The 72089-nt window shown below is 40.1% G+C and overlaps 1 protein-coding gene across 1 annotated transcript; it reads right to left on the bottom strand.

Annotated features, from left to right (window-relative positions):
* Positions 1 to 29812: 29812 nt before the first annotated feature.
* Positions 29813 to 48897, bottom strand: LOC127096411 (uncharacterized). The gene is made up of 3 exons (XM_051034985.1): positions 48167 to 48897; positions 47854 to 48070; positions 29813 to 29872 (listed from the first exon to the last, which is right to left on the bottom strand). Exons 1-3 carry the CDS (start codon positions 48895 to 48897, stop codon positions 29813 to 29815), a joined length of 1008 nt encoding a protein of 335 aa, XP_050890942.1.
* Positions 48898 to 72089: the final 23192 nt, after the last annotated feature.

Raw genomic sequence — 72089 nt, 5'->3', positions numbered from 1 at the left:
GGTTTACACCAATCTCCTAAAACAGAACTGGATATCAGAGGCCACTCAATGGTCTTACACTAATCTCCTCAAAAAGAAAACAATGAAGAAATATGGAAGTCAACTGCCAGCTTGTGGGACTTAGGTTAACCCCACACATGATCATAGGAAAGCAAATGCCAACTTGTGGGACTTATAATTGCATCCTCTCATAAACAGATAAAATAAAACAGTAGATGTCAGATGCCAACTTGTGGGACTTACTCTAACACACAGTATGATCCTAGGAAAACAACTGCCAACTTGTGGGACTTACGATTGTATCCTCGCATACAAACTATACAACAAGCAAAGATAAGATGAGTGGCCAATGTGATGGACTTATACTCACTTCCATATCATAGGAACAAATGCCAACTCGTGGGACTTACAATTGTCCTCAATGGGTAAACAACAATGATGATGTCAAACAGACAAAAGAGATGCTCATGCATTAATGACAATTGATGGTGATAAATGCATAACATATAGGCAAGCAAATGCACATAGAGCAAGCAATCAGTCAATGAATAGCAAACAGCACACTCTATAGCCAAACAATTGGGGGCTCACACAAGAGGGTTTGACTTTGAAAGTCCACTGTAATGGGTGAAGGTCGCTCTTAACCTGGCCATTGAGGGGCTCAGGTGAAGCAGATGAATAGGAGATGAGGGGTGTGCCTCATTGCTTCTATCTCAAATAAGAGAGAGCATCAAATAGAAAGTGGGGGAGTCCAGAAAGATGGAACTCTTTCCCCATTATTGACTCGATTAGATCTTGGGTATTTATCTCAATGCTTCAACCAGGTACTGGGGGCAAAGAGAGGACACACTGAATAGTGGGGGATAGATTGCTTATCCCTACCTTCCACCAATTGCCTTACTTGAAGGACTTTTCCTGCTGAGGACAAATATAAACAAACACAGGCATTGCCTCTTAAGGAGGGCTTCAGACAGTTTGCCCGGTCAAATAACAGACCGGGTCTCCAGACTACATGAAGAAGAAATATTTATACCTCAAAAGCAAATGCTAAAATAGCAAAGCAAGCAAGTTCAAAGAACTTAGGCAACTAAAGTACCTGAAAAAAGTCAAACTCATTAGTAAACAAGTCAACAGTCAAAATCAAAAGAAATGGATAAACAGTCAACCACAGGAGGTCAACTGTGCAAAGCAAGACTCAAGTTACATGAGTCACCTACAAAACAAAAGGTTAGCACAATATAGACAAACAAACATCAATCAAATTGGTATGATCTTGGAAGCACTATGCTCAACCTGAAACAGATAAACTCAACATAAGTCCAAAGGACCACTAGGGCTAGCCTAGGGTCAAACATGAAAGAAAAAGTCAAGGCAGCAAGGAAAAGTCAACTCAAAGTCAAAGTCAACCAATTAGAAAGCAAACACAATTGGGCCCACATTCAAATCATGCATCATTGTCATTTCATGGATATTTGAAGTCAAAACATGGCAAAGGAAAGCATACAAAAATCAACAGAATGACTTGCATCAAAAGTCAACCTAAGCAATCTCAAAAATCATGAAATAAATCACACTCAATCCTAACATCTAACATGGTATACATGTAAAATTTCATGGCATTTGGATGAGAGGAAGGCAGTCAAGTAAAATCATGAAGTCAAACCAAATTCAAGTAAGCATGGTGAAAGTCAACAAGCATAGGTCAACTTCAAAAAACCATATCAATTTGAAAACAGAAGAGAAATGAATGAGATTAACACCAATGCAAAGCTCAAAGAGTCTAGTTTTCACATATGAAATTTCATGGACATACAATATGATTTGAGAATTTCACAAAAGGTTTGGCAATGCATAGCACAAAGAGTCAACAAATGACCAAGCATGGAAGAAAATTCACAATCAAATGGAAAACAGCAAGATTAATTCCAAGAAAATTCATACATCAAATAGACATACAAGGGATCATTCATGCAAAATTTGGAGTCATTTGGATGTGGGGAAGTGTGTGGACAAAATTTGTGAAAATACATGATCATGTTGTGACACCAAATGTGACACATAACTTCAAAAAATCATATCCAGCAAACCACAAATGGGAAATCCACAAACTTTATATCAAAATGAAAGTGAACATGTCTAGTTTCATCACAAAAAGTTTCAAGGGCAAAGAATGTATCATGAGTATTTCACAATTGAAATGGCCAAGGGTATCATTTATGCATACATGTTGGGAAAACAATTGTCAATAAAAATCCAACCAATGAAAAATTAATTAAAAATCACAATAAAATAGAGGACATTTTTATGAACATGATAGAAAAATTCTCATGATTTTTGGATGAATAATGAATGAGAAATCAATTGTTGAAGTTGAGTAAACAAAATGAAATAAACATTGCCAAATAGAAAATGAATTAAATGATTATTTAATAATTATTAAAAAAAAAAAAAAAAAAAAAAAAAAAAAAAAAAAAGAAAAAGAAAACGAAAAGCACTTTGCTGAGGAGGCTTCAGTATTCCACTAAATGGTTCCTACGTACTAGTCACCAAGTGGGACCCACGGTACAAGGAAGAACAGCAAAATAAATGCATGGCAGTGTTGGCAGTAAAGCAGACAAAAAAAACGGTACATGCTGTTGTTGTAGCTAGCACCTGGCCATTGTGATAATTGAGAATGAATTAGAAAAGTAACCAATGGTTGTTTACACGGCACAGCAATTAGGACCCAACAGTGGACAACACCATGACCAATTAAAATATTCCTCTAAAACCGACATGCACAGCTACGACTCTGAAAAGGTATGGCTACAGTATAAAACAAAAGCCTGGCATGTTTAAAAAAGAATGCCCAGAATTGAGTGCTATGCTCCCTATGCAGAAATCGGAAATGCCATTTTGATGGGATTTTGAATCCCAGCCGGTGGGACCCACGACCACTAGGAAATTGCATGGCCCACCCTGAATTAACCAACCACAATGCAGCCTCAAAAAAACAGCATGCAACAACAGCAAGTATCCCAAAGAAATAAAACCTACAGACTTAAATGGCAATGCTACAGTACAATTTATGCAAACAAAAGCAACAACAGTAGGTTTTAAAACAGGGAAAACCTCAGTATTTCCCAGGCTAGTGGGGCCCACGCCCATCCAACAAAAACTAATGGCCAACAAAAGCGCAAGCAGGGCGATACGCTGGGCCAGTGAGGTGAAGCCAAGGCAAAGGTGTTGGTAGCAAAGCAGACACACTTAAAAGAGAAGTAATGGTACATGCTGTAGCAGTATGATAAAAGTTGGAATTAAAGAGCAATCAATCAACATTAATCCTAGGATCAAAAGCAACAGTAGAAAAACAACATGACCAATTAAAATACTCTTTGCACACCAACAGGTACAGCGAAAAGAATGAAAAGAAAACTAAGGATTTAAAGGCATGGCTGTAGGAACTTCCAGCATCATATTTGCATGAAATAAATGTCCAGTATCCACTCTCATCACAGCAAATTGCAACAACATAATTTTCTTAACAAAATCAAACATCCAAAATACCAAAATGTTCCTCTAAACATGCTTGAACATAAATCAACATCTATTAAACCCAAATCAAAATAGAATGGACAAATCATGCAAGAATACAAATGAACATCAAAAATGGATTTCGAATTTCTCTCTCAAATCTTAACCGTTTCCTTCAATTCAAAGCTTAGTAAGCTCATGGCAACAAGATTTACACGATTCATCTTATGATTTTGGAAATAGAGAGAGTCGAAAACCTACTTGTTCTTGAAGACAAAGCTGGAACAGTGTTGATTTGGCTATGAAAAGTTGAAACAGTTGAAGCTTTAAGTTCCAGGTGGTTGATGATGCACGAGTTTTAGCTCAACAAACTGGTTTCTAGCCGCAAACACGATCTGCCATTGATGGAGCTTTGGATGAAACAGTCATTATGCTGCAGCACAGTTGATGAATGAGGCTTGAACAAGCTTCCAAATATGGTCTAGAGCAAGGAACAACCAAGGGTGCTCGAGGGTTTTGGTGATTTTGGCAGAAAATGCAATTTGTGCAAAAATGCAAAAGTGAGAGAGTGAGAAATTCTGCTGTGCAAAGGCTGTGTCTAGGGTTCAAATGAGCAGAGAAATGCATTTATATCATCTGTTTATTATTCACTAATCAAATGGTAAGTTGGTTTAGTGCTAATGAAGTAATTTGCAAAGTTGCTAATGTTTGGTCAAGTGTAATTGGAGGTACAAGTGCTGCACGTTTTTTGGGCCTTAATGCTGCAAACAGACCTTTGCAAATGTTGTTTGTGGTCTGTACACCAATTGCCAGCTTTGTCTCACTTGTTTCAAGCCATTTGCAAAATTTGTCACATATGCATTTTGGTCCATAATTGTGGCATAATGGTGATATGAACATGGTTTAAGAATTGGAACATGTCTCAAATTTGATATAAAAGCAATCTCAATTGGCCAAATGGTGAAAAAAGTTTTAATTCAAAAAGTCAAAGTTTGGTCAAACTTTGATTTTAAATGAAAAAGGTCCAAAAATGTCATTTTGAATGGTAAGGTTTTAGGTCATGAAATTTATATTTTTGGAAAGAGGATGAAAAATGTGGTTTGTAGGAAAAAACCCCACCAAATTTGGCCTTATGGTTTGGGAGATATGGCCCTTTGAAGTTCACAAATTGATGAAAATGATTTGATCATATCTTGACAACCACACATGGGATTTTGATGTTCTTGGACTTTTTGAAAATGGGAGAACAAGATCTTCAACTTTCATGTTGGGCAAAAATTCATTTGGAGCTTGTATCATGATGCAAGTTGAGGATCAAGAAGTTTCTATTTTTGGCAGTTGAAATTACAGGTCCAGTTTCTATTTCTGGAAAATCTTCTGTTTGACTTGATTCTTCAATGATATTGATTGCCATGATATATGAGGCCTATTAGGACATGAATAAGCTCCTTCAAACCATTTCTATCCATCAAATCCAAAGAATCAACCACAGTTGACCAACTTTGACTTTCTAGGGTTTTGGACTTGACTGTGCACTTCTGATGAATTCCAAACCCTAGTTCCTTGAGACCTTGACTTCAAATGATGTCCCAAGACAAATGAACTCTTGATTATTGACCATGGTGCCCAAATTCCACAAGAATGGCCACCATCCACTGCTTTGATTGATTGTTGACTGTTTAGGGTTTTCTGCCTGCCTGTGCATTGACTGTTGACCTCTGAGCCTTCAACCCTTGACTTGAACACTTCAAATAGACCTCCAAGTCATGTGAATTTGTTGGACAAACCCTAGGGCTTTTTCTCCTTGAGAAGCACCTTTGCTTGATTGGTTGACTGATCTCCTGATCAGTTTGACTTAATTTCGGCTTGCTTGCTCTTGAGGCAACTGGGGACAATGCAAATGCTATGCAATGGATTATGATATGCTATGACCTAATATGAGATGGTATGCACAATAATAGGTGCAAATTTGAGGTGCTACAGCTGCCCCTATTCAATCAGCTGGGAACCCGAACGGATGAGAGCAACGGCTGTCAGACTTTCAGGGTAAACAGGGATTGAATACAAAAGAACCGTAGAAATTTGCACCGACTGGATATGATACAAAGGGAACCACGTCATTTACTGATGACAACTGCATGACAGCTTCAGAAAAGCAAAACCATTTACCGATGGTTGAAGAAACTGGAACCTTGATATTTACCGATATCAACTTCAGCATGACCATTTACCGATGGCGGCTGGAGAAAACAAACTTCTGAAAAACAAAACCATTTACCGATGGTTAGAACTGGGACTTTGATATTTACCGATATCAACTTCAGCCAGACCATTTACCGATGGCTGCTGGGAAACAAATGACGTTGAAAAGAAGCAAGACCATTTACCGATGGTGGCTTCAAAGGAACTGGACATTTACCGATGTCAACTTAGCAAGACCATTTACCGATGGCTGCTGCAACTGAGAATTCGATATTTACCGATATCGAAAGGAAACTGGGCCATTTACCGATGGCATCTCCGCTTGGGGAGGAACAAAATCTTTGTGGTGATACCAGACAAGACGTTTACCGACGACTTCTGGGGATTTTGATTTTATTAACAAGAGAACAAAGAATGACCAGACATTTACCGATGACTGGGATGAGAAATTTATTGGTGAGAGACAAACAAATATTTGCAACTGAAAACCGGGTAGGACATTTACAGATGACTCTACTGGGGATTTCTAGTTGGGGATCTATCAGACATTTACTGATGACTGAAAGAAAGACTCGATGTTTACCGACACCGAAACAATGGCGTTTACCGACACCAAAAAATGACCAGACATTTACCGATGACTGGGTGAGACTCGATGTTTACCGACACCGAAACAATGGCGTTTACCGACACCAAAAAATGACCAGACATTTACCGATGACTGGGTGAGACTCGATGTTTACCGACACCGAAGCAATGGTGTTTACCGACACCAAAAAAATGACCAGACATTTACCGATGACTGGGTGAGACTCGATGTTTACCGACACCGAAACAATGGCGTTTACCGACACCAAAAAAATGACCAGACATTTACCGATGACTGGGTGAGACTCGATGTTTACCGACACCGAAACAATGGCGTTTACCGACACCAAAAAGAAACACGCGCGGGTGCTGACGTGACACTTACTGATATCACAAGAATAGAATCTGGGATAAGTTGAAGCAAGGCTGATCACTTGCTGGGAGTCTCACTGGGGAGAAACAAACTTCTGTCACTATCGGGTGAGGAAATAAACCTCTGTGGGGATAATCAATTCTGAATGCTGTCTGTAGCAACTGTAGCAGACTTGCTGTGCTGATGTTGAACAAAATATGATCCGCCTCTGCCGGGAATACGGTCTGATGTGGTTTCGAACACATGAATGCATATGTTTGAATTTTTCTATGGCGTAATGCTCCATATTGGAATGGAAATGCTACGCAATTTTGAGGATGCAATGATTACTATATGCAATGCAATATGATGAGAACTCTGCGGGGAGAGATACACAGGTCGACTGTGCTGAGAAATCTTCAAGATGAAATCTACTGGGGGAAGCAATACAAACCGCTGCTGGGGAGCCAACAAAACAAATCCACTAGGGGAAGACAAAGCAACTCGCCGGGGAGTAATGAAACAACTTTGTTGGAGAGAAATGAATCAACTCTGCTAGGGGAAAGCAAAGGGAAACCTGCCGGGGATAGCCCAATCAATCCATGAAAAATTCCGCTTGGGGAAATAAAAAATCCGCTGGGGAAGCTAAACCAGGCGACTCTTTGGGGATGAGGCTTCATGCAAACCTCAGATAAAACAGACTGCTTGGGGAATAACTGCTACTCCGCCGGGGACGACCCACAATATTCACAAGTAAAAATAACTCAGCTGGGGATGCAGATGTTGACCTGCTATAAAAACCTGTCCAATCCATTGGTGGGACGAACTCTGCTGGAGAAAAAAATTGCTTCACTGGGGAAGGCCCAAACAAAACATAGCTAGGAGAATGACCTTGTCTGGGGAAAAGCACTGCTGGGGAATGCTCATAGGTGACGACCTTATTGGGGAAAATATTCACAGATGACGATCTGCAAACCAGGACAACAGATGCTCCAGGGAGTACATGGACAAGATACGGTCAAGTGTCCTTAACATTCAAAATGATTTTCAAACGTTTTAATCTTTCTGCACGTCATTGTGTAGCCTTCATGTTTTTATATGCAATGTTTATCAAAAATTCGGACGTTTTTGCAAACAAAACAGTAAAAAACAAGAGAGCAATTTATCTGAATAACGACTTTTATTGATTGAAAGTGTGCCTGAAGAGGCAAATACATTGGGAAGCAATTCCTAGGAAGAGGTAATTGCGCACAAAAGGAAAATAAACTATCCTAATGGCAATGTGAACATGGCATCCACTGTTTCCCAACTCTGTTATAACTCATAGATCATCAGTTTCCTCCCAATTCCTTGCTTTCGGAGAAGAATGACTGGACCGGTCACATCTTTAGAGATGGCAGCTGACGAAGCATGATGAAGTACAGATGACTCAGACTGTAGTCTTCGCTTTAATCCCTCTTTTGGCTGGATCGCCCTTTCGGGTTTTCAATCCACCGGGATACCCATTTTTGCCTAAGCCGCCCTTGCGGGTTTTCGACTTACCGGGTGTACAATTTTTTTTCATTTTTATCCCTAACTTTTGCCCGAACCTTTTCTTTCTGTTTTTTTGGTTCGCCGGGATGCCCATTTTTGCCTGGACTCTTTTGTTCTTTTTGTCCAGCGGGTCAATTTACGCGAAGTATTTTTTGACTACATCTGAGTTGACAGGGGAAGGAAAGTCTTCACCGTCCATAGTTGTAAGCATCAAGGCTCCACCAGAGAAGACCTTCTTCACAACATATGGACCTTCGTAGTTAGGGGTCCACTTGCCCCTGTTATCTGTACCGGGAGGAAGGATCCTCTTCAAAACTAGATCACCAGTTTGAAATGTCCGAGGACGCACTTTCTGATCAAAGGCTCGTTTCATCCTTCTCTGATACAACTGCCCATGGCAAACAGCTGCTAATCGTCTTTCTTCGATAAGGCTTAACTCATTAAACCTTGTACGAATCCACTCGGCTTCGTCCAGCTTGACATCCAATAATACCCTCAGAGAAGGGATCTCCACCTCAACTGGTAGGACTGCTTCCATACCATACACAAGGGAGTAGGGGGTTGCCCCGGTCGACGTACGCACTGAGGTACGGTATCCATGCAAAGCGAAAGGCAACATCTCATGCCAATCTTTGTACGTAACGACCATCTTCTGCACAATCTTCTTGATGTTCTTGTTAGCTGCCTCTACAGCACCATTCATCTTTGGTCTGTAAGGAGAAGAATTGTGATGTTCAATCTTGAAATCTCTGCATAAGTCTTTCATCATTTTGTTATTGAGATTCGAACCATTGTCAGTGATGATTCTCTCGGGAACTCCATAACGACAGATGATTTCTTTCTTGATGAACCGAGCAACCACTTGTTTGGTGACGTTGGCATAGGAAACTGCTTCCACCCATTTGGTGAAGTAATCAATCGCAACCAAGATGAAGCGATGTCCATTAGAAGCAGTTGGCTCTATCCTCCCAATCATGTCAATGCCCCACATGGCAAACGGCCAAGGCGAGTTCATGACATTCAACGGGCTTGGTGGTACGTGCATCTTATCGGCATAAATTTGACACTTATGGCACTTCCGAGCGTATTTGAAACAATCGGATTCCATAGTCATCCAATAATATCCGGCTCTCAGCAATTTCTTCGACATTGCATGACCACCAGCGTGGGTACCAAACGAACCCTCGTGCACTTCTTGCATTAACATGTCTGCTTCGTGTCTATCCACGCATCTGAGCAAGACCATGTCAAAGTTCCGCTTGTATAGCACATCATCCTGATTCAGATAAAAGCTCCCAGCAAGCCTTCTCAGGGTCTTCTTATCATTCTTCGACGCACCCTCAGGATACTCTTGAGTCTTGAGGAAGTTCTCGATGTCATAATACCACGGCTTATCATCAATAGCATTAACAGACTCGGCTGCAAACACATATGCAGGCCTCTCAAGTCGATTCACAGCAACATGTGGCACATGATTCCACCAATGAACCTTTATCATGGAGGATAAAGTAGCCAAGGCATCAGCCATCTGATTCTCGTCCCGGGGGACATGATACAACTTCACCTTCTTGAAGAACGTCAGTATTCTTCTGGTGTAATCTCTATACGGAATCAAATGCGGCTGATTTGTATTCCAATCTCCATTGACCTGATTGATCACTAGAGCTGAATCTCCAAATATATCAAGTGTTTTGATCCTCAGATCAATGGCTTCTTCTATTCCCATGATACAAGCCTCGTACTCAGCTTCATTGTTGGTGACATCGAATGTCAATCTGGCAGAGAAAGGTATATGAGCACCTTTGGGATTGATCAACACTGCCCCAACACCATTACCGTTCATATTCACAGCCCCATCGAACATCAGTGTCCACTTGTCATCAGGATCCGGTCCCTCCTCAACAAGCGGCTCTTCACAGTCTTTCGTCTTCAGATACATGATGTCTTCATCAGGGAATTCAAACATCATAGGCTGATAGTCGTCGATCGGTTGTTCGGCGAGATAGTCTGACAGAATACTACCTTTGATGGCCTTCTGCGACGTGTACTGAATGTCATACTCTGTTAAGATCATCTGCCAACGGGCAACACGTCCGGTGAGAGCTGGCTTCTCAAAGATGTATTTGACTGGATCCATCCTAGAAATCAACAGAGTAGTATGGTTCAACATATACTGCCTTAGTCGGCGAGCAGCCCAGGCCAAAGCACAGCAAGTTTTCTCGAGCAGTGAATATCTTGTTTCACAGTCGGTAAACTTTTTGCTCAGGTAGTATATGGCATGCTCTTTTCGACCAGACTCGTCATGCTGACCCAATACACACCCCATCGAGGTCTCGGTGACTGAAAGGTACATGATCAGTGGTCTCCCAGGAACTGGAGGGATAAGGATTGGAGGGTTTTGCAAGTATTCTTTGATTTTGTCAAAAGCTTCCTGACAGTCGTCATTCCATCTGATCGCCTGATTCTTTCTGAGAAGCTTGAAAATTGGTTCACATGTAGCAGTTAGATGAGATATGAACCTTGCAATGTAGTTCAACCTCCCTAAAAACCCACGGACTTGCTTTTCCGTCTTCGGTTCAGGCATCTCTTGAATAGCTTTGACTTTTGCTGGATCTACCTCAATCCCTTTTTCACTAACAATGAAGCCCAAGAGCTTCCCGGATCTTACCCCAAACGTGCACTTGTTCGGATTCAACCTCAGTTTGAATTTGACCAGTCTGTCAAACAACTTCTGCAGATTTACCAAGTGCTCCTCCTCTGTCTGCGACTTCGCAATCATATCATCCACGTACACTTCGATTTCGTTGTGCATCATGTCATGAAAGAGAGTCGTCATTGCCCTCTGATAGGTAGCACCGGCATTCTTCAGCCCAAATGGCATCACTTTGTAGCAGAACGTGCCCCAAGGTGTAATGAATGTCGTCTTTTCCATGTCCTCTGGCGCCATCTTGATCTGGTTGTAGCCTGAGAAACCGTCCATGAAAGAGAATACCGAGGACTGAGCCGTATTATCCACCAATACATCGATGTGAGGTAATGGGAAATCATCTTTCGGACTCGCCCTATTCAGATCTCGGTAATCGACACACATTCTGACTTTGCCATCCTTCTTTGGCACTGGAACGATGTTGGCAACCCACGGTGGGTAACTGGTTACAGCCAGGAAACCTGCGTCCCACTGCTTTTGAACCTCTTCTTTGATCTTGACAGCCATATCAGGACTAGTTCTGCGAAGCTTCTGCTTGACCGACGGGCATTCTTCTCTGAGAGGTAACCGATGCACCACAATGTCTGTATCCAAACCCGGCATATCTTGGTATGACCAGGCGAATATTTCCACATATTCTTTCAGCATCTCGATTAGCCTCCTCTTGACAGAGTCTTCTAAAGCAGCCCCAATCTTGATCTCTCTTCTGGCGTCTTCGGTACCCAGATTGACAATTTCCAACTCTTCCTGGTGAGGTTGGATGACCCTTTCCTCTTGCTTCAGTAGTCTGACCAATTCTGCAGGGAGTTCACAGTCTTCCTCACTCTCCTCTTCAGCTTGGTAGATGGGATTGTTGAAATCATACTGAGCCATAACAGAGTCGTTCACAGTGGGTGCCAAAAGATCACTTCTGCATGTTTAATGTTTTGTTTTTAGAAAAAAGATTTCAATAAAGTCACAAAAAACAAAAACATTGCCATTTTTATTGTTTTGAAAAAGTGGAAAACCGAAAATAGAAAGACGAAGATCTCAAAATTTGATTGAAAAAACGTCCTTTATTTATAAACATTGCGAACATGATGTGGCCCTACAATGAACCACTACGCCCTGGGCAGAACGTAGGGTTTTCATGCAAAATGAAAAAAAAACAAAAGAAAATTACTCTGTCAGTAGAGTAACTTGGACCACATCTTCTGCTGTCCAATTGTTGATGACCTCGCCTGGTGCACAAGGGCGGACCCAGACATCCAAATCACAACCACTATCTTCGCCATCAGTAGCAAAGACATCTCCATGGTTCATCAGCCCAGCGCTGGTGAAGGTGCTCGGACCTGCTTGTACATGCTGCTCTGCTGCGAGAGGCTCGTACCCAATGCCGAACTTGTCTTCTTTTACAGGAAGGTCAACCATCTTGCCCCAGCCTTCTGCTCTACCGGAGTCAACAACCTCCTTGGCTTGCTTGTACGATGAAATTGAAGCGCCCGGCTTCCTCTGCTCTGCACAAGCTATACCTTCCAATGCCACAGTCTCAAATGCCTGGCACAAGGTTTCATGGATCTCGCCATCCACCTCAACATATTTGAATGAGGAGAGATGACTCACCAGAATCTCCTCTTCACCACAGACGGTCACGATCTGACCGTTCCAGACATATTTGAGTTTCTGATGGAGAGTTGACGAGACTGCTCCAGCGGCGTGTATCCAAGGACGCCCCAACAAACAGCTGTAAGCAGGCTGAATGTCCATCACATAGAAAACAATGTCGAACACCTCCGGACCTATCTTCACCGGCAATGTGACTTCACCAAAGACAGAACGCTTGGATCCATCAAATGCACGAACTATCAGGTCACTGGGAGTGAGCACCACTCCCTCGACATCAATCTTCTTTAGAATCTGCTTCGGAAGGACATTCAGGGACGACCCGGTGTCCACTAGCACGTGAGATAATACTGCGCCCTTGCACTCCATAGTGATGTGCAAGGCCTTGTTGTGATTACGACCCTCAGGCGTTAGGTCTAGATCAGTGAAACCTACACCATGCCTGGTACTCACGTTTGCTAGAACACCCTCCAGCTGGTTGACCGATATCTCTTGCGGGACGTATGCCATATTCAGCATCTTCAACAAGGCGTCCCGATGTGCCTCAGAACACATCAGCAAAGAGAGTATCGAGATCTTCGACGGAGTCTGGTTGAGTTGATCAACAATCTTGTAATCACTCTTCTTTATGATCTTCATAAACTCCTCGACATCTTTCTGAAAAGAACCCTCAGCCTCCTTCTGAGCTGGTTCTTCGTCAACCATTGTTTGTTTGCCCTTAGCTCTTGCGGATGACTCAGCAGCAATGTCTCTCAAAGGCTGAGGAGCAAACAGTCGTCCGCTCCTTGTGAAGCCTCCCTGTCCTCCGACATTGTCCACCACAGGACTTGTAACAGCAGGGATCCTCACAGGAGCACTGATCGTAACTGGCGTTTGAACAACCGACCTTGTCTGGTTACCAGCCCTCCTATCTCGGCGATAGGCATTGTCATAACTCCAGGGCACAGCTCTACTATTTTCATTCTGCCTTCTGCCAGGCGCAACAATAGTAGCAGGTGCTCTGATGGTTACCGGAGCAGAAATGGTAACCGGAGTATTGCTGGTGGTGGGTGTACTGACAGCCCCACGTCCTCTTCCTTCAGCCGGCTTATAAAAAATGGTGACAGTAGACACTGCCCCATTATCTCTGGTAGCACGGCTAAACTGTAGACAGCCTTCGTCCATTAACCTCTGAATACCAGTCTTCAACTGGTCACAACCGTCCATGGCCTCTGAACAGCCCAAACAATCTTCTGAACAACCTGGGTCAACACCCCCCTTTAGCAATCGGTCCTTGACAATCAGTAAGGAAGTCTGGACATCTTCAACATTCACAACCAGATCTTCAGCTTCTCCATCTTCAATGTTATTAACCCTATGCCCTCCATGTTGTGGCATAGGATTGTTTACCACATTCGGAACCGGAGAGAAGTTGATTGTCTTGGAATCAATCAGATCCTGAACCTTGTGCTGAAACGCCCGACATCTTTCAGTATGGTGGCCTGGTGCCCCAGAGTGAAAGTCACATCTTACATTGGCATCATAGCCGGGTGGCAGCACGGTAGGAGTAGCCATTGTACGCAACTCTACAAACCCTAACCGGAGTAGCTCGGGTAGTAGTTCTGCGTACGACATAGGCAGAGGGTCAAATCTCCTATCAGGATTCAATCTCTGTCTCTGCTGAAAAGGACGTTGCTGTTGTTGTTGCTGTGGTTGAGGTCGTTGCGGTTGTTGTGGTTGTTGTTGAACTCTTTGTTGTTGTGGACGCGGTTGAGGCGCAGGAATGGTCACTGCGGCGATTGGACGATACTGGTCCCTGTTGTTGGCTCTGTAAGCACTCCCTCTGTGCTGTACAGCATTGGTTTCTCCTTCTCTACGGCGAGGTGCCCCAGAGAAGGGTTTCTTCGAAGAAGATGAGGAACCAGCATCATGGATCCTCCCAGCTTTGATTAAGCTCTCAGTTCTTTCGCCGCAGATAACGACGTCAGAAAAGCTTCCGAATGGGCAACTTCCCATCCGGTCCATATAGACACCTTGTAGAGTGCTAATGAACATGTCAGTCAACTCCCTTTCCAGCATAGGGGGTTGAACTCTCGCAGCTAGTTCGCGCCATCTCTGGGCGTACTCTTTAAAACTTTCATTGTTCTTCTGACATAAACTTTGTAACTGAGTTCTGGTTGGAGCCATGTCCATGTTGTGCTTGTACTGCCTGAGGAACGCCTCACCCAGGTCTCTCCAGCACCGAATTGAATCCCGCTTCAATTCCATATACCAGTCCAAGGATGCCCCAGATAGACTATCCTGGAAGAAATACATCCACATTTTCTCATTGTCAGTGTATGCGGATATCTTTCGGTAATATGCCTGCACGTGGGTGCGAGGGCAAGAGGTACCATTGTATTTGTCGAATGACGGCGCCTTGAATTTGTGCGGGATTCTGAGTCCTTCAACCAATCCCATGTTCGTAACGTCAAAACCGAGGGAGTTTTGACATTCCATTGCTCTGATCTTCTCAGCAAGGGCCTCAACTTTGCGATCTCTCGCATCATTTCTACCCAAGATATTGTCGTCTTCGCTGAGCATAGTGAATAAATCCTCCTGTCTGTCAACAATTGGAATTCTGTTACGGACCGGAGCATGGATGACTCTGGGACTAACAACATCCGGAGCAATCGGTTGGCCGTTGACTCGGATACCCCTCAACTCTTCACCTACAGCATAGTCGTTGACGGGAATAGCAGCGGCAGGGACTTCAGGAACCGGGTTTCCTTCTTGCAGAGGCTGATTGGGCGGTGGCAATGTAGCTTCTTGCCTCTGGACCATTGCTCGGAGTTCTTCTTGGCCTTGTGCGACCCCTTGCATCATGTGAATGAACTGGGCCATGCTGGCCCTCATCTCTGCCAACTCGGCTTGAACCTGATCCATGTTGCGTTGATGGTTGAGCCTTGTTGAGTAGCGGTGCGGCCTTTGGTCAGCTATCCTGTCTGGACACAGGAATCAAAGTGAGAAGATGGCCTGAGAACACCTGTTATGCAAATGAGATGAGTATGATGCATGCAATGCTTGTGCAAATGCTTTGTTTTCAAGGAACCCTTAGGGTATTGTTTGCAATATTTTGAATATTTAGACATTTTGTTTGCTCACGGAAATATTTCATTCAATATATTTTGAGACAAAGAAATACAGCGTTTCTGATTCATTACAAAGAGAAAAGGTAAATAACATCCTATGGATCCCTAGAAGCTCGGGATGCTGGAAGACGGGAAGTGCACAACTTCTTGATCTCCCTCTCATAGGCAGCCTCCATGTCAGCTTTCTCTTTGGCAAGTCGATCATACTTCCTCTTCCAGAATTTGGATGACTGAGGAAGCAGAGAAGTCCAAGTGTCGTTCGGATCGTCGATCACTCGGTGCTCGAGAAATTCAATCATAGCATCCTTCTCCTTGAGCTGTTGCAGCAATTCCTCCCTCTCACGGATCCAGGCACGCGAAAGGTCCTCCTCTCTCAACTCCTCTACACGTTGGGTAGGGAGGGTTGAAGGCCCAGCCACATCCAACAGTGCAGGCCCTGGATGATCGTACGGCATCAGGTAGGTTGCAACTCTCTGTCTGACCCAAGAAGTATAGGGCTCCAAAGCAATGCAGTTCTTTGGACCCAATTCATTCCTACTTTTCTTGTGAATACTGCGCCATGCACGGACAAATCTGGCTTTCAGGCCTTGGGGATCTTTACCCTCCTGGAAAAACGCACCTTCTAACAGAATGTTATTAGGTTTATCTTTCAGGGGGAACCCAAGCTGACGTCGTGCAAGAATAGGATTGTAGGTAATCCCACCACATGTACCAAGAAGAGGCACATTAGGGAATTCCCCACAATAGTCGATGATCTGAACGGTATCGTACACGCGATCATACCAGGTGATATCACCATTGGTGAGAGACATGAGTCTCTGAGACCACCGTAGACATCCCTTATTCTCCTTGAAAGCGACTGTCTGCGGCAAGTGCGAAATAAACCACTTGTACAGCAGGGGTAAACAGCAGACAATGACTCCTCCATTCTTCATGTTCCTCAGGTGCATGGAGACATATGTATCACCCAACAAGGTTGGAACTGGATTAAGGACTGCAAAGATCCTAATGGCGTTCATGTCCACGAACTTGTCGAAGTTGGGGAACAGCACCAACCCATAGATGAGTAGCACAAACAGAGCCTCAAAGGCGTCCTCACTCATGGCCTTCCCATAAAAAGTAGCTTGGGAAATGAGGAACTCGGAAGGAAAACCTTGAATTCCGCCTTTGGTAGTCAGGTTAGCTCCAATCAGATCTTCATCTATGTGCAACAGACTAGCAATCTCTCGAGCAGATGGAATACTCTCTAGGCCACTGAACGGCACTTGATCCAGAATCGGAATCCCAATGAGGTGAGAGTATTCTTCCAAAGTCGGCAGTAGCTGGAAGTCTGGGAATAAGAAGCAACGATGCAACGGATCGTAGAACTGAGCAAGAGTACTCATCAACCCTTCGTCAACCTGAGTGGTGAGCAGAGGCAGAAGCTTCCCATAGCGAGCTTTGAAACCCAAAGGATCTAATACATATGATGTCAGATTCCTTAACTCTTTTACATCAGGCTGCTTGAAGCTGTATTTCTTTGTATGTCTTTTTGGTCTTTCCATTGTCTGAAAAATTTGCAAATAAACCCTTTAAGTTCCTTGAACATTTTCTTTTTCTGATGATGACATGTATGCGGATGAGTGCATGAATGTATGAATGCAACAAACACACTCAAGAATCAAGCAAGTCACACCAAGCAAAGGTCGTGGGAAAGCTCTGTGTATCCCTAATATCAATCATCCATTTTGGTGGATTTAGGTTTTCACCTTATCGACACCCAAGTTCCATTGATATTAACGGTACATGAACCGGCTCAAACATTCCTAATATCAACCAGCCGCTTTGATGGATTTTAGGTTTTTACACCTGATCCGGGATCCATTGATATTAACAATATTTGAACGACTCAACCACGAATCACGGGTTTGTTGAGAGTCACGAGCATGGAGTCTCGGTTAAGAACCACCCAAAAGGAGTGTACTAGGGTTTAAACCTGCCAGACATGTTCTATCAGAGGTTCCCATAGTCATCGTTCCATCTTTCGAATATTATCGGAGGAACGAATACTCGTATTCCAAGAATATTCTCAAGAGAAACTCTTATGAGTGTAGTATCGCGTGACAATCGTATCAGAACTGACATCTGAACGACCTCCGCACTACGGTCCTAAGAATAGGCCAAGATGGGTTTGGTAAACTAAGGTCCTTGGCTTCTGCGGCACATGATTGAAAGAATAATGCCTAACCACAAATAACTCGTGTGACATTATTAGTTCAACATGACCTCCACCAAGTGAATGGACTCGCAAGTCAACTGGCTAAGGACTACTCCACACCAGTCAACGAGACTATGCCATTCTCCTATCCTAGAGTGCACTCGAGTTCGGGTATAGAACTCATCTCACAGACCACCAAAGCAAACAGCAATGTATATCAAGCAATTCACACATTACAATCAATACAGTGATCCCAAATGGTATAAGAATAAATCAAATAACAAATAACAATATATCACAACAAAGGTGAAAAGTAGGCACTACCCTCAGCGGAATAGCTATTTCCCCAGCAGAGTCGCCACTTTTCTGTAGCGGTGTATTCGTCGCCATATGATTTATCAATTAAACCATAAGCAAAGCAATACAATGAAGTTTCGAGTCGCCACCGCACTTTTATTTATCCAAAGAATTGGCTAAAAAGCGAACAAAAGCCTAAGAAGTTTTACACGTAGAAAACTAGTAAAAGATCAGAGATTCCGGGTAAGGGGTAAGTTACGTAATGGGAAGGTGTTAGGCACCCACTACGTCCTAGGTACTCTTAGGGAGCCCTTTTCACACTTGTTATAAAAGATTGTTATTTGTTAAGACATATGCATTGTGCAAACATGAGTGAGATGATGAGGAAAGAATGTACAAGTTTTATTGGGTTTGAGCGGATGAACCCGCTGCCTACGTACCTTCCATCAAAGGTAAGGATCAAAACGCCGTAGTTCGGCTAAAAGATTTCCAAAAGTGAGTTGGATTCAATTTTAAACAATAGCACTGAGGCTTTTCATTATCAATGGGAGAACACTCGACCAAAACCAACATCCACCATGCGAGGATAGCTTCGACGTACGAGAGGGGTTAACCCTATTTTCAGTACGGAAGTCTTACTGTCGACTCACTAAAGATAAGGTGAGGTTTACATCAACCACAATGATAATTGAAACCTACGGCTAATGCATGAAAAGATTAATGGACATGGCCAAAACAAGTGAATGAGTGAAGTTAATTGATTGTGATTATGAAAGTGAAGTCAAAGTATGATTAAGGTTAATTCAAAAGAAGTATTATGAAATGGAGTTTGTGAAAAGAATCAAGGACTTGAGTCCAGGTTTTTAGTTTGAAAAACATGAAGATGTTTGCACAATGTCTAAGTCAAGTTTAAGATCAAAGTGTGAAAAGGTTCTAGGACACAATGAGGATGAATGAGTGAGGATGGAAAGTAAAGCTTCTCAGGAGGTTCACTTCTTGAGATCATATGAGAAATGATTCAAGGGTGTCCTTTGGAATGAGCAATAAGTAATAAAGCAAACAAACAAATGATACCGGATGCCACTCAATGGTCTTACTCCAATCTCACAAACAAAAGCGGATATCGGATACCAATGGCTGGGTTTACACCAATCTCCTAAAACAGAACTGGATATCAGAGGCCACTCAATGGTCTTACACTAATCTCCTCAAAAAGAAAACAATGAAGAAATATGGAAGTCAACTGCCAGCTTGTGGGACTTAGGTTAACCCCACACATGATCATAGGAAAGCAAATGCCAACTTGTGGGACTTATAATTGCATCCTCTCATAAACAGATAAAATAAAACAGTAGATGTCAGATGCCAACTTGTGGGACTTACTCTAACACACAGTATGATCCTAGGAAAACAACTGCCAACTTGTGGGACTTACGATTGTATCCTCGCATACAAACTATACAACAAGCAAAGATAAGATGAGTGGCCAATGTGATGGACTTATACTCACTTCCATATCATAGGAACAAATGCCAACTCGTGGGACTTACAATTGTCCTCAATGGGTAAACAACAATGATGATGTCAAACAGACAAAAGAGATGCTCATGCATTAATGACAATTGATGGTGATAAATGCATAACATATAGGCAAGCAAATGCACATAGAGCAAGCAATCAGTCAATGAATAGCAAACAGCACACTCTATAGCCAAACAATTGGGGGCTCACACAAGAGGGTTTGACTTTGAAAGTCCACTGTAATGGGTGAAGGTCGCTCTTAACCTGGCCATTGAGGGGCTCAGGTGAAGCAGATGAATAGGAGATGAGGGGTTGTAACACCTCAAAATTTGCCCTCCTCTCTTGGGACTAGCATTAACATATTTACATATCATTTTAGGACATTAGGCATTTCATGTTGCATATCATGTGGTTACATTATGCAAGCCATCTTCCCAAGTCTTGATCAGAAGAAGAGGAAGTCAAGTGCAAGCCTAGGGTTGTACTGATTGATCATGGGCCATCTGAGGATTGAGCTGTGAATTAGGGTTTTGTGACTCCCAAGGGTATTGGTCTTCATGTTGATTGAATCGATACATCATCATCACCATGGTTGGATGTCATCAGGAGATTGAAGAAGATTCCTTGAGATTAGGGTTTTGACCACTGGTCAACCCTAATCAGTGGTATTGGGCCAATCAGGGCTTAATCAGGAGATGGTGTTTGAGATGGAGATGAGGATCATTCTATGATTATATGGTGCTTATTGAGGCTAGGGTATCACCCTTGAGCCATTTCAGTTGGAAATTGGGGCTCAGATTGATCAATGCATTGCCAGATTCATCTATCAGATGAAAAGTCAACTGTGGTCAACTGTACATGATCTGATGGATTTGGAGGTGGAGATGAGTTAGACACACTTCATTCATGTTGGAACAAGTGTTGAATGACATTGCAAAGCTTAAAAATGAAGAAAATCAAGTCAGGACAAAAACTGCCAAAATAGCAAGTGACTTGTAATTGAAGTTTCCAAAAATGGAAAGTTTTTGATCTCAAAAACAGAAGTCCAAGGAAGCTTCAAATGAAAAATTGTTCAACATGACAGATGTAGATCTTGTTCTCACCTTTCCAAAAAGTCCAAGAACTTGAAAATCCGATGTACGGTTTGCGAGATATGGCTCAGTGAATTTCAGAAAAGACCGTAATCAGGAGGCCATAACTTCCACATGGTTTGTCCAAATTGCAAGTTCTTTATATGCACAAACTCCATTTGACATGTACTTTGAGGGTGCATCATTGGATTTGTTCAAAAATGGCCAAGGCAAAAGGTCACTTTTCAACTGGACAGCTGAATTGGACCAGGGGCAAAATCGTCCAAATGTCAAAATAATTAGAATTTTTGAATGGGACTTTTTCCAACACCTCAGGAATGGCATTTTAAGTATGTTTGAATATTCATTTCATGGCTAGGCCTCATAATTTGAGTTTTGGCTCGAAGAATGGAAATGCAAAATTGGACTTTTTTCTACCACATAGTGAAATTCAAGAATAGGCATCCAATTGAAATGAAACTTGTTTCTACACATTGCATATGACATTTTGGACTTGTTGGAACCAAAATTGAGCTGCTACATGAACTGATTTGGAGAGAGGGCATTTTGGCCAAATTGAAGGAAATTGCACTTTCACTTAACATTACCATTTAACTAATTAAGTGGATTAGTGGAGGATTAAGCATCCATATAAATTCTAAATCCTTGCCTAATCATAAGAGAATCTCCACATTTACAAAATTCAGATCTAAAAACCTCTCATTCTCTCAAAATTCCATCAAGAACACAAATCTTCAAATTCATCAATCTTCACCAATTGTGGATCAATTTGCGAATTTCTTTTTGCATTGATCTTGCCTCAACCTCTACTCCATCTGTTTTCATGTTTCAACCTCCAAAGCCGCGCCAAAAGCTGCTGCACTTTCAAGCTCCATCCATGGTGAATCGCGGATTCAAGAGCTGTGAGCAAAATTGAGCAAAACGGAGCTTCACACCACTCTTCCTATAGCCAATACTGCTGCTGTTTTGCCAAATCGCGCGCGAATTCAACCGATTCCACCACTGCCATAGCAGGTATCATCGAAATTCGATCGTCATGCTTTGCCAAATAATTGTGTGCGTGAGAAAGGTCTTGTCGCGTAGATTACGGTGCTGGTTTCGGAATTGAAAATGATCAATCGTAGGCTGAGAAATCTTGACTCGAAGTTTAGATCTAAAACCCTAGGTTCATCGATTCTTGAGATTTAGGAAGTTTTAGGTTAATTGGAGTTGAGATTCATGTACTACACGTTCGTACGATTCCAACGGATATAAGTTTGTTAGTTTTGGTTAAGATTTGAGAATTCGTGTTCTTGGACGTTCTTCAAATTTCTGGACGGAAGTGACGATGAAGAGGCTTGTAGATCCTGATTTCGTTTCAAAAATTCAAACTGGGAGTTTCCCGCCCCCGCCTCTTTAATTACCAAAATGCCATTTCCTTTATTTATTTAATTAATTCAATAAAAATCTAAAAAATGTTAATAAATATCATAACACCTTAGAAAAATCATAGAAAATTATAGAAAAATCACAAAAATATGGAAATAATTTTGTTGACTTTGTGGTTGAATGTAGATGATTTTTGACCTATTGGTCAAAGTTATGCTTGGATTATTTTGCATTTTTGCCTAGGGTTTCTTCCACATGTGCATTTGTGATACCTTACACCATTTTGATCATGAAATCCTCATAATGTAAAATAAATTCTTGAAAATTTTTGTGATGATTCTAGACACATCAATGGTCATTTCCATGTAAATTTCATGAATTTTTGATACCTGGTTAGAGAGCAGCAAATTCTGGAACTTAGGTGTGACAATTTGTGTCACACCTCTTGATGTCAACTTGTTGAATTTAATTGGATGACCTATGCATGTTGGAATTGGCTGAAATTTTGCATGATGATTGGTTGGCATGTCGTGATGTTGTATGAATTTTTGTAGAATTTTTCACTGAATTTTCTATTTGATCATGAGTTTTCATTTCTGGAGATCATTTGTGCAAGCTCATATGACATAGGTTGGTAGAATGATTGGGAAATGCTCACATTGTATTGTATGGCCATGAAATTTGATATGCACGAACTAGACACATTTTAGGACCTCCTTGTTTTGGTCTCATCCATTTCTTTTTTGTTTTCAATGAGATATGAATTTTTGAAGTGGATGTATGCATTGATGGTATGAATTGAAGCATGAAATGGTGTCTGTTTTTGTTGATTTTCATTGACATGGTTCCATTTGCCCAATTGAGCTCAAATTTGACATGGTAGACCTTGATAGACCCCTGTTTAGGTGTATTTAATTTGAGAATTTTTGGATGTGTTTTGGTATGGATTTGAATGCAATAATTCTGTTTGTATGTTTGGTGCTTCATTTGAACCAATATGGATTGTTTTGTGCATAACATGAGCTTGGTGGATGATATAAACATGAGACCAATGATGTTTGCTTGTGTTTGATGTTAATTTGATGTTGGTTAATGAATACCTTGCTGTTTTAACTTTTTTCTTGCTTTTGGACCCTAGGCTTGGCCTAGTGGTCTAGTTGCTAATGTTTGCTTGGTTTTTCAGGATCAAAAGCATAATGTACATGGAGAATGATACAAGTCCATTTTAATTGGTGTTGTTGATGTTTGTACACTAACATAACATTGTTTTGTAGGTGTTGGAGCTTGGGCTTAAGCCTTGAGCTTGCTTTGTGTTGTATTGTTTAAACTGTTTGATTGTTTGCTGTACAATTTGTCTGATTGAATACTGACTGAGTTTGATTGTTTCCAGGTACTTTAGTTGCTCAGTTCCTTGTGAACTATTGCTTTGCTTTGCTTTGCATAAGCAATTTGCATTGAGGTAACTTCTTAAAACTTCATGTAGTCTGGAGACCCGGCTGTTACCGGGCCGGGCAAATTGTCTGAAGTCCTCCTTAAGAGGCAATGCTTGTGTATGTTTATTTTTAAGCCAAGCAGGAAAAGCCCTTCAAGTAAGGCAATTGGTGGAAGGTAGGGACAAGCAACCTGTCCCCCACTATTCAGTGAGTCTTCTCCTTGCTCCCATTACATGGTTGTAGCATTGAGATCAAAAGCCCAAGATCTGTTGTGTCAGAGTCATCGAGTATAGAAGGGTTCCCCTATTCTGGACCCATGCTCATTTGTCAGCTCTCCCTGGTTAGGGATATGAGCTGTGAGGTCTGATCCTCACTTCACCTCTACATCTGCTTCACCTTAGCCTCGTAATGGCAAGGTTAAGAGCAAAACCAGCCTGTACAGACGACTTGCTTAGGCAGTCAAACCTGATTGATTGAGCCCCTTGTTTGGCTATAGTGCGTGTTATGTGGATATCTGATTGACATGCTTGTTTGAGATACCTGTTCTCATTTGATGATGTATGATTGTATGCTTGTGTGCTAGCTTCTTTCCTGGTTAGGATAGGCTTGTTTATGCAAGTAGGATAGAAAACCGAACTTAGGGTTAACGATGCATGACAACATTAGGCTCGAGTCTCAGCTCCCTAATTGTGTATCTTTCCCCGGTTTCTGGTTAGCAATTTAGTCCCTTTCAGGGGAACTACATCGCCCTGATCCTCGTTCCAGACGAGGTATGTAGGCAGGTGGTCGTGCGAGACCACTCCGGGCAACCTTTTTCTTTCTTGCGTGTGTTTACTTGTTATCTGACTGTGTGTTTGGCTCGGATGCCGACGTAAGCCCAGTGATTGGCAGTCGGGCTCCACGTTTGCCGTTTTGTGCGTGTTTTGGCTCGGATGCCGACGTAAGCCCAGGATTGGCTGTCGGGCTCCACGTTTGCCCTTTTGAGTGTGTTTTGGTTCGGATGCCGACATAATTCCATCCAGTGGTTGTCGGGCTCCATGTTTGCCACCCTTGCTTGTTTGTATGTGTTGTGTTGTTTGGCGTGCGTAAGCCGAACTACAGTGGCTCTGATTCTTGTTCAGACAAGATATGTAGGCATAAGGTGCGATACCTTATCGAGCCCGTTCCTCTTAATCCCACCTGCGTTCCCCGTGTGTGTGTGTGATGTTTAGCAACCTTATCTTTCTAGAACGTGGATCCCTAGGAGTACCTAGGACGTGAGGGGTGCTAATACCTTCCCCTCGCGTAACCGACTCCCGAACCTTTTCTCTCTGGTCGCGAGACCATGTCTTTCCAGGTTTCTCTGAGCGTTTCCTTTCCCTATCTTGGGATAAATAACGTTCAGTGGCGGCTCTGTGTGTTTTTATTTTGAGTCTCGCCGGTTGATTTTTCGCAGGATGCGACAGCTGGCGACTCTGCTGGGGACTTACTGATGTAGACCTGTGCTGGTCCATCGTCCCTAAGCGAGTCCTTCCTAGCGTTCTAGGATTAGTTTAGGTTGCTTGTGATGTTTATTTATTGCATTTATTATACTAACCCTTGTTTATATAATTGCATTAAATATGTGCATGCATCATTACTGTCATGTTGCCATCTTCCTCTGCAGGTGGTTCTGTTGTTTGGGGTGGGTGTTCTGAGTGGGGCTAAAACCCAGGCCCGAGTATACACCTAGGACTAGTGTGGTCTCACGTTGCCTCTTTCATGTTAAGTCAACATGTGCCTGGCGGCGTGATGTGCCACAAGCCGGACGAGGCTCACTTGATAGTGCTCATCTCTGTGGATATTCCGCTTTGTTTGAGTCACTCCATTTGAGTTGTTGACTCTGGTGACCGATCATTCCCGGATCTTTGGTTTAGACGATTTTAAGGGAGCTACAATGGCACACCCGAAAGGGCAAACCCATTGAGTATCTCCGCCCGATTGTCGAGACCATTATCCGCCTTAGGATGACTTGATTAGAACTTACCTGTGAGGGGAGGGTTGTTCTGTCAGATGTTTGTTCAGATAGCCTCCAGATGGTGACTTTTGATCTGTGATTCAGAGACATAATTATAAGTCGGATTTATGGTCATTTATTGCCGTGACGCCGGAGTGCTGCCCGTGACTTATCAGTGGGGATCCGTTTATTTCGGATTCCCCGGGCCGAGATATTTTATCAGTGGGGATCCGTTTATTTCGGGTTCCCCGGGCCGATTCAGATAGGGGTGATGTGTCTACTCGGATATGGTTTGGTGATGATGGTGATGATGATGTATCTGTCTTCCGTTTATTTCGGAACCCGTGGGTCAGAATTGGGATTGTACATTCCTCAGATGGTTATGATCAGTTCAGAGCCCAGATTTAGTGCAAATGATCAGATGGCTTGGAGGATGGCAACGCATTGCACTCATTCATCAGCATCATTACATTTTGCATTAATTGCATCTAACCCATGTTTACCCATATGCAGGGACACTTTTGATCGAGATTCTGGTTGAGAGATTTTCTGCTCCAATATGAGGACCGGTTTGAAGAACAACATTGCTTACAGTTTCTTTGATCCAGAGATTGGTGTGCTCAAGGATATGATAGCATTGATTACTCCTGACCATGTGGGAATGTTTAGAGAGTCGTACGGCGGTATTCTGAAGATGGTTTTCAGACTCACTGACTGCGACAGGAGCGCCATCCACACTCTTCTTCAGTTCTATGACCCTGGGTTGAGGTGTTTCGTTTTTCCAGACTATCTGTTGGGACCTCTGATGGAGGATTATGTCAGCATCCTGGGTATTCAGATCCGTGATCAGATTCCTTTTCATGTCACCAGAGCAGAGCCAGATGTCCTTGGAATTTCACGTGCTCTTTATTTGAGTCCGGAAATGGTCAAGGAAGGTTTGAAGGAAAAAGGAAAGCTACCCGGGTTTCATTTGAGTTTCTTGGAGGCCAATGCCAAGGAACATGCTGCTGTGGGTAACTGGAAGACGGTCTGTGCTCTGATTGCTGTGAGCATTTATGGGATTGTGTTGTTTCCTAACCAGAAGAATTTTGTGGACCATAATGCTATCAGATTGTTTATGCAGAGAAACCCTATTCCTACCCTGATTGGAGATGTCTACTATTCAGTGCATAACAGGAATGAGAAGAGGCGTGGGGGTCTGGTCAGATGCTGCTCTCAGTTGCTCTTTAGATGGTTCATGGGGTATTTGCCTTCCCGAGGTGCTTTTGTTCAGATTGACCCTAGTGTCAAGTGGTCCTTCCGATTGATGGGTCTGCGGGCTGATGACATTGCTTGGACTCATAATGGTTTAGCTGGTCAGGACTTCATATGTAGTTGTGGGAGTTTACCTAATGTGCCTTTGGTGGGAGTTCAGGGTTGCATTAATTACAACCCGATGCTTCTCCGGAGACAGATGGGGTTTGCTATAGAGGGTCCTCCTCTCGGGCGAGAGATTCAGGAGTCCTTCTATTTCCCGATTGATGGTAACCAGACCAAGTTGAGGCAGGTATTGGACGAATGGCGAGATATCCAGAGGAGGGGTAAGGTTCCTTATGGCAAAGTCAACTGCCGGTATTTTCCACTATTTGAGGATTGGTTGCGGAAGAGGATTGAGTCTACATTTCTACCGTTTCCTGGAGGTGACTCTGTGTGTCCTAGGATCGAGGGTCCAAGTTCTTCTGTCAGCATGGAAGAATTCCTTGAGATGAAGAGGGCTAGAGATCAGTTACTTGCGGAGAAAGCGGAGTTAGAGATGACTGTTGCTCGGATTCAGACATCCAACCAAGAGATGAAAGTAAAGATGGAAGATCAGGACAAGCGGCATGCCTTGGAGGCCAAACGCTTCGAGATGGATACAACCTACTATGGGAAGATCAGCCAGGCCTTAGCATCATCTAACAAGGAGCATGACATCACCAAGGAGAAGCTGTTCAGAGCATCGAAGGTGATTGAGGATGAGAAGAGGAGGCAAATCCTTGTCAAGGAACAGAGAGATGAGAGAGCCAGAGTTCTTGCTGCAGAGTGGGAAGCGGAGAAGGCAAAGATCAGGGCTGAGAGAGATCATTACCTAGCTGAGAGAGACCATTACTTCAGGCAGATGAAGATTCATCAGAAGGAAGTTGGAAGACTACAGCAGGAGAACACCGAGCTCAGGTTCGCCGCAGAGTTCGCGAGGATGGAAGATGAGATAGGGCCACCTGCGGGACCCTCATCTAGCTAGATCTTTCATTTGTGTTGGATTACCGTCAGGCTTGTTGACGGAATTCACTTGTTTGTATTTCTTTTCCTGATTCTGGAGGATTGTATTTGACTTTATCTGAGTTGATGTATGACTATGGCACTGATAGTGCACTCTTTTGGTTATGGATGGTGATTTTCAGTCAGTGATTGATCTTCAAGCTTTATTTGCTTTACCGTATGCACTCACACAAGCACACACATGGTTGGGGGTATTCATGCCAAATCACATATCTCCGATCTGCACGATGAGATTGAATGCTGAATATAAGAAGTTTGCCGCCGATTGTTATATGTCTCAATGAAGCCAGGATCGAGAGACAAAGTGTTCTTCATATGGATAGACATTGCATTCATGCATAATAACTTGTTTTCTGTTTTGCAGGTGTCAGTTTCTAACCTGTTTTGATTGACACAGGAATGATGAATTCGTCCAACGCTGACATTCTCGAGCTGAAAAAGAGGATGGGAGAACTGATCAGTGTCATGCAAGAGTTCGCCTTGGAGCAAAAGGTAATTGCCGAAAAGGTGAGGAGGATTGAAGACTGGCTGAAGATGGGGAACATGCAAGGAAACACTTCGTTGTCTGGACCGAAGAAATCCTTTGGTAATGACCAGTGCAAGGATGAGGGTGACTCGAGTGTTGTGTACGCCCAGAGAGGACACGGTAGAGGTCGTTACTACCAGCACACTGCTGCAGTAACCATCCCTGCTGGTAATCAGTCAATCCGGCAGCAACCTCAGCCAACTCCACAGAAGAGACAGGGAGCTGGGAATCAGGTGAAAGGAAAAGGGGTTGATCGTCATTTTGACAAGCCACCCATGCCATATGCTGCTCTGTTTAAAAAGTTGATGGATCTGGGGATGGTTCAGCCAAGGACGTTAGCTCCATTGAGAGCAGATCAGTGGCCACCAAACTATAATGAGAACGCCAGGTGTGAATTTCATTCTGGTACGCAGGGGCATGACATTGAGGGTTGTAGAGCCTTTAAGCATACTGTTCAAGACCTGCTGGAGTCCAAGGCCCTCCATTTTTCACTATTGACAGATGTTAATGCTAATCCCATACCGGCGCATGGTCAGGTGATGGGGAATGCAATTACTGAAGATTCAAATTACACCCGGGCAGTGGGTAAAGAAACTAACAGTGACTGGGGAATTGATCAGTGGATAAAATCGTGCGTGCCAGGAAGCTGGAAGGCTTAAAAAGATCAACACTGTTACTCGTCTGGAAGAGTATTATTTCTTGTTTTCAGTTTATTTGCATGAAAGCCATACGTGTTGCCCGACACGTAATGGTTCATTGTAAGGGCCACCTCATGTTTAAATTTGCATTTCTGCATCATTAATAAATGGATGTTTTTCAGTCAAAAAACGGTGTTCCCTGTTTTTCAATTATTTTTGCAGTTTAAAAACAAATAAAAATGGCAATGTTTATTTTCATTTTTCATCTTTTTTTGATTTGTCTCGTCCCAACTTCAAAAATAATTCTCCGGATCTCGTTGATAACAATTTGGTTACGCCCTCATATGACTTCGACAATCCGAGCGATCAGGCTGAAGAAGAAAGCGAAGAAGATTGTGATCTGCCGGAATTAGCCAGGTTGTTTAAACAAGAGGAGAAGGTGATTCAGCCGCATGAGGAGCGGGTTGAGATTGTTATTCCAAGCACCGCCGAGGTCAGGAAGGAAATGGGAAAATGAGGCCGCTTCAGAGGCGAATCGAGAACAGAATGGTAGTCTTGTTGGAGGAGCATGTGGATACCTTCGCCTGGTCATGTCAGGGTATGTCAGGGTCGGATACCAATGTCATTGTGCACAGGCTGCCATGGAAAGAAGACTGTCCTCCAGAGAAGCAGAACGCCAGTGCCTGTATCAGAGAGCCATGGTGACTTTGTTTCATGAGATGATTCATCATGGAATCAAATGCTATGCTATTGACATGATAGCAAAGTCCCAAACAGAAGTGGGGCATCTGGCAGACCGGGGCAAGTCGTTTGACCGGTTGAGACAATTCAGACTGAGGTTGAATTCAAGTAAGGGCACTATCAGAGTGCGGTCCGGTAAGCTGTCGGGGGTTCATTGTCAGAGAGGAATCGAGGTTGCTCCTGCTTAAAAAAAAAAAAAAAAAAAAAAAAAAAAAAAAAAAAAAAAGAGAGGAACGCCTGAACCGAGGAAAAACAGAAAAAGAGGTTCGTGGTTTCTTAGAAAGATTGAACTACCTGTCATGGTTCACATCTCATCTAAACAGCCACATGCGAACCTATATTCAGGATGTTGAAAAAAAAATCGAACGGTCAGGCAAAATAATGATTGCCAAGGGGTGTTGAAAAAATAAAAGGAAAAGTTGCAGGAACCTCTGACTCTGATGCCTCCTATGGAAAGAGACTGTTAATCTGTACTTGACAGCCTTCGAGGGGTCTACGAGGTGTATTGGATCAGCATGACGCGTCTTGTCGAAAAGAGCATGCAATTTACCTTAGCAAAAAGTTTATCGACTGTGAAACAGTACATTCACTGCTCGAGAAAACTTGATGTACTTTGGCATAGGCTGCTCGCCGACTGAGACAGTATATGCTGATTCATGCCATTTTGTGGATTTCCGAGATGGATCCGATCGAGTATGTGTTTGAGAAGCCAGCATCGACCGGACGGGTTGCGGGAGAGCAAAAGAATGTTGATTGATTTGGGATACTCTCAGAAAGCGATCAAGGGGTGTATTGTCTGATTACATCGCTCCGCAACCCATGGAGGATTATCAACTGATGAAGTTTGAGTTCCCTGATGAGGACATCTCGAGGTGCTCCAATCGAAAGATTGAGAGTAGCCGATCCCGGAGGAGGGGCCTGACCCTGAATCCGAACGGGTTCTGATGTCTGATGGGGAGGATAAGGTGAATGAGTTGGTGCTGCCCGGGGCACGATGGAATGCATCAACAATGGTGACCAAGTACGAAGCTGGTGTCCTGGGTACCGTACCGTGGTACGTACATCTGCTGGGGCACACGCCTTTCTCACTCAGAGAGATTGATTGAAGAAATGAGGCTGGCAGCCATCTGTCATGGGAAGTTATACCAGCAGCGGATGAAGCGTGCTTTTGACAAGAAGGTGCGACCTCGAGTATATCACGTAGGTGATATGGTGCTGAAAAGGATCCTTCCTCCTCAAAACGATCGAAGGGGCAAACGGACACTCAGTCATGAATCCCCAGCATGGTCAAGAAGGTTTTCTCTGGCGGAGCCTTGTGGTTAACGACCATGGATGGTGAGGATTTTCCATCCCATGTGAATGCGGACGCAGTTAAAAAATACTTCGTGTAAAAGAGACCCGCTGGACGAAAAGAATAAAATAGTCCAGGCAAAAATGGGCATCCCGGCGAACCAAAAACAGAAGAAAGGTTCGGGCAAAAATTAGGGATATAAATGAAAAATTGTACACCCGACAAGTCGAAAACCCGAAAAGGCGACTTGGGCAAAAATGGGTATCCCGGTGGACTGAAAACCCGAAAGGGCGGTCCAGGCAAAAGAGGGATTGAAACGAACAACTGCGTCCTAGCATGATCGTTTGCGCTTTGGTTTAAAGCATCATGGATAATACCCGGTAGGGATCAGTCAGAATTGTCTTGTTCAGAAGGCAGAAAGCATGGAGAGTCTGAGGACATATGGGGTGTAACCGAGTTGGAACTCGATGAGATTACGGGTTTCACATTGCCATTAGGATAGATTTTTCCTTTTGAGCGCAATTACCTCTTTTCAGGAATTGCTTCCTTTGTATTGCTCAATTTGAGCCACACACTTTGCCGATCAATAAAATGCATATTCAGTCAAATAATTTTGTTTTTGTTTTTCATTACCGCTTTGATTGCAAAAACATCCAGATATTTTTGATAAAGAATCTTGCATTTTAAGACATACAGGTTCCTTCCAATGCATGTTTATAAGATTGAAAGCTTGAAATCTTATTTGGAAGGTTGGGTGACCCAAGTGTTGAAATCTGGACACGCCTGGGGCACGGTTTTATCTGACGATCTGTTTTGCAGGAACTGTTAGATATTTTCACTCACTTGCAAGTTGTGATGTGGAAGCGTTGTAATAAATCCCCAGAGAGTCCGATCAGGGACAGAGATATCTGAAGAAACGACGGAGTGACGTTGAGGCGTACGACGATCCTTGATGTTGATCAAGAAGACTCTTCAAAGTCGGAAGACTTGAAAGTGTGTAATTCCCCGCAGAGTCCAATCAGGGATGAGTGAATGGGTAGAGAAGTGGCGAAGAGGCGTTGAGGCGTACGACGACCTTTGGAATTAATCAAGAAGACTCTTCAAATTCGGAAAATTGAAATTTCTGTATAACTCCCAGGAGTACGTCTCTCGTCGAGCGCGGAGCGATTTGAAATACAAGATGATGGAGCAGAAAAGGTCCAGACGAGTCCGGGAGTTCTCAAAAGTGGAAAGCTGATACGAGATTGGGAGGTGGATACCGTGGTTCGACGAGTCGATGGGTGTGGTACCAACTTTTCTCAGTTCCCGGCTAGGTCCCCAAGCAGGAGTAGAGGACCAAATCCCCAGCAGATCTAAGGTCTGTGGTTCCCAGCCGAGTTAGGATGGTTATTCCCGGCAGGTTTACAACGGTGTTTCCTCAGCAGCCGGGCCTGAAGGTTGTTACTCCCCGAGTGGAGCGGGTCTTTTTCAAAGAAATATATCTCCAGCAGTGTTCATCCTACCAGTGGATTGGACAAGTTCCTGTAGCGGACGAATTTCTGCATCCCCAGCTGAGTTGATGCTACCTATGGATTGCATGGGTAATCCCCAGCGGAGTAGTATGTGGTTCCCTAGCAGGGTCAAGATGGTTATCTCCAGCAGGTGATAGAATGATGCTTCCCCAGTTGAGTCTGGAGGTTGCTATTCCCCAGCGGAGTATTTGTGAGCATTTCCCCAGTGAAGTCAGCAGGTATCTGTGAGGGTTTCCCGAAGCAGAGTCAGGATTGATATCCTCAGCAAGTTGAAGACTGTTGTATCCCCACAGAGTGTTGGTGGTGCTTATCCCCATCCGTTTCTCGAGGGAATTGTGTGCAAAGGAGGTTCTTTCCCAACAAGGGTTGTCTTATTCCCAGCAGCAGTGCTATTCCCCCAGCAGGGTGGAAATCGGAGCGGTGACGAGTTCCTCAGCAGAGAGTCTCGTATTCCTTAGAAGAGTCCCTTGGGGGGGATATTTCTTTTTTATGCATTCATCATGAAAAAAATAGCATGGCATATTGCATAGAAAAATAAATAATCGCGTAGCATTTCCATAATTATGGAGCATTACGCAGAAAAATCAATCATGCATCATTAAAAGCATCTGCTAGTCTCAAGCTGTGGTTACCGTTTGAGAGGTGATGTTGCATCAAAGTTTCTGTCGAGCGAAGTGGCGTTCAGGCCGATTTTCCGATTCTCAGATCGAAGAAGTTTCCGACGATCAGGTCGATGTACTTATGGCATTCAGGCCAATTTTCCGGTATTCAGACCGAGGCGGTATTCAGACCGAAGTGGCGTTCAGGCCGATTTTCCGATTCTCAGATCGAAGAAGTTTCCGACGATCAGGTCGATGTACTTATGGCATTCAGGCCAATTTTCCGGTATTCAGACCGAGGCGGTATTCAGACCGAAGTGGCGTTCAGGCCGATTTTCCGATTCTCAGATCGAAGAAGTTTCCGACGATCAGGTCGATGTACTTATGGCATTCAGGCCAATTTTCCGGTATTCAGACCGAGGCGGTATTCAGACCGAAGTGGCGTTCAGGCCGATTTTCCGATTCTCAGATCGAAGAAGTTTCCGACGATCAGGTCGATGTACTTATGGCATTCAGGCCAATTTTCCGGTATTCAGACCGAGGCGGTATTCAGACCGAAGTGGCGTTCAGGCCGATTTTCCGATTCTCAGATCGAAGAAGTTTCCGACGATCAGGTCGAAGTACTTATGGCATTCAGGCCAGTGTTCCGGTGATCAGACCGAAGTGGGTTTCAGACCAAGAAGAAAAGTTTTGGGGTTCAAGAAAAGAAAAAAAGATAAAAGGAAAGAGAATAATGATCCCGCGTGGATGAGTGGTGATCAGACCATGGTTATCCCTGCGTTACCATTTATTTTGGTATCCAGGTCGACGTTTTTTGAGTTTGTTTCTTCGCCGATGCTGACAGGCGTTGTTAATTATTATCTCATCAGAGTGCAAATTGTTCGTCTGTTCTTGGTATTCAATCACTCTTCATCCTGATCATCCGAAAGCCGAGGCTATTTCGTATCGACAGGTTCACAGTGGATTGAATAGGGGCAGCTGTAACACCTCAAAATTTGCCCTCCTCTCTTGGGACTAGCATTAACATATTTACATATCATTTTAGGACATTAGGCATTTCATGTTGCATATCATGTGGTTACATTATGCAAGCCATCTTCCCAAGTCTTGATCAGAAGAAGAGGAAGTCAAGTGCAAGCCTAGGGTTGTACTGATTGATCATGGGCCATCTGAGGATTGAGCTGTGAATTAGGGTTTTGTGACTCCCAAGGGTATTGGTCTTCATGTTGATTGAATCGATACATCATCATCACCATGGTTGGATGTCATCAGGAGATTGAAGAAGATTCCTTGAGATTAGGGTTTTGACCACTGGTCAACCCTAATCAGTGGTATTGGGCCAATCAGGGCTTAATCAGGAGATGGTGTTTGAGATGGAGATGAGGATCATTCTATGATTATATGGTGCTTATTGAGGCTAGGGTATCACCCTTGAGCCATTTCAGTTGGAAATTGGGGCTCAGATTGATCAATGCATTGCCAGATTCATCTATCAGATGAAAAGTCAACTGTGGTCAACTGTACATGATCTGATGGATTTGGAGGTGGAGATGAGTTAGACACACTTCATTCATGTTGGAACAAGTGTTGAATGACATTGCAAAGCTTAAAAATGAAGAAAATCAAGTCAGGACAAAAACTGCCAAAAATAGCAAGTGACTTGTAATTGAAGTTTCCAAAAATGGAAAGTTTTTGATCTCAAAAACAGAAGTCCAAGGAAGCTTCAAATGAAAAATTGTTCAACATGACAGATGTAGATCTTGTTCTCACCTTTCCAAAAAGTCCAAGAACTTGAAAATCCGATGTACGGTTTGCGAGATATGGCTCAGTGAATTTCAGAAAAGACCGTAATCAGGAGGCCATAACTTCCACATGGTTTGTCCAAATTGCAAGTTCTTTATATGCACAAACTCCATTTGACATGTACTTTGAGGGTGCATCATTGGATTTGTTCAAAAATGGCCAAGGCAAAAAGTCACTTTTCAACTGGACAGCTGAATTGGACCAGGGGCAAAATCGTCCAAATGTCAAAATAATTAGAATTTTTGAATGGGACTTTTTCCAACACCTCAGGAATGGCATTTTAAGTATGTTTGAATATTCATTTCATGGCTAGGCCTCATAATTTGAGTTTTGGCTCGAAGAATGGAAATGCAAAATTGGACTTTTTTCTACCACATAGTGAAATTCAAGAATAGGCATCCAATTGAAATGAAACTTGTTTCTACACATTGCATATGACATTTTGGACTTGTTGGAACCAAAATTGAGCTGCTACATGAACTGATTTGGAGAGAGGGCATTTTGGCCAAATTGAAGGAAATTGCACTTTCACTTAACATTACCATTTAACTAATTAAGTGGATTAGTGGAGGATTAAGCATCCATATAAATTCTAAATCCTTGCCTAATCATAAGAGAATCTCCACATTTACAAAATTCAGATCTAAAAACCTCTCATTCTCTCAAAATTCCATCAAGAACACAAATCTTCAAATTCATCAATCTTCACCAATTGTGGATCAATTTGCGAATTTCTTTTTGCATTGATCTTGCCTCAACCTCTACTCCATCTGTTTTCATGTTTCAACCTCCAAAGCCGCGCCAAAAGCTGCTGCACTTTCAAGCTCCATCCATGGTGAATCGCGGATTCAAGAGCTGTGAGCAAAATTGAGCAAAACGGAGCTTCACACCACTCTTCCTATAGCCAATACTGCTGCTGTTTTGCCAAATCGCGCGCGAATTCAACCGATTCCACCACTGCCATAGCAGGTATCATCGAAATTCGATCGTCATGCTTTGCCAAATAATTGTGTGCGTGAGAAAGGTCTTGTCGCGTAGATTACGGTGCTGGTTTCGGAATTGAAAATGATCAATCGTAGGCTGAGAAATCTTGACTCGAAGTTTAGATCTAAAACCCTAGGTTCATCGATTCTTGAGATTTAGGAAGTTTTAGGTTAATTGGAGTTGAGATTCATGTACTACACGTTCGTACGATTCCAACGGATATAAGTTTGTTAGTTTTGGTTAAGATTTGAGAATTCGTGTTCTTGGACGTTCTTCAAATTTCTGGACGGAAGTGACGATGAAGAGGCTTGTAGATCCTGATTTCGTTTCAAAAATTCAAACTGGGAGTTTCCCGCCCCCGCCTCTTTAATTACCAAAATGCCATTTCCTTTATTTATTTAATTAATTCAATAAAAATCTAAAAAATGTTAATAAATATCATAACACCTTAGAAAAATCATAGAAAATTATAGAAAAATCACAAAAATATGGAAATAATTTTGTTGACTTTGTGGTTGAATGTAGATGATTTTTGACCTATTGGTCAAAGTTATGCTTGGATTATTTTGCATTTTTGCCTAGGGTTTCTTCCACATGTGCATTTGTGATACCTTACACCATTTTGATCATGAAATCCTCATAATGTAAAATAAATTCTTGAAAATTTTTGTGATGATTCTAGACACATCAATGGTCATTTCCATGTAAATTTCATGAATTTTTGATACCTGGTTAGAGAGCAGCAAATTCTGGAACTTAGGTGTGACAATTTGTGTCACACCTCTTGATGTCAACTTGTTGAATTTAATTGGATGACCTATGCATGTTGGAATTGGCTGAAATTTTGCATGATGATTGGTTGGCATGTCGTGATGTTGTATGAATTTTTGTAGAATTTTTCACTGAATTTTCTATTTGATCATGAGTTTTCATTTCTGGAGATCATTTGTGCAAGCTCATATGACATAGGTTGGTAGAATGATTGGGAAATGCTCACATTGTATTGTATGGCCATGAAATTTGATATGCACGAACTAGACACATTTTAGGACCTCCTTGTTTTGGTCTCATCCATTTCTTTTTTGTTTTCAATGAGATATGAATTTTTGAAGTGGATGTATGCATTGATGGTATGAATTGAAGCATGAAATGGTGTCTGTTTTTGTTGATTTTCATTGACATGGTTCCATTTGCCCAATTGAGCTCAAATTTGACATGGTAGACCTTGATAGACCCCTGTTTAGGTGTATTTAATTTGAGAATTTTTGGATGTGTTTTGGTATGGATTTGAATGCAATAATTCTGTTTGTATGTTTGGTGCTTCATTTGAACCAATATGGATTGTTTTGTGCATAACATGAGCTTGGTGGATGATATAAACATGAGACCAATGATGTTTGCTTGTGTTTGATGTTAATTTGATGTTGGTTAATGAATACCTTGCTGTTTTAACTTTTTTCTTGCTTTTGGACCCTAGGCTTGGCCTAGTGGTCTAGTTGCTAATGTTTGCTTGGTTTTTCAGGATCAAAAGCATAATGTACATGGAGAATGATACAAGTCCATTTTAATTGGTGTTGTTGATGTTTGTACACTAACATAACATTGTTTTGTAGGTGTTGGAGCTTGGGCTTAAGCCTTGAGCTTGCTTTGTGTTGTATTGTTTAAACTGTTTGATTGTTTGCTGTACAATTTGTCTGATTGAATACTGACTGAGTTTGATTGTTTCCAGGTACTTTAGTTGCTCAGTTCCTTGTGAACTATTGCTTTGCTTTGCTTTGCATAAGCAATTTGCATTGAGGTAACTTCTTAAAACTTCATGTAGTCTGGAGACCCGGCTGTTACCGGGCCGGGCAAATTGTCTGAAGTCCTCCTTAAGAGGCAATGCTTGTGTATGTTTATTTTTAAGCCAAGCAGGAAAAGCCCTTCAAGTAAGGCAATTGGTGGAAGGTAGGGACAAGCAACCTGTCCCCCACTATTCAGTGAGTCTTCTCCTTGCTCCCATTACATGGTTGTAGCATTGAGATCAAAAGCCCAAGATCTGTTGTGTCAGAGTCATCGAGTATAGAAGGGTTCCCCTATTCTGGACCCATGCTCATTTGTCAGCTCTCCCTGGTTAGGGATATGAGCTGTGAGGTCTGATCCTCACTTCACCTCTACATCTGCTTCACCTTAGCCTCGTAATGGCAAGGTTAAGAGCAAAACCAGCCTGTACAGACGACTTGCTTAGGCAGTCAAACCTGATTGATTGAGCCCCTTGTTTGGCTATAGTGCGTGTTATGTGGATATCTGATTGACATGCTTGTTTGAGATACCTGTTCTCATTTGATGATGTATGATTGTATGCTTGTGTGCTAGCTTCTTTCCTGGTTAGGATAGGCTTGTTTATGCAAGTAGGATAGAAAACCGAACTTAGGGTTAACGATGCATGACAACATTAGGCTCGAGTCTCAGCTCCCTAATTGTGTATCTTTCCCCGGTTTCTGGTTAGCAATTTAGTCCCTTTCAGGGGAACTACATCGCCCTGATCCTCGTTCCAGACGAGGTATGTAGGCAGGTGGTCGTGCGAGACCACTCCGGGCAACCTTTTTCTTTCTTGCGTGTGTTTACTTGTTATCTGACTGTGTGTTTGGCTCGGATGCCGACGTAAGCCCAGTGATTGGCAGTCGGGCTCCACGTTTGCCGTTTTGTGCGTGTTTTGGCTCGGATGCCGACGTAAGCCCAGGATTGGCTGTCGGGCTCCACGTTTGCCCTTTTGAGTGTGTTTTGGTTCGGATGCCGACATAATTCCATCCAGTGGTTGTCGGGCTCCATGTTTGCCACCCTTGCTTGTTTGTATGTGTTGTGTTGTTTGGCGTGCGTAAGCCGAACTACAGTGGCTCTGATTCTTGTTCAGACAAGATATGTAGGCATAAGGTGCGATACCTTATCGAGCCCGTTCCTCTTAATCCCACCTGCGTTCCCCGTGTGTGTGTGTGATGTTTAGCAACCTTATCTTTCTAGAACGTGGATCCCTAGGAGTACCTAGGACGTGAGGGGTGCTAATACCTTCCCCTCGCGTAACCGACTCCCGAACCTTTTCTCTCTGGTCGCGAGACCATGTCTTTCCAGGTTTCTCTGAGCGTTTCCTTTCCCTATCTTGGGATAAATAACGTTCAGTGGCGGCTCTGTGTGTTTTTATTTTGAGTCTCGCCGGTTGATTTTTCGCAGGATGCGACAGGGGTGTGCCTCATTGCTTCTATCTCAAATAAGAGAGAGCATCAAATAGAAAGTGGGGGAGTCCAGAAAGATGGAACTCTTTCCCCATTATTGACTCGATTAGATCTTGGGTATTTATCTCAATGCTTCAACCAGGTACTGGGGGCAAAGAGAGGACACACTGAATAGTGGGGGATAGATTGCTTATCCCTACCTTCCACCAATTGCCTTACTTGAAGGACTTTTCCTGCTGAGGACAAATATAAACAAACACAGGCATTGCCTCTTAAGGAGGGCTTCAGACAGTTTGCCCGGTCAAATAACAGACCGGGTCTCCAGACTACATGAAGAAGAAATATTTATACCTCAAAAGCAAATGCTAAAATAGCAAAGCAAGCAAGTTCAAAGAACTTAGGCAACTAAAGTACCTGAAAAAAGTCAAACTCATTAGTAAACAAGTCAACAGTCAAAATCAAAAGAAATGGATAAACAGTCAACCACAGGAGGTCAACTGTGCAAAGCAAGACTCAAGTTACATGAGTCACCTACAAAACAAAAGGTTAGCACAATATAGACAAACAAACATCAATCAAATTGGTATGATCTTGGAAGCACTATGCTCAACCTGAAACAGATAAACTCAACATAAGTCCAAAGGACCACTAGGGCTAGCCTAGGGTCAAACATGAAAGAAAAAGTCAAGGCAGCAAGGAAAAGTCAACTCAAAGTCAAAGTCAACCAATTAGAAAGCAAACACAATTGGGCCCACATTCAAATCATGCATCATTGTCATTTCATGGATATTTGAAGTCAAAACATGGCAAAGGAAAGCATACAAAAATCAACAGAATGACTTGCATCAAAAGTCAACCTAAGCAATCTCAAAATCATGAAATAAATCACACTCAATCCTAACATCTAACATGGTATACATGTAAAATTTCATGGCATTTGGATGAGAGGAAGGCAGTCAAGTAAAATCATGAAGTCAAACCAAATTCAAGTAAGCATGGTGAAAGTCAACAAGCATAGGTCAACTTCAAAAAACCATATCAATTTGAAAACAGAAGAGAAATGAATGAGATTAACACCAATGCAAAGCTCAAAGAGTCTAGTTTTCACATATGAAATTTCATGGACATACAATATGATTTGAGAATTTCACAAAAGGTATGGCAATGCATAGCACAAAGAGTCAACAAATGACCAAGCATGGAAGAAAATTCACAATCAAATGGAAAACAGCAAGATTAATTCCAAGAAAATTCATACATCAAATAGACATACAAGGGATCATTCATGCAAAATTTGGAGTCATTTGGATGTGGGGAAGTGTGTGGACAAAATTTGTGAAAATACATGATCATGTTGTGACACCAAATGTGACACATAACTTCAAAAAATCATATCCAGCAAACCACAAATGGGAAATCCACAAACTTTATATCAAAATGAAAGTGAACATGTCTAGTTTCATCACAAAAAGTTTCAAGGGCAAAGAATGTATCATGAGTATTTCACAATTGAAATGGCCAAGGGTATCATTTATGCATACATGTTGGGAAAACAATTGTCAATAAAAATCCAACCAATGAAAAATTAATTAAAAATCACAATAAAATAGAGGACATTTTTATGAACATGATAGAAAAATTCTCATGATTTTTGGATGAATAATGAATGAGAAATCAATTGTTGAAGTTGAGTAAACAAAATGAAATAAACATTGCCAAATAGAAAATGAATTAAATGATTATTTAATAATTATTAAAAAAAAAAAAAAAAAAAAAAAAAAAAAAAAAAAAAAAAAGAAAAAGAAAACGAAAAGCACTTTGCTGAGGAGGCTTCAGTATTCCACTAAATGGTTCCTACGTACTAGTCACCAAGTGGGACCCACGGTACAAGGAAGAACAGCAAAATAAATGCATGGCAGTGTTGGCAGTAAAGCAGACAAAAAAAACGGTACATGCTGTTGTTGTAGCTAGCACCTGGCCATTGTGATAATTGAGAATGAATTAGAAAAGTAACCAATGGTTGTTTACACGGCACAGCAATTAGGACCCAACAGTGGACAACACCATGACCAATTAAAATATTCCTCTAAAACCGACATGCACAGCTACGACTCTGAAAAGGTATGGCTACAGTATAAAACAAAAGCCTGGCATGTTTAAAAAAGAATGCCCAGAATTGAGTGCTATGCTCCCTATGCAGAAATCGGAAATGCCATTTTGATGGGATTTTGAATCCCAGCCGGTGGGACCCACGACCACTAGGAAATTGCATGGCCCACCCTGAATTAACCAACCACAATGCAGCCTCAAAAAAACAGCATGCAACAACAGCAAGTATCCCAAAGAAATAAAACCTACAGACTTAAATGGCAATGCTACAGTACAATTTATGCAAACAAAAGCAACAACAGTAGGTTTTAAAACAGGGAAAACCTCAGTATTTCCCAGGCTAGTGGGGCCCACGCCCATCCAACAAAAACTAATGGCCAACAAAAGCGCAAGCAGGGCGATACGCTGGGCCAGTGAGGTGAAGCCAAGGCAAAGGTGTTGGTAGCAAAGCAGACACACTTAAAAGAGAAGTAATGGTACATGCTGTAGCAGTATGATAAAAGTTGGAATTAAAGAGCAATCAATCAACATTAATCCTAGGATCAAAAGCAACAGTAGAAAAACAACATGACCAATTAAAATACTCTTTGCACACCAACAGGTACAGCGAAAAGAATGAAAAGAAAACTAAGGATTTAAAGGCATGGCTGTAGGAACTTCCAGCATCATATTTGCATGAAATAAATGTCCAGTATCCACTCTCATCACAGCAAATTGCAACAACATAATTTTCTTAACAAAATCAAACATCCAAAATACCAAAATGTTCCTCTAAACATGCTTGAACATAAATCAACATCTATTAAACCCAAATCAAAATAGAATGGACAAATCATGCAAGAATACAAATGAACATCAAAAATGGATTTCGAATTTCTCTCTCAAATCTTAACCGTTTCCTTCAATTCAAAGCTTAGTAAGCTCATGGCAACAAGATTTACACGATTCATCTTATGATTTTGGAAATAGAGAGAGTCGAAAACCTACTTGTTCTTGAAGACAAAGCTGGAACAGTGTTGATTTGGCTATGAAAAGTTGAAACAGTTGAAGCTTTAAGTTCCAGGTGGTTGATGATGCACGAGTTTTAGCTCAACAAACTGGTTTCTAGCCGCAAACACGATCTGCCATTGATGGAGCTTTGGATGAAACAGTCATTATGCTGCAGCACAGTTGATGAATGAGGCTTGAACAAGCTTCCAAATATGGTCTAGAGCAAGGAACAACCAAGGGTGCTCGAGGGTTTTGGTGATTTTGGCAGAAAATGCAATTTGTGCAAAAATGCAAAAGTGAGAGAGTGAGAAATTCTGCTGTGCAAAGGCTGTGTCTAGGGTTCAAATGAGCAGAGAAATGCATTTATATCATCTGTTTATTATTCACTAATCAAATGGTAAGTTGGTTTAGTGCTAATGAAGTAATTTGCAAAGTTGCTAATGTTTGGTCAAGTGTAATTGGAGGTACAAGTGCTGCACGTTTTTTGGGCCTTAATGCTGCAAACAGACCTTTGCAAATGTTGTTTGTGGTCTGTACACCAATTGCCAGCTTTGTCTCACTTGTTTCAAGCCATTTGCAAAATTTGTCACATATGCATTTTGGTCCATAATTGTGGCATAATGGTGATATGAACATGGTTTAAGAATTGGAACATGTCTCAAATTTGATATAAAAGCAATCTCAATTGGCCAAATGGTGAAAAAAGTTTTAATTCAAAAAGTCAAAGTTTGGTCAAACTTTGATTTTAAATGAAAAAGGTCCAAAAATGTCATTTTGAATGGTAAGGTTTTAGGTCATGAAATTTATATTTTTGGAAAGAGGATGAAAAATGTGGTTTGTAGGAAAAAACCCCACCAAATTTGGCCTTATGGTTTGGGAGATATGGCCCTTTGAAGTTCACAAATTGATGAAAATGATTTGATCATATCTTGACAACCACACATGGGATTTTGATGTTCTTGGACTTTTTGAAAATGGGAGAACAAGATCTTCAACTTTCATGTTGGGCAAAAATTCATTTGGAGCTTGTATCATGATGCAAGTTGAGGATCAAGAAGTTTCTATTTTTGGCAGTTGAAATTACAGGTCCAGTTTCTATTTCTGGAAAATCTTCTGTTTGACTTGATTCTTCAATGATATTGATTGCCATGATATATGAGGCCTATTAGGACATGAATAAGCTCCTTCAAACCATTTCTATCCATCAAATCCAAAGAATCAACCACAGTTGACCAACTTTGACTTTCTAGGGTTTTGGACTTGACTGTGCACTTCTGATGAATTCCAAACCCTAGTTCCTTGAGACCTTGACTTCAAATGATGTCCCAAGACAAATGAACTCTTGATTATTGACCATGGTGCCCAAATTCCACAAGAATGGCCACCATCCACTGCTTTGATTGATTGTTGACTGTTTAGGGTTTTCTGCCTGCCTGTGCATTGACTGTTGACCTCTGAGCCTTCAACCCTTGACTTGAACACTTCAAATAGACCTCCAAGTCATGTGAATTTGTTGGACAAACCCTAGGGCTTTTTCTCCTTGAGAAGCACCTTTGCTTGATTGGTTGACTGATCTCCTGATCAGTTTGACTTAATTTCGGCTTGCTTGCTCTTGAGGCAACTGGGGACAATGCAAATGCTATGCAATGGATTATGATATGCTATGACCTAATATGAGATGGTATGCACAATAATAGGTGCAAATTTGAGGTGCTACACCAAGCAACAGCAAAAAGCAAGTTCACAATGAACTATAGCAACTAATGTACCTGAAAACAATCTAACATAGTCAGTACACAGCTCAAACAGTCAAGCAGACAAACTAATAATCAACAGTTAACTGTACACAAGCAATGCATCAAGCAAAGCATAAGCCAATGCTCAACACAAATGAATTAGAAGCCACCTACAAAACAAACTTAATGTTAATCAACATCAATCACAACAAGCAACTCAAGCCAAGTGAATTAATTCCTCCATGCCATATGCTTTTTGTCCTGAAAATACAACTCAAACATGAGAAGCAAACCCCTAGGACAAGGCCTAGGGTCAAAGAAAGAGAAATATTCCAAAACAAAACATGAAAATTATCAAAAATGAAGTTCAATCAAATTAGAACAACATCCAATTGGTCCCATGTTCATATCATACACCAAAATTATTTCACAAAGCATCTAAGGAAAAGTGTGCAATTTCAAAGCTCATTGGACCAAACAGAATGAATCAATCCAAACTCAATAAAAAATAATTCAATAAATCCCAGAAAAAATCATAGCTAAACAGAATTCATCACATGATCATCACACCAATTTTCATGCCATTTGGACAAATGGAAGCAAGTCAAATAAAACCCCTAAGTCAATGCATGTTCAAACAAGCTCATACAAGGCACAAAATCATGCATCAACTTCAAGCAAGCACAAAACAGAGTAGGAACATGATAAATGCACCAAACCAAAACCATGACAAACTTTAAGATGTCTATAACCACTCCACAAAATTTCAAGTCCATCCAATACATATTAAGAATTTCACATAACATTTAAGATCATGACTCACAAAAGGTCCACATTTGGTCAAACAGAAAGGAAATTCTCACACAAATTGGAAATGCACTCAAAAAATCCACAAAAATTCACATTCAAACTTAACATCCAGAAGATTCGACATGCAAATTTTCAGATCATTTCGAGTTCATATGGCATGGTAACAAAAATCAAGAAATCAAGCAAGAAATGGTGTGACATACATTGTCACACCTAGATTCAAAAGCTCATATCTCACAAACCAGGAAAGAAAAAATCACAAACTCAATACCAAAATGTCACTTAAGGTCTCTAGTTTATGCATGCAAAATTTCAAGAATTTTGGATCAACCATCATGATTTCAGAAATGAAATGGCAAGCTATGTGCAAGAAATGACATGTGATAACAAACCCTAGGCAATTATTTTTTTCCAACCGTGCACAAATTCATTAAAAATCATCAAAAAATACTAGACATGGCACATCATGGAAAAAACCTCATGTTAATTGGACAAATATTGAATGAGTTATGAATTTTGAATGTGGAAGAAAAATAAAAAAATGTGAAAAGGAAGCATATGAATATGAATAACATAGCATGGAGAAAATACAAGGCAAAATGAAATTTGTGTGGAGCGGGGAATCGAACCCCTGGACAATTCAAATGGAGCGCGCTTCAAGTGAAACGCTCCGTTTCACTAAAAGATGTGGCGCGCTGCTATTGGTCACATGGCATACAAACAGAAAATTCATGCAGAATGAAGGCCAGGCAAGATCTACACACGATCTGGAAACAAAACCTAAGCAAACTCATCGTATTCTTGCTGTTCATCATCAACATAATCCAAACTCCACAGAAATGCATGAAAAATATATGGATCGATTCATCATTCATCACACAACACTAATCTAGCATTGATTTCAATTAATTCTAACTGTATCCAAAGCATCGAGCAAAAGAAGTTTTGACAATCAACATTCAAATCCAGATATCTTCCTCAATTTTGCATGAAAATGCTAGATCTAAAGTGCAGTGTACTCTACATGCTAAGATCTACAAAAGCCACATGAGAATTGCAAGAAATGGAGTGGTCGAATTCCAACCTTAATGATGAAGCAGATCTTGATTTGCTTGTTTCAAGACTCCAATTGTGAAAACAGATGCTCAATGACGCAGAGGAAGATGAATGAATGATGTACTTTAGCTCAACAATGCTCAGATTCGAAGAAATCTCCAACTGCCATGTGAATATGCAAGCTGCAACAGATGCGATTCTTCAAGAATTTTCAAAGATTTGCTTCAACAGATCTCCAATAATACCTATAGATGATGATCAACACAAGAACAAGCAAAAGGAATGGTGAAATTCGATGAAAAAAAGTTGAAGAAATTTGAGAGGATTTGAGAGAATTTGAGAGAATTTGAGATGAAAATGAGTTTGGATCTGAGATTGTGGATTGTTGATGCAGAATTCTGTTATGATTAGCTTTAAATACCACCGGTTAATCCAGCTTGTTAAACATGATTAGCAAAAATGGAAATGGATTAGTGAATTGAACATGTTATGCAATTTTGCCAAAATGCCCTTATGATCATGTGCCAATGGAACAGTGCCAAAATCCCTTGCAGCAAGTTGCAATTTCTGTTTCAAGGCCAATGCAATTGGTTTGGAGTGAAAATTGTGCATAGTTTTCAAAATCACCTTTTCCCTCCAAAAATTCAAATTGATTCACTTGAAAAATGGAATTTTTGTGTGAGCACAATTCATGAAATGTAATGCTTGATTTGGATAGAGGAGATCAAAAGAAATTTGCTCCAAAAAGTCTCACTTCATTTGGCCTTGTGAATCAAAAGTTATGCCTTGTTGAAGTTCAACTTTTCTTGACAATGATCAATCCATAACTTGCCAACCACACATGATAAATTCATGTTCTTGGACTTTTTGGAAAGGTGAGAACAAGATCTACAACTTTCATGTTGGACAAAAGTTTATTTGAAGCATTTTTGGACATGTAATTTCAAGGAGAAAACCTTTCCATTTTTGGCAATTTTGAATTACAAGTCACTTTCTATTTTTGGAAAGTTTTCATCTGACTTTATTTTCTTCATTCTTGATCTTTGAAATGTCAAATGAAACTTGTTTGGACATGAATGAAGTGTCTCTAACCCTCTCCCACCTCCAAATCCATCAGTTGACCTTTTCTGATTGATAGATGAATTTGCCATGCATAGATGAACTTGAGCCTCAAACTCCTGATGAAATGGCTCAATGATGAAACCCTAGCTTCCATAAGCTCAATAAAACCTCATGATGATCTCCCATATCAATGGAACCCTCATCTCCTTGACAAGCCCTGATTGGCACAATGCAGATGATTAGGGTTGACCAGAGGTCAAAACCCTAATCTCAAGGTATCTGATCAAGCATAAGGAACCTCTTGGTGATGACAAGACCATGATGATGATGATGTACCATTTCAACCAAGATAAAGCTCAACCCTCCTTGAGGAACCAAGAAACCCTAATTTGAATCACCAACCCTTAGATGATTAGTGATCAATTCAATGAAACCCTCAGCTTGAATCTTAACCTCTTTATCTTCTGATCAAGACCTAGGAGGATGACTTGCATGTTGTGGCCATATGATGTGCAAATGTGCAATGACTAATGACCTAAGAAATGAAATGCAATATGTTAAACTAGTCCCAAGAAAGGAGGGCAAATTTTGAGGTGTTACAGGTTCAACACAATGCCACAAATGAGAGATGGAAAGGCTATAGGTCCCTTCACACTGAAACTTCCAGCATGCTTCATGGTCTGCTCAAAGATGTAGGTACCATAGTCCACCTTTGCCTTGGTACCAACTGCATAGATGAACTTTGCTAACATCATAGACACAGTTGACTTGTGATTCGTAGGGACCCAGTTTGCAGCTCCAACTTTGTGTAACATGGCATATTTCACACTGAGTTGGCTGGCCACCAGCTTCCCTCTAAGAGGCCACTTCCGGACTTGATTTGCAGTGATGACTTGACAGATTCTGTTGTCAGTCACTTCAAGCTCTGGGTGCACTTCATCTGCTCTTCCCAGATACAGATTAATTACTGAGGGGGAAAAAGTCACACACTTGCCACGCACATAGACTTTTCTAAATTCTCTATACTTCCCATCTGCATACTCCTCAGACAGATTAACAATGAACTCCTTCACCAAGGTCTCATAGCACTTTGGGAGCTGATTCACAGTTCTCATTAGCCCTGCCTCTTTAATGAGGTCCACAATCTCCTTACACTCCAAGGCATTCTGAGCCAATTCCCTTTCCAAGGCCAGTCTCTTGTGGTAGACATACTTCCACCTGTTCACACTAGAGGCAAAATGGAAGGACACATTGTCAATGGGTACCTCTGGAACACTAGCAGCCAACTTGCTAGAGGTTGGCTTCTTCTTGGACAGGGATGTTGTGACATCACAAGGAACATCCGAGTCAGACTCCACCACAGCAGCCTTGGTCTTTATTTTCTTGGGCACCTCTTTGCTCCAAGATTTTACAGGTCCATGCCCTTTTCTTTTGCGTGCACTCTCTGTCACTGCTTGCTTGGGAGGGGTTGTCTCATCGACCTCCTTGGTTGGGGACCTCTGTACCACAATCTTTTTCTTCCTCCTAGTCCTAACCCTCTTGGCTATTCTAGGGATGACTGAAGCCAAAAGTTCATTATCAGAGAACTCTTCCAGGTTAACTGTTTCAGCTCTAGAGTTGTCATCAACACCTTGACTGACATTGACCTTCTCACCTCTCACCTTGTTTACAGGTTTATCGTTCTTAGGGCCCTCTTCAGGTATTCCAGACACATTCTCTTTTACCACGACTGCGGTTTCTCGACATGCAACCTCATCGGGTATGATAGTGTTCAAGGGAACGGAAACCCCAGGAACATTCTGATCACCAGACAGAATCTTAGTGACAATAGAAGCAATGGCATTATGCACATACCTCGATCCTTCCTTGGATGGTTTGTCCAGAGCGATAGCTGAGGAGATTCTGGAGACCGTTTCTTTTGGTCTTCTTGCATGAGAAGATGTTGCAGCGTCACCACCAATCTCCTCCCGGTTAGGGTTGCAGGACTCCGTGCTGGGGGAATCGGACACAGTAGTGTAGGAGGTGGAATCGGATTGGTGAGCCATGCTGAATATCTCAGAGGTGAGTTGAACCGTTTCTTTGGAAGAAGGTTTGCACGAATGAGAGTTGAAGCGACGGAATGTGAAACGCTTGTTGCAAGAGTAAGGTCTATTAGTTTTTGACCACTCAGAGCATACTATTTGTTGTTTAATAATTTGACTTACTAAACAGTAGCTAACTAACTTCATTAGTTGCTATAACTTATCAGACGTATACATTCCCTCTTTGCCCTTACTATTTTCAAACTGATTAACGTACAATGTCATGACATTCTGGGTAACATTGTACTCAGTCTGCATCAGGTTCCTCCATACTGGGGTTGACCACCTGCTACCAGAGGCTAGGTATTTGGTTTCTGCAGATGACAATAGTACACCCATCTGTTTCTCCCTTGCTGTCATATCATGACCCATAGGTGCCACTGGCTCATAACCTTCAATCAGACATTTTCCACAGTCTGTCTTTTTATCTAAAGACAAATATGGGACTCCTCTCATAGTTCCCTTGGAAATGCTCTTCTTCATTCCTTTTACATGAAGTTGATCAAGTCTTCCACGTCCCAGCTTCCCTTCCTGATCTCCCTTGGCTAAGGAGCACTTGGGAAAGTGGCCTGAGTCTTTAGATTTCCATAGATAGTTGTTATCTTTGGATCTGTCTCCTCTCATCACTTCCTGATTGCACCCATTCAACACCACACATCCTCCCTTAGTGAATTCCACCTTGAATCCTTGGTCACATAGCTGACTTATGCTTATGAGATTTGCAGTCAGTCCTTTTACCAACAGTACATTTCTCAGTATTGGAGCTTCAGGATAGTCCAGTTCACCCACACCCTGTACTTCTCCTTTAGCTCCATCACCAAACGTCACACATCTGATGGTAGAGGGTTGTGGATTCCCCAATAGGTTGCTTATCCCAGTCATATGCCTTGAGAAGCCACTATCAAAGTACCAGTCATGTCTGGTAGGTGCCCTGGGAGAAGTGTGAGCTAGTTTAGCAACACATTGTTGATTCTCATGGGAGAGATTAATCTCAGATGTCTGCTGCTTTGGTTTGACATGAGGTGTCTGATTCGCAGCCCATTTTTGTTTCTTAATGGGGGTGTTGTGCTTGGACGCCTTCTTCTTAGGTCTTCCCTGAGAAGTCTGGTTTGGATAACCATGCAGCCTGTAGCAGAAAGGTTTTATGTGACCGAATCTCCCACAGTAATGACATCTCCATCTTTGAAATTTCTTCTTCTGATGTTTACTCATTCTGGTTCCCTGATGTTGAGACATCGGATGTGACTTCCGCTTGAATTTCTGAACTCCAGCCTTAGACTTTTTGAGTTCAGACGAAGACTTCTTAGCGAAGCCTAACCCAGACATGGATCCTGACATCTGTCCTACCTTTAGAATCTCTTCCAAGGTGTCAGTTCCTTTATTCAACATCTTGATGGATTTGGTCATTTGGTCTAGCTTAGAAGTCAGCAAGGAAATCTCACAATTTAGACCCTCTATGATTTTCAGCTGCTTCTGTTTCTCAGCTTCCAGCTCTTTGATGAGTTTCTTCTGCTTCTCTCCTTGGATGCATACTTCTGCACTTTTAACACATAGTTCTTTATATGAGGCAGCAAGTTCATCCAAGGTAAGCTCATCTCCGCTTGAGTTATCCTCTGAGGCACAAACACTGGTCAGAGCTATGACATGTTTAGCAGACTCTCCTTCAGATTCACTCTCAGTGTCTTCTTCTGACCAGGTGGCAGTCAGCCCTTTCCTTTGCATCTTGAGAAGGGTAGGGCATTCTGCTTTAATATGACCATATCCTTCACATCCATGACACTGGATTCCCTTGCCTTGGTTGAACTTTTCTTCAGGAGTTGATATTTTCCTTATGTCAGACGGGATGTTCTTGACATTGGGTCTACCCTGTTGATCAACCTTCTTTATGAACTTGGTGAACTGTCTTCCAAGCATGGCTATGGCTTCTGAGATGCTTTCATTTCCTCCACAGTTTCCTTCTTCTGATTCCTCTTCAGTATTTGAAACAAAGGCTATGCTCTTGTTCTTCCTGTCAGTATCCTCACCTAAGCCCATTTCAAAGGTTTGGAGGGAACCAATGAGCTCATCTACCTTCATCTTGCAGATGTCTTGAGCCTCTTCTATGGTTGTGACCTTCATAGCAAATCTCTTAGGCAAGGACCTGAGAATCTTTCTTACAAGTTTCTCTTCAGCCATTTTCTCACCAAGTCCACCAGATGTGTTTGCAATTTCAAGAATATTCATGTGAAAGTCATGAATAGTCTCATCCTCTTTCATCCTCAGATTTTCAAACTTGGTGGTCAGCATCTGAAGTTTGGACATCTTCACCTTGGAAGTACCTTCATGAGTTACCTTGAGGGTATCCCAAACTTCCTTAGCTAGTTCACAGTGGTGCACCAGCCTGAAGATGTTCTTACTGATTCCATTGAATAATGCATTCAAGGACTTGGAATTTCCAAGAGCTAATGCCTCTTGCTCCTTGTCCCACTCTTCTTCAGGAATCTGCACACTGACTCCATCTTCACCTGTCTTTGTTGGATGTTCCCATCCTTTGTTGACAGCTCTCCAGACTTTACTATCTAGAGACCTTAAGAAGGCTATCATACGAGGCTTCCAGTCATCATAGTTAGAGCCATCCAACATGGGTGGTCTATTTGAGTGTCCTATATCCTTGTCCATGGTACTAGAAAGTAACTTCCCTAAATCTCACACAGATATTAACAGGCAAGGTGCCTGCTCTGATGCCAATTGAAATTCTAGTTATCAAACTTTAGATGTCACACGGGTTGTTATGACATCCAATTCTGCACAGACAAGACTTATGCAGAACTTAAAAGTAAGTGCAGTAAATAACACAAGTAATTGTTTACCTAGTTCAGTCCAACATGACCTACATCTGGGGGCTACCAAGTCAGGGAGGAAATCCACTATCAGTAGTATTAATTCAAAGCTAAACTCACCCGTTTACAACTCTTCACTTAATCCCTACCCAATGCAATTTCAATCTTACTCTAAGATCAGAGTTCCTACTCACTCCCCCTCAATCACCTCAGTGATTACTACCTTTAATCAATATTAAAGACAATTTTGAAGTCACACTTCAAACAACTCTTGATTGTGCTTAACAGCTTTAATCAAGATACACAGCACTCACGCTTAAAAGCTTTGAGCGACACAACACTTACAACTCAATGAACACCCTATGCCAAAGCTATCATCTACGTGATAATGGCTTGGCTTACAAGATATGTCTAATACAAGACTCACAAAAATACAGCAGTGAAGTATGATGGACACACTAAATCTTCACGCCTCAAAATCCCCAGTTCTGAATGAAGGAGCGACTTCCTTTTATATTGCAGTACTTGGGCCTTTGCACTTGTATTCTCCTGAATTTAAGGTCACGCGAGTTCCCCTAAATTCCACATCTAGGTTACTAACAAATAGGCTATTTGTTAGGTTCATTAAATGTAGCTTGGTTGTTGATTTCCTGGATTTTCTCTCAGCTGTTGAATCCCTGAAGAATAGCCTGAGAAAAAGCTGAAACAGAAAACTGAACAACCTACAATATAGCATATGCTGTCAGGAATGAATGTCATGACATTCAGCTTGACATCAAGGATCATATGCTAAGTCTGTTTTTCCAGAAAGCAGACTGTACAATTTTGCTAACCTGTATATGACCAAAATGACCATACTACAGTAACATCTTACAATTAATAAATGTCAAAGTATCCAATTTGACATTTACACATTTGGCCTTAAGTCAGTTCTGTTATCCTCTTGAAGAACAGACTAAGAAACATACTGAAGTGTAGCAGAACACCACTCTGTCTATTATTCAGTATCTACTGTCCATGATGAATGTCATAACATCCAGTTTGACATTCAAATAGTAGGCCTTATGCCAGGTCTAGTATTTCCTTGATAACCAGACTGCAAATGAATACTAAGCTCTAACAGAACACCAACTGTTCTATTCCTCAGTATCTGCTGACAGGGATGAATGTCACAACATCCAGTTTGACATTCAATAAATCCTGTATTAGCTAATCCTGCAGTAACTACTCAAGTGTGTCATGACATCAGTCAAGACATCAGAGTACAATTAGATGTTCTAACCTACAATGCAGTCACACATACACACCATGTCATAACATCAGTCAAGACATTAGAATCCAGCTAGTGTTTTACCATATAATGCAGCCAATTAAACACCTACAGTTATTGTTGTGGTTTGTGCTCCTCTTTGGGGTACAAATAAGCAGGTAACTGAGTAGCTTCTTAGAGTAGATGATGACATGATACTATTTTTTTCTTTTTCTTTTTGTATTTAGTTTACGTGCTCTGATATGTAACACTGGGGGAAACATTTGTGATTTGTCTTCTGTTGTGTTGAGTAAAGAGTTAAAGTATACTCTCATGGTTGATATTTTGAGGTTTTGAAGAGATTGCATTTATGATCTCGTTTATGTTATAAACTCCTTGAAATTAAATGATTTATTGATTGCAGGTTTTGTTGATGAGAAACTCTGTTGTGATGATACTTGTCGTACCCAAAATTTTGACTACCTTTTCTCCTAACTTAGGATTTTAGATCACTAGCGTATCTAGAGCCCAATGACTTAAAAAGTCAAAGGGGTGTCATTTTGACTTTTGAAATCTTTGATCCATCTTGATTAACTGCTAACTTAAGTCTGGGGTTTAGTTTAACATAACTAGTTGTTAGTCATTAATCATTAAAATATTTAAGACTTAGTCTTTTAATTAATTATAGTTCACTAGTAGTATATTAATTAGAATTTTGATTAGTTAAATTAATTAGATTTTTGATTAATTAAATTAATTAAATTTTGAATTAATAGAATTTTATTAATGGGTTTTTGGTTAATGTATAATTAAATAATTTTTAATTAAGATTAATTAAGTTAATTAAGATTGGTTAATTTAATTAGATTAATTAATAATTTTTTAGTCAAGTCTTACTGATTTGTTTTTGTTTTATTATTATTATGATTGAGGGTTGGTCAAGAGGCTGCCGAGCAAGCCCAAGCCCACTTCAGTTGGGTCAAGTGAATGACCCAAGTCCAAGCCAACCAGGTCAAGACCCAAATCCACCACCTAACTGGGTCAAGTCCAAGCCCACTTCAGTTGGGTCAAGTGAATGATCCAAGTCCAAGCCAATCGGCAAGACCCAAATCCACCACCTAACCGGGGAAAGCCCATGACCCGGATTCTGCCCCAATTCCCCAAATTCCCGATTCAATCTCAAAACCCTAGATTGTGAGCAATGAAAGCAGAAACGGATCAAAACATAAAATTAATCATATTTTTCCAAACTCATATTGCAGATACATCAAAAATTTAGAATTACATACATATTCGGACCAAGTAAAAGTTGTTACATTTACAAATCAAAAACCCTAAAAAAACTCAAATAACAATCAGACTAATTCTTTCCTAAAATACAATCAGAATTAAATTGCAAAAGCCAAATTCTAACCTATAAGTACCTAAGTCTAAAATCATAATAGAAAGAAAAAAGAATCTGAAAAACCTAAGATGCTTCTACGATCCCTACCAAACACCAAAGCTCCATGAATCAGATACTTAGGGTTTTCATACTGAAACCCTAAGTATTGGAGTTAAGCCTTCATCGTACCTATAAAAGAAATAAGAGGAGATTAGTGGGAGATCGAAGAGTTTAAGAATCAAAAACCAGAATCAAAGTATGGAATTAAACGCAAGGAAGGGGACTCATCTTAATTCAGTCACGGCAGTGAAGGTAAGGATTTCTTTAACCCAACGAATATGTGATTTTGTATGATTGTTGTTTAGAAGTTGGCTTAGGGTTTCAAATTTTTTGTTGTATGAAGGTTTGATTGGGGTTCAAGATGGGTTGATATTTGGATCAACCAGGGTTTGGGGTTGATCTGGGCAGGTTTAGGGTATTTATGGGTTTAAGTTAGGGTTAGGGTTCCTAGGGTTCATCTGGGGAACCCTAGGGTTCATCGTTATGGGTTTTTAAGTAGGATTCATGTTGAACCCATGTTAGGGTTCGAGGTTAGGTTACAAGTTTAAAAGGTTTTTGGGTTAAGAGTTTGAAGGTTTGAAGATCCCGGTTGAAGTTCAACTAGAGATCTGGGTTAGAAGGGGCTAGGCATGGTGGTGATCGAGTTCTGGGTTGGTGTTCATCACTTGGATGAACATCAGTTGAATGTATGAAGGTTCTGGTTGAGTGTCAATAGGAAACTTGTGGGTTGCGGTGGTTTTAAGGGTAGTGTTTGGGTGTGGGGGTGGTCAGTGAAGAAGAGAGATAAAGAGGGTTTGAGAGAATGAGAGAGAGTTAGATGAAGAGAGAGAAGAGATGGGAAGAAATTAAAAACTCTGAAGAAGGTTTCCTTAAATACCTCCCCAATTGGATCCATGTCACGCTCACGTGGATCATCCTGGACCAACCATTTTGCTGACTCACTTGGACCATCATGCGCGTGTGTGTTTCGTGTTCCTGGATCCACATATAGGGCCTTGATTACACTCCTCATGATCCTTCAGATCATGATAAGGAGGCCTAGAGAGAGTCAACCGTTGACTCTCTCCCTTTGTGGACTTCTATTTTAGCGCGGGCTCAATAAAAATGGGCTTATGCTCATTTGCTCTTCACACCCCTCATTCTCAAAGGCCCATTGTTATTTCAGTATAAAATACACCCCTCTGCACCTTTTATTTTATTTATTTTCTTAATAAATAATATCACTAAATTATTTTTAGTTATGAGAAGTTAATAAATAATTAGATAAATTAATTAACCATCAAAATTTTATTAATTAAGGATTTATTTTATTTTTAATCAATAAATAAAAAATACCAAAAACATGTTTTATGATTAGGGTTTATTAGGATAATTTTATGATTAGTTCTAAGGTTAAAATTTAGACATTATTAGGGTTAATTAGGGTTTAATCAAGATAATATTGATATTCCTTATTCTAATTTTATGCCTAATATTTTCTCTATTAAAATTAATTATGTATATAGTTGTAACAGTTAATTTAATTTCTAATTAAATTAATTATAACATTTTTTGCAATTAATAAATTAACTAAAATCAACTCCACACATTCAAATCTTAAGTCTTTTGCCCTTGTGCATTGAGGCATTTTCAAATCAAATACTTTATTCGTCCCCAGTGCGTTGAGAATCTTTTCAAAATCTAAAAAACAACAAACAAGCAAACATTTTCTAGAATAACTACGGTGCTCTGATCCTTCATCTAACATAGAGGTACGTAGGCATAAAGTCTTAGCACTCTAGCGAGTAAAATAACCAAAAAAAAATTATGTGTCTAACTTCATTAATCAATCATTTTCTCTAAATAATAACATTTCCCTTGTCAATAAATAAATTAAGTAAGAATAAATAGAAAAAGCAAACTTTCCTTAGACAAACACACTAACCCTATATTTAGAGGAGGATCTCATTAAGTACAATGGGGGTGAGGGGTGCCTAATACCTTCCCCTTACTTAACCGACTCCCGAACCTTAGTCTCTTCCCTTAACTATAGGTTTTATTATTATTTCCCTGTTCATTAGGAACAAATAAATGATGATGACGAATTTGCAAATTTTCCAGTGGCGACTCTACTTGGGACTCCTACGTCCCTAAAGAGACTCCATCATAACCTCTAGATTTTGGGCTTTGTGTGTTTTCTTTCTCTATTTTATTTATCTGTTTATTTATTTGCTTCTCTGTTATTTATTTTATTTTTCTTTCCATATTTTATGCCTTTATTATTATTGTATTTATTATTCATACTATCATGTCATTGGATGGGACTGCTACTATGTCAGAAGCTAAAACCCCGCCTTGAGAAAAAACCTAAGTTAAGAAGTAAAACTGAAATGTTTTCTGCAAGGTTCCGCATCTCAAAGATACATGGAAGTTACACTCAGAATAGACCCCCCAAAGGCATCTTCATAGTAGGGCTAGCCCATAATATGTTGGTGACTTGGAAGTGTTCTGTGACTCTAAGAACCATTTTTTAGAAACTACTTTATCCATGGTGACCATATGTTATCAACCACCAAATGTTGTTACTAGGGTTCTACCTATATAAGACTTATTCTGAAGGATTACCATAGGAAGGCTTTCTCCTTCTCATGGTAAAACAAGGGCATGGTCTATGATTTTAGGGTTACTATCTGTTAAAGTGTTACATGGCGTGTATGTTTATATTTGAGAATGTGAGACATCTTATTTTTGTTTTTTATGAATACTCTTATTTTTGTATATTTATGCGCGGAAAAAATAGGGTGTTACACTTATTGCGCTAGTGGTATCACACTTGAGTGGAATGCAACCAAGTTTTAAATCGTAATCTAGAAATTGTTGCTTTAGCCATAAGACTTATGCATAAAAACTACCTGCGAGAGATATGTGATCCTAAGAAATATATGATCTCTCCCATGAGATAAATTTCAAATTCACCCTACATCAAACTTGTAAACTCTTGGCATAGAGATTCATTAGTAGAATTGAAAATAATACGATCAACATATATTTGAAATAAAATAATATGCTTTTCTTTGCCTTTAATAAACAAAAAGGTGTCTAATTTACCGGTTGAATCCTTATTTGATTAAAAATCCACTAAGGCACCCATACCATGCTCTTGGAGCTTATTTGAAACCATGGAGGGCTTTTTTGAGTTTAAAATCATAGTTAGGATTTTCGTGATCCTCAAAACCAGGAGGTTGAGAGACATAGACTTCTTAGTTTATGTAATCGTTAATAAAAGAATATTTAACATCCATTTGATAAAGTTTAAAATCCAGGAAGCAAGTCAATTCCAAAAGGAGTCTTATAACTTCTAGACAAGCTACATGAGCATAAGTATCCTTGTAGTCTATTCCTTCAGCTTGACTATAGCATTTTGCCACTAACCTTGCTTTATTTCTAGTAATTACGCCATTTTCATCCATTTTGTTCCTAAATATCCATCTAGTGCCAATGGCGGTTTTATCAACTGGACGTGGAACAAGGTCCCAAATGTCGTTGCGTTTAATTGTACAAGTTCTTCCTGCATAATAAGTAACCATCCATCAAGTAAAGCATCATATATCATTTTAGGTTCAATTTGAAAAATGAAAGCAGAATAATTACAAAAATTATTAACCTAAGATCTAGTACTTACACATATTTTGATATCTCCTAGTATTTGATCTAACATATGATCTTTTACAATCGTCCAATTTTGAGGTAGATGATTTGAGGTCTCTTATTTGTCTTGATTGTGTGAGATTTCCTCTTTATCTATATTAATTTCGTCATACTTTGGTGAAGGAGAAGGGTCTTCTTTGGGACTTTCGCCGTCGATCAAGTTCTACATTATCACGACTAAAATATCAGAACTAATACCTTTCCCCGTCTTATGGGATGAGGATTCGTCAAATGCAACATGAACAAATTATTCAACTGATGATGTTCTATGATTGTAAACTTTATATGCTTTACTCGAAGATGAGTACCTAGGAATACTCATTCGTTTGACTTAGCATCAAATTTACCAAGATTGTCCTTTCCGTTATTTAAAATGAAACATTTGCAACCAAAAACGCGAAAGTAAGAAATGTTTGGTTTCCCACCTTTAAGTAACTCATAAGGTGTCTTCTCTAGGATTGGTCAAATGACTACCCTATTTAAGACATGACATGCAGTATAATCGCGTTGGCCCAAAATTACTTTGGCAAGCACATTTAACTTTTCATGTCCCGAGCTAATTCTTCTAAAACTCAGTTTTTACGCTTAACAACACCATTTTTTATGGATTTCTTGGACAAGAAAAGTTATGAGCAATCCTACTTTCATTACAATTTTTTTGAAATTGATGGTTTAAGTTTTCACTACCATGATCACTACGGAGTGTGATGATTTTCAAACTAAAAAGATTTTGGACAAGTTTAGCAAAATTAATGAAAGCCTTAAAAGTTTCATCCTTATGGGCTAAAAATAATTTCCAAGTGAATCTAGAGTCATCATCCATAATTACAAACTCATAAAAATTGCCTCATAAACTTCTTGTCCTCGAAGGGCCAAACAAGTCTAGGTGGACAAGCTCGAAAGATTTTGACGTTGAAATAACCTTTTTCGATTTAAAGGGCACTCTCATTATGGTCAGTAGGGCCAATTTTTCAAATATTATCCCCGGGGAAAAAATCAACCATTAGGATAGAAGAGCAGCCCAATAAACAATAACAATGTTGGTAGAGCAAGGAATGAAGGTCCAAATGTTGTTCACATGCCTTAGAATTAGAATACGCCAACCACAGGAAAAGTGTTTGTAGTTAGAGGTGTTGAGACCTCAAAGTCATATGAGTTGATTCAAGGTATGTGTTTAATTGGGGATAAGTCAGTAACAATATTACTCGATTCAGGAGCTATACATTCTTTTATTTCTACATCTTGTGCTGATTTTTTGGGATTAATACTTGTTGATCTCAACAATAATTTGACCATTGTAACCCCCTTAGGAGAAAGAATGGTAATTTGTTCACTATGTGTAGACTGCCCAATAATCTTAGATAATTTAAGATTATTAGTAAATCTTATGGTACTTCTGTTACAAGACCTAGATGTTATCTTAGGAATGGATTGATTATCAGCCAACAATGTAACTTTGGGTTGTAAGAAGAAAACTTTAATGTTTGGAGAAGATAGTGGAGAAGCCGGAAAGGTTGAAGCTATCACTCAAAATTTTATGATGTTATTCTCCATGTCAGTATAAGAAACCCCTAGTGTTGAAAATTTTCCAGTGGTGTGTGAATTCCCTAAAGTATTTGAAGAATATGTTCCATGTTTACCACCGGTTAGGGAAATGGATTTTTCTATAGACTTTGTTCCAGGAACTAGACACAACGCTGCAACGAGGGCATAACATCACCTCGGAGTCGTCAACCTGACACATGTATAGGGACCCCACGAGAATTTCACCAGCTTTGGGAAAGACAACTTCGATTTGATTCTCACTTTTTTCAAATTCATCCATGTTTAAATCTTCAGTGATTTCAACCATGTTAAAAACTGCAGGCTCAATGTAACTAGCATCTACAACATACAGTGGGTCAAAATCAATATTCATAAGAGCTTTTCCCTTAGCAAATTTGAGCCTGCCTTCGGTCAATGCATTCAGCACAAGATCCCTGAAAAGAAAACATTGTGAGGTTTTATGTCCTAAGAAATTGTGATACTTATAAAACCCCCGTTTCTTTCTTTATTCTAATGGTGGCACTTTTGCGCCCGGAGGCACAAGTACCTGACCATCTGAAAACTACAAGTTGAAAATCTCATCACATTTGGTCATAAAGAAAGTGTAATTTTTCTTAGGGAATTTATCATTTTCTTTAGGCTCTGAAGGATTCTTCCCATTTGTAGGTGTAAGAAACTTACACACATATGGGGGACTTGGCTTTAACTCAGCCATGTCAACCTCAGACTTTTCGACATGATTATATTCAACCTCAGACACTATGTCTTGGTCTTCCATGTCAACATAAGTTATTCGCTCTCTTTTACCCTTACTCACTCAAGCCTTCTAGGCCTTCAATCTTTCTACCTGCCTAACCCTGTCTTCCAACTGGGCCATATCTCTTAAATATTGAGTGTCGAATTTCTTCCTAATGGAATAATTTATCCCTCTAGCAGCCATTTCAACAAGCTCATGTTCAGGAACTTGGGTGAACCACCTCATTTTTAGTAAATGAAACCAGTTTAGGTAATCATCAATCAACTCAACGAACTTTTGCTTGACACTTGACAAATCCTTCAAACTAATCTTAAATTGTCTCATGTAGAACTGCTCATGGAATAACCTCTCTAGACGTGCCCAATCATGGATTGAATGAGGAGGTAAAGTGGTAAATCATTTGAAAGAATTCTTTGTTAGAGAACTTGGGAAGTATTTCATCCTCAGGTTCTCATTATTAGCAATGTCGCCTGCCTCATCCAGGTAACGAGCAATGTGTTCGATAGTAGAGTCGTTTGTTGTGTCACCAACGAATTTTGTAGATTTAGGGACTTTTCATCCCATTGGTAATTCAGTTTGTAACACATACTCTGATATGGGAGATATGTAGTTTGGCCTTTGCAGGCCCATATTAACCTCATTTTGAGCCATTATCCTTTCAACAATGGTTGTTAAGTTATTTTCTCCCAACAAATTTCCCTGTCGAACTTGATAGACCACTTGGTCAACGTCCTGGTTTCGATTAACAACTACCACAAGTGGATTACCCTCCCCAACATGTATTTCTTGTCCTACCAATTAGGGGTTCCTCTATTGTCCTTGGTTCACAGTATTCTCTTCTAATACTACCCCCTGGTTTCGAACCTGCCTAACAATTTAAGGTTGGGCAACTGGATGAACTTGCATTGTGGGCACACCAAAAAAACTGCAATTCTGGTCATTTAAGTTGTCCATTGTTGGTAACTATGATTCATATTTTGAATTAATGGGTTAAATATTGCACCTATCTATTGGGTCAGTGTGTTCACCATGTCATGGCTACTCTCATCCATTTGTTATCGCATTACCATAACATAATTTGTTGTTAAAGTCAACATTGCTTGGGAACTAAATCCCATCCCTATATTGGGTGGCATATTTCGACCATGGTTGCTTATGGCTAAGATAGATGCCATAATATGGGAACATACATTTGTAGCATTATCCATAAATGTTGAAGGTTTATTTTGTAAACTTACCATCACCGTTGTTGGCATTCCAAAAGGTTGTTCACGCCCTGGTACGGGCATTATAAAGTTTGTGGCAAAAGGCCTATAGTCTAATGCCATGATTGGTCTTGGAGTCACTAGGTGACTCTAAGGTATTGAGGACGAAACCGCCCTTTCAGGTAGCATTGTCGGTACCATATTTGTTGATGGTGATACCGTAGCACTAGCAGTCGAAGGAATGGGTTCAATTACAGTTGCGAAAACCGTCCCCGCCCCATCATTATTAGAAGGTTGGTATCCATTGTTGTTCCTGGGATTCATCATTCTTTTAACATATCTTCTAACAGGTCTCCTTACTTCTCTCTTTGTTATTTTTCCGCACCTCAATCTCATACACACTCGTACACAGGATGAGAAGTTGATGAAAACACAAATAAAAATTCTGATTTTAAAAACACAAATAAGTTTTTAAAAAAACACAAAAAGGTCCCACTAGGTGTGCCAATTTGTTTACTGTGAAATTTGGTAAACAAATACAAGTTTCTATTAATACTTAAGGGATCAAACTCGAAAATCTTCCAGACATATTTGTGTGTTTTTATTACTGGTGAAAAACCATAATTGCTGGAAAATGTTTGTTGTATTTGCTTATAATAAGAAAGGTTTTAGAGAATAAAAGGACTACAAGTAGAATGCAAGTAAAGTAAAGGATTTGAAATTAAAAAGGCAGGTGCAGGAAAAGAAAAGGCTGAAACTAAAGTGAAAGTGATATAAATTGATAGGAAAATTAAAGGAAATCGAAAGGCAAGTTAATGCATAAAAAGGAATTTTAATGTAAAGTTGCTTGAAATGTATGGAATGGTGGAACACATACAAACATCTTTCCTCACCCGTTTCTTATCACGCGGGTACTTTGAGTTTGCAGAAATGTGTACAATTACGGGCCCCTTACAAAATGAACTTAAGTATCCTTGTATACTACTCTATGATAATTGTTTAAGAATGGTAAACTACTCTTGTGATGACACATCCCAAGTTCATGCAGTGGTTTTCCTCGATGTCCCCCCACATGTTTCTGAATAACAGTCGACGCCAACTCAGTTCCTGACTTGTGACATCATTTAAATTTCCTAACTGCTTTGCTGGGTACCAAAAATGACTACCCTCGTCGAAGTCTTTGATGTCGACTATGTTAAGCTAACATATTATGTTGCATTGTCGATTATAATGATGAACTCCACATGTGGTGACTGAGTCGACATTGCTTTCATTGTAGTGATGAACTCCAACCTTAGCCAACATAGCACAATTTCACTAAGTCCCCAAGTTCCTCACAACGTCTTTCGACCTTGCCACCTTCGTCCAGTACACTCTATGTGACTTTCGACCTTGAGTCATATTAGTCATGTAAACCCGACCTACCTTTGACCTTACACATGGCATATTAATAGCTTTTCTCATTAGTAGTTGTCACTTATGGTCAGGTTAAAAAATCCAGTATAACAAAGAGGCGTCAATGAACTTCATTATGAAGTCCAGCTGATACTTCTTGCATGACCTTACACATGGCATATTAATAGCTTTTCTCATTAGTAGTTGTCACTTATGGTCAGGTTAAAAAATCCAGTATAACAAAGAGGCGTCAATGAACTTCATTATGAAGTCCAGCTGATACTTCTTGCCTCAAGAGGCAACAAGGATCTTTGTTATGAAGTCCAACTGACACTTGTTGCCTTAAGGGATAGCAAGTGTGAAGGCAAGCCTCCTACAAGGTTTTGATGAAGACAACATATCAAGCTCTCCACAATCAAAAGAATGGAAAAAGAAGATTACTTCAACTTTGCTCAAGCCTTCATGAATCTAATATAGGTATATGAAACTCTTGAAAAAATACTCCTAGTGCTCATAAGTTTTTATCATGCATTAAAAATTATCATTCTAAAATTATTTTTATCATGGTTAATTATTTTTTAAATAGTGTTTAAAAATTGCATGTGCAAAAGTTTTAACTTAGAAATTTTTTCAAAATTTTGGACATGTCAATCGATTGATGGTACATGACAATCGATTGATCAAACCTTCTGTTTTAAAAATTTTCATGTTTCAAACTGAACCAATCGATTGATGCTTCATGACAATCGATTGATCAATCTTTCTGTTTTAAATTTTTTTCATTTTTCAAACAGAACAAATCGATTGATGCTTCGTGACAATCGATTGATGTTAGTATATTTTTTCATTTTTTAAGTTATGTCAATCGATTGGTTGAGTATGTCAATCGATTGATGCTGGAAATATTTTGAAAAATCTGAAAAATTATTTCATCATTCATTGCACCATTTCATCATAACTTTCCATGATTAAAGCTTGCATCTTTTCATGATCAATTATCTGATTTCCTTTCTAAACATTATCTTGTTATGATTGAAGGGATGCATTCATACTATAAATAATTTTCATATTTTCATTACAAAATTTCACCTCTTTTCAAAACAATTTGCAAAATCTCTCTACATTTAATCTTCATCTATTTCTCATATTAAGATACTTTTGGAAAAAGAATTTTCATATCATTTTCTTCAAAAAGTATTCTTGAGCACTTAGAGATTATTTTGCCTTTGAAATTTAATATTGAAAGAGAAGAAGACTCTAATCAATTGATTAAAGTCTTATACATACAATTAATCAAATATTCATTCAAATACTTTGTAAAATCCTAAGTACCAAGGATTGTTTGGTTTTAGGTATATTGCTTATGATCCAGGATTGTTGGATATAAGTGTTAAGAAAAGGAAGGATTGTTTTCTTTTCTTGTTGGTTAAGTTTTCAAGAGGATTGTTCTTGATTACTTAGTTAGAGGCTTGTTCTAAGTATCTAACATTATAGTGAAATTCTCTTTCGTGTTGAAAGGGGAGTGGAGTACTCTCGATCTGTGAGGGGAACCACTATACATCGTGGTGTTCTTTACTTTCCGCACTTTACCGCATTTCATCACATAAGCTTCTCAAGAAAGTAAAATTCAATAAACCGTAGAAAATCTGGAAAATCGTCCAAGTGCCTCATTCAACCCCCTCTAAGGCACTCCTTAAACTTACATTTGGCATCAGAGCAGGTTATAGGTAACCTGTTCCTAAAAGATCCGCATGGCTTCCGCTAGCACGAATCCGGTTTTTAAAGACGGTGGAAGTAGTAACAAACCACCACTATTCTCTAGAGAATATTTTGATTTCTGGAAGATCCGTATGAAGGCACATTTATAAGCCCAAGGAAAAGGCATATGGGAAGCCGTTGAAAATGGTCCACATAACCCTACGAGTGTGATCAATGGCGTTGGTACTCCAAAGATAAAGAGTTTGTACGATGAAGATGATAAGAAAAAAATCTTAAATGAAAAGAAAGCAATAAACATTCTTCAAAGTGCTTTAAGCGTGGATGATTTCTTTCCGCATATCTCAATGCAAGTCGGCGAAAGAAATATGGGACACCTTAGTGGAGACACATGAAGGCACCGCCGAAGTAAAGAGATCAAGGTTGAATACATTAAGTCAAGAATATGAAATGTTTAGAATGCTGCCCGGAGAATCCATCGTGGTGCTATAAAAGAGATTTGTTCACTTAACAAACCACTTGATTGCTCTCGGAAAAACATTTACAAATGACGATCTCAATCTTAAAGTACTAAAATCATTGACTCGAGAATGGCAACCAAAGGTGACGGCTATCTCCGAAAAGACAAGTCTTTCAACAATGACATACGCATCACTCTTTGGCAAACTTCAAGAACATGAGTTAGAACTTGGTAGACTTGAGAAACATGAAAGCCAAGAAAAGAAATCTAAAGGGATTGCCTTGAAGGTAGACTCGAAAGAAGATAAAGATGATGATGCATTGGAGGAAGATGAGAATTTCATGCTCCTTGTTAAAAGACTCTGTAATTCTTTAACAAAAATGATAAATCCTTTAACGCTAAAAATAATAGACATTTCAGGAAAAAGGAGGCCACCACATCTACACAAGATGTAACATGCAACGAATGTGGAAAGCAAGGCCACATAAAGCCGGAATGCCCTAAACTCGCAAAGAAAGGAGGATTCAAGAGCAAGAAGGACTTCAAAAACAAAAAGGCATATCTTGCATGGGAGGACAATGAAATTAGTTCTTCATCCGGATCGGATAGCGAAGAATGTGCAAATTTGGCACTAATGGCTTCACATCATTCCGATGATGAAGAAGAGGTTAGTAATAATTTTTCTATTTTTGATGATGATGCACAAGATGCAATTAATGAATTGTTAAATGAGTGTAAAATTCTTTATAAAACTATATCATCTCAAAAGAAACAAATTTCTTCCTTGGAAGAAAAGATTGAAGTTTTTGAAAATAAGAAACAAGAGATGATTAGTGAAAAGAAGAATTTTGTATGTCTAGAGTGTGAGTCTCTCTCGTTCCAAATTGTCCAACTTAAAAGAGTCCTTGAAAGGTATGAAAAAGGATAAATTGGTTTGGAAGGGGTTCTTAGCCAACAAAGGTACTCAAATGACAAAAGTGGACTTGGTTACTCCAAATTTTCTAAACCAAGTACAAGCAAAACTATCTTTGTAAGGCCTAAGGATCAACCTCCAAAAGAAAGAGTCAACACACCAAAAGTTGTGCATCAACATCCTAAAAGAAAAAGTTTATCAAGAAAAAGCCTTTCGTTCCTAGATATAAAAGCAATTTTGAACCAACCTGTTTCTATTGTGGTATTATTGGCCATACACCTAATGCTTGCTACATTAGAAATTTTAGTGTAGCAAAAGGGCATTATGTTTGGGTTGAGAAAGGTACTAATTATGAAGGACCCAAAGCAATTTGGGTACCTAACAAAACTTAACTTTATTTTGTAGGTATGCTTGAAGGCCACAACAAATCTTTGGTATTTGGATAGTGGATGCTCCAAGCATATGACCGGTGATGTGCACAAATTTTCAGATCTAAAGCTTAAGGCCAAGGGTTATGTTACTTATGAAGATAACAAAAAAGGAAGAATTCTTGGCATAGGCAAAGTAGGTGCACCAAATTTCATATCCATCGAAGATGTGCTATATGTCGAAGGACTAAAGCATAATCTCTTGAGCATAAGCCAACTTTGTGACAAAGGATTCAAAATAAGGTTCACAAAAGATGAATGCTTAATCGAAGACGAAGTCACACAAGAGGTAATGCTTATAGGTAAGCGTATTAATAATATTTTCATGATTTCCCTTGACGATGTTTCTTTGAAGGTTAAGTGTCTTGTGGCAAATAACATCGACTCATGGTTATGGCATAAGATATTTGCTCACATTCACATGGAGCACTTGAATAAGTTAGTAAAACATGACCTTGTCATTGGATTGCCAAAGATAAAATTCATCAAGGATAGGCTTTGCGATGCATGTCAAAAGGGGAAGCAAACCAAGTCAACTTTCACATCCAAAAATGTGGTGTCCACTTCTAGGCCACTACAACTGTTACACATGGACTTATTTGGTCCATCAAGAACAAGAAGCTTCGGAGGTAACTTATATGCTTTAGTTATTGTTGATAATTATTCTAGATATACTTGGACTTTCTTTTTAGTGCAGAAAAGTGATGCATTCAAAGCATTCAAGAAGTATGCAAAGCAGATTCAAAATGAGAAATCATTAACAATTGCCTCCATAAGAAGCGGTCATGGTGGAGAATTCCATAATACCTCCTTTGAAGATTTTTGCGAAGATCAAGGAATATTTCACAACTTCTCGGCTCCAAGGACTCCACAACAAAAAGGAGTAGTTGAAAGAAAGAATAGGTCATTGGTGGAACTTGCAAGAACAATGCTTAACGACTCAAATCTTCCTAAGTATTTTTGGGCGGATGCGATTAGCACGTCATGTTTTGTAAGCAATAGAGTTAACATAAGACCTATCCTAAAGAAGACTCCATATGAACTCTTCAAAGGAAGGAAACCCAACATCTCCTTCTTTCACATCTTTGGATGCAAGTGCTTTATCCTAAACAATGACAAAGACAACCTTGGTAAGTTCGACGAAAAATCGGATGAAGGTATTTTTCTTGGTTATTCTCTTACAAGTAAGGCATACATAATTTATAATAAAAAAATTTTAAATATAGAAGAATCCATGCATGTTAAGTTTGACGAATTTAACCCCTCGAAAGAGGATATTGTTGTTTGTGATGATGATGATGATTTTGTAGAAATTCCTAAAGAAGATACTTCAAACAATGATCAAGAAGCACCGATTCAACAAGAGTCAAATGAAAATGATCTACCTAAGGAATGGAGAACTCATAAAGATCATCCCATTGATAAAGTAATTGGTGACATTAGTCAAGGTGTCGCTACAAGATTGAATCTCAAGGATGCATGCTTAAACATGGCATTTGTTTTGCAAATAGAACCTTCCAAAATTGATGATGCTCTAGAAGATGATCAATGGATTGTTGCTATGCAAGAAGAATTAAACCAATTCGAGAGAAATCAAGTTTGGGAACTTGTTCCTAGACCAAGTGGTAAGCACATCATTGGAACAAGATGGGTGTTTAAGAACAAGCTTGATGAGAATGGAATAATTGTTCGAAACAAAGCAAGATTGGTCGCTCAAGGGTACAATCAAGAAGAAGGAATTGACTTTGAGGAAACTTTCGCTCCGGTTGCAAGGTTAGAAGTTATTCGTTTATTACTTGCTTACGCATGTTCAATGAATTTTCAACTTTTTCAAATGGACGTCAAAAACGCCTTCTTAAACGGCTACATCAACGAAGAAGTCTATGTCAAACAACCCCCGGGCTTTGAAGACTTCAAGCATCCTTCACATGTATACAAATTGAAGAAAGCGCTCTATGGATTAAAACAAGCACCAAGGGCGTGGTATGATCGTCTAAGCAATTTTCTATGTGAAAAGGGTTTTAAAAAAGGCAAAATAGACAAGACTTTATTTATCAAGAAGATAAAAGGGAATACCTTACTTGTACAAGTCTACGTAGACAACATAATCTTCGGTTCATCCAACAAAGAACTATGTGAAGAATTTGCGTTGATAATGCAAGGTGAATTTGAAATGTCTATGATGGGAAAGATGAACTACTTCCTTGGATTGCAAATCAAGCAACTAGAAGACGGAATCTTTATCAACCAATCAAAATATTGCAAAGAGCTTCTAAAGAGATTTGAAATGGATGGTTGTAAAGAAATGTCAACACCAATGGGCTCCGGAACTTATGTTGATCAAGACGAATCGGGTGTATCAATTGATATCACAAAGTATCGAGGTATGATTGGCTCTTTATTATATTTGATGGCAAGCCATCCTGACATCATGTTTAGCATGTGTTTATGTGCTCGTTTCCAAGCAAATCCAAAGGAGTCAGATCTCACGGCGGTCAAGAGAATCATGAAGTAACTCAAGGGAACAACCAACGTTGGATTATGGTATCCTAAAGGTAGTGTTTGTAAGTTAATTGGTTATTCTGACGCGGATTATGCAGGGTGTAAAACAGATAGAAAAAGTAATAGTGGGACATGCCATATTCTTGGAAATGCATTAGTTTCGTGGGCTTGCAAGAAACAAGCATGTGTTGCTCTAAGCACGGCCGAAGCAGAATACATCGCGGCAGGTAGCTGTTGTGCTCAAATACTTTGGCTTAAGCAACAACTTCGTGACTACGGACTCGATCTTGGATGCATTCCTCTCCTCTGTGACAACACTAGTGCGATAAACATTACAAAAAATTCGGTCATGCACTCAAGAACCAAACACATTGATATTCGACATCACTTTCTTCGTGATCATGTGCTTCAAGGAGATGTCGAAGTTACTTTTGTAGATACTCAAAATCAACTGGCCGACATCTTCACAAAACCTCTGGCGCGAGAACCTTTCTACAAAATTCGAAGGGAACTTGGGATTCTAGATGAGTGTGATATTTAACTCATCAAATTAACATCAAAATTTTAAAGGTGCACTCTTTCTTTTAATATCTTATAATTAACTATTTATAGCTATTAAAATGTTGTGCTATGATAAGTGTGCTTGTTTATGTGTTAATTTAAGTATTTTTTTAAAAATTCTTTGGTGTCAATCGATTGATGATAGGGTGTCAATCAATTGGTCCATCTTATTTTCTCAAATTTCATTTTACAGAATTTTTTTACAATCGATTACTTGGTTGAGTCAATCGATTGATTCCCTATTTTTTTTTAATTTTTTATAAAATTTGGCTTTAAACCAATCGATTGTATCTCCCACATCAATCGATTGGTCTGTGTTATTTTTTCAACTTTTTGTTACAACCAATCGATTGGTCATGGCTATAAATCGATTGATCCTTTGATTTCTTTGTTTTATTTGGTCAAACATGCGAATATTCTCTTCCTATCTCTACTTAATGGCCATGTGATTTACTGATACAATTGCCTTATTGTTTTTACTAGTCATTTGTCCTTTCCTTCTTTTTCTCCTATTTTTACTCCTTTTCCTATTCCCTAGTAAATATCGTTTACCAATATATTCTCTATCTTTATGTTACTTCATGTGTGCATTCATTATTTTTAATTGTCTTGTTCCAACTACCTTATTTTTCCGTTACTAATCCACCACCACCATAAAGCCACTTCTATCCATCAACAACTTTCAGCATTCTCACTCTCACGCATCTACACAACTCTTCAAAGGATTTTGCTTCATTTTTGTTGTCTCTCCTCAAACTCTTCCATGGCATCTCAACTATCACACAAAGGCAAAGGAAAAGGCAAAGCTTCTTCCTCAAGACGCTTGTCTTCCTCAAGAGGCTCTTTAGACCTATCAAGGCTCTTCACTACACGACAACAACAAGAAAGGTATGAGACCTTCTTCTTTCAAAAGAAAATCATGAAGCCTAAATATAACATCTTTGTTACTTTCCCTAAAGAAGTTTTTACCTTTCCTAGTGTCTTTGAGGAGTTAGGCTTATGTAACCTTATTGGCTGCCATTTAGACTTTTACCCTGAACTTGTTAAGGTGTTCTACTCAAATATGGTAAGGAAGAAAGGGAAATTAACATTTGTAGTGAAAAGAGTCCCAATATCCTTAACTGCATCTGATACCTGTGCTATTTTTGAGATCCCTCCTGGTGGCCATAAATTTGTAGGGGCACTTGCTCCATGGGAAAACTATAGTAAACATGCCTTTTACTATAGTTTAAGTCGTTTGTCTGAACATCAAATTTATAACAAGAGAAATAAGAGTAGTGGAGGAGATAACCCGGAACGAGTCTACTGGTCCCCGGCAAAATTTTATATTAATGACAGGATGTTACATTATTTTTTGGTATATGTTGTTGTGCCAAGATTTTCAAACCACTGCACCATCACCGATCCAGAATTTTTGCTTCTCTACTCCATCAAGACTAACTTCCATGTCGATTGGGGTCATTTCATCCTATCTCATATGATGTCTCATGATGAGCATGCTGAAGGTCTTCCATATGCTCACCTTTTGACCAAAATTTTCCGACATTTCAACGTTAATCTAGAAAATGAGTTGTGTTTTTCGATGGCAAAACCTTCCTTTATGATTAGCATCAAACAGATCAATCGGAAGATGGGAGTCATTTTTAACCCTTAGACTTATGAGATAAAGTATCTGGATATTGAAGATGAAGAACCGCAAGAATCCAACAGTGATGATGAGTTCAACCCTCCTACAGACGCTCCACCAGCTCAACCCTCGAATCAAATGATTATGGATTATCTGCAAGGGTTCCGCACAGATGTTATGACCGAGATTGGTCATTTATCATCAAGAATGGATCGGTGGGAGTTATCTCAAACTGGCTTTCATGGTAGTAGCTATCAAGGTGGCGGTTTTCAGGGTGGTAACTATCCCGGTGGTGGATCAAATGATGGAAACAACAATCCGTAGTTGGCTATTTTATGATGCTTATGACTTTGTTATGTTTGCTATTCTGTTGTTCTTTTAGTTTCTAACTTGCATGACTTATCTTAGCAACTTGTGGTGTAATATTTAAACATCGTTTGTGTGTGTGTGGTTTAAATGCTTAATTTTTCACTGCTATATTATTATGTCTACTTTTTCCCTTCTTTTTGATTATGACAAAGGGGGAGAAGATGTATGTATTTGTGTTGTGCTTGGATTGTTTAATGCAGGGGGAGTTTTGTATGTGATCATCTCTAAGACGATATGGGGAGTATGAGTTCAAACTCTATTTGGTTGTCATCATCAAAAAGGGGGAGAATGTGAAGACAAGCCTCCTACAAGGTTTTGATGAAGACAACATATCAAGCTCTCCACAATCAAAAGAATGGAAAAAGAAGATTACTTCAACTTTGCTCAAGCCTTCATGAATCTAATATAGGTATATGAAACTCTTGACAAAATACTCCTAGTGCTCATAAGTTTTTATCATGCATTAAAAATTATCATTC

This window comes from Lathyrus oleraceus, chromosome 1 (genome assembly GCF_024323335.1).
Source record: "Lathyrus oleraceus cultivar Zhongwan6 chromosome 1, CAAS_Psat_ZW6_1.0, whole genome shotgun sequence".
NCBI classification, from domain to species: domain Eukaryota; kingdom Viridiplantae; phylum Streptophyta; class Magnoliopsida; order Fabales; family Fabaceae; genus Lathyrus; species Lathyrus oleraceus.
Note: the sequence above shows the minus strand (reverse complement) of the source record. Positions and strands in the feature narration are given on the sequence as shown.

Coding starts and splice junctions, on each gene's coding strand:
- LOC127096411 (XM_051034985.1), bottom strand. CDS start 48,897: ATGGCTCACCAATCCGATTCCACCTCCTACACTACTGTGTCCGATTCC. Junction 48,071..48,166: donor TGTGATGTCACAACATCCCT/GTCCAAGAAGAA, acceptor TAGTGTGAACAG/GTGGAAGTATGTCTACCACA. Junction 29,873..47,853: donor GAGAATTTAGAAAAGTCTAT/GTGCGTGGCAAG, acceptor TTTTTTAAGCAG/GAGCAACCTCGATTCCTCTC.